Here is a 72,089-nt window from a genome sequence, read left to right as displayed (position 1 = left end):
AGCGACTTCCTTGGTATACAAATTTCATGCTAGTGGAACGAAAATTGTAGTCACGGTGCGCCTTAAACAAATTTAAATGGAAGGAGCCTACACCTGGGAAGTTTTTGCGGATTCTGAAACTGCAATGTTCATAGATGAGAAAAATGAAAAAACTAAAAAAATCGCCGGATGGCTATTTAAATAAATTGCGGTCAAAGTACACAATTTTATGGGTTTTTAGGTTTTCACGATTTTGCTTGAAAACCGCAAGTCCTATGGAAATGGGACTAAAGAAGTGAAAATTCTCTACAAGATTGGACTTCATGATGTTTGGTAGGTTTGTAGATGACAAAAATCCAAAAACAAGAAACATGGCTGGAGGGATTTTTAAATAAATTGCGGTTAATGTTCACAGTTTTAGGGTTTTTTAGGTTTTCACGATTTTACTTGAAAACGGTAAGTCATATCGAAATGGGGCTTAAGAAAACATTGTAGCTGTAAAAAATCTCTAGAGGATTGACCATTAAAATTTGTTCGTAGGTTTTACCATTTTTGAGATATAGAAGTTTAAGTCACATTTTAGGTTTTTTGTTAGGTTTTCACGATTTTGCTTGGGAATGGCAAGTCTTATCGAAATAAGACTAGAGAAAATCATATAGCTGTGGAAACTCTCTACAAGATTGACCTTTGTAATTTTTTCCTAGATTGTCCAATTTTTGAGATATATAAGTTTAAGTTGGTAAATTGTAGTCATGGCATTGTTTCATAAGGAGGCGATAAAGTCAGTGCATTGTCCAAATTGGAACTTCTATATCTCAAAAACGGTAAAGCCTACAAAAATATCATGAAGGTCAATCTTGTACAGAATTTTCACTGCTACAATATTTTCTTTAGTCCCATTTCCATAGTACTTGCGGGTTTCAAGTAAAATCGTGAAAACTTAAAAGCCCTCTAAAAGTGTGAAATTTGACCGCGATTTATTTAGTTTTTTTTTTGAATAAATAGAAGTGGTTTTTTTGAGCTTGAGGTCATTAGTTTGATTTTTATTTTTCCATTTTTATTATCCAATATTTCGGAATTCTTTGAATTCCATCTTCAGGGAGTTTAATTTTATCTACAAAATGAAAAACAAAAGCAATAATAGTAAAGTACTACTTATAATCTATATCACAGAATTGTTACAAACTAAATAAAATGTATAAATAAATAAATAATTGTTGTTTGTATAATCACAGGAGAATAAAAGATCGCTTACGTGTAAATATCATTAACAATAAAACTTAAAACTAGCGTAGCATGTCTACCGTCGTCAAGAGTTATTATTGCACTGGATGTTATTTACTAATTACTCGATCTCTTCTCTGTGTAAGCTGCCTGTAACAATAAGCTGTGTTGTCCGTATCTGCTTTGTGGTTTATTCTTTTTGTTGTTGTTAAGCTATTTATGTGTAGCATCTCTAGTGTGAGTCTTTTGTTGTAATTGTTTTCTGTTTGCAATATTCTCACTTCGTCGATGTTTGGTGAGTGGTTATTATGCTTACAGTGTTCTGCAAGCGCTGTCTTCTGTGTTATATTTGTATTCCTCAATTTTATGTCTGATTTGTGTGCCGACATGCGAGTTTTTAATTTGTTTTTTGTCGTGCCGACATAGAGTTTGCCACATGTTTCCTCATCGTTGCCACCACATTCGATTTTATAAATAACATTGTTTTTGTCCATCTTTGGAATTTTGCTTTTTAAGTTACTGAACATTGATTTGGTTGTATGATATGAACTATGTGCTATTGTGTATTTATTTTTGTCATATATATCAGACTTTTCAAATCTTTCTGATATCTTTGGTACATATATCAGTGATTTATAAATCTTGTCCGGTTTTATATCTGTTGATTCTGGTGTTCTAGGTTTGTAATTGTTAATTAATTTTTTTTTTGTTTTTCTTATCTATCTATCTATCTTATGTACATTTCAGTTTCAGAATCCGCAAAAACTTCCCAGGTGCTCTTACCATTTAAATTTGGTTAAGGCGCACCGTTTAGTGTCTTCCAAGCCGAAGTCTTTGCGATCTTTATCGATAGCCAAGCGGCCCTTAAATCACTCAAGTCCAATCATATTAAGTCCGCGGCGGTCCTGGACTGCAAACTGTGTTAAGTCCCTGCTGCACATCGAAGGGCATGAAGCAGCCAATGAACTTGCCCGCCGCGGATCGGGGTCACCAAGCATCGAAGTTGACAACTCCATCAAGCCACCACTGTGGGAATAATAGAACAGGGATGTCGGGATAAGTTAAGAAACAGAGACCATCGAGCACCTATGCTAATATCAAGAAGACTGCGTACCATGGGTGAACACACAATCTAGTCTCTGAAAGCATTCTGCCAAACAGAGCCGTCAAGTTGTATTAATTAGTGAAAATGACAAATACTTACTTACTTACTTAGTTGGCCCATTACAGAACATTTGTTCCATAGACCGAACTAAGAAAAGATCTCCATTCCTCTCTGTTTTTCGCTTGACTTTTTGGAATACCGCGCCTTTCCATTTCTTCATCCACTTGTTTGCTCCATCGCAGCTTAGGCCTGCCGATTCTGCGTGCACCGCCATGTGGCATGTATTCATACGCCTTTTTAGCGGGTTCATCATCGCTCATTCTCATGATATGGCCTAGCCAACGCAATCGTTGCATCTCGATACGTTTAACTATATTCATGTCTTTGTATAGCTTATATAGCTCGTGGTTCATACGACGTCGATATTCACCGTCAACGCAAATCGGCCCGTAGATCTTTCGAAGAATTTTCCTCTCAAACACACCAAGCACTGCCTTATCTGCTTGCGCAAGTACCCATGCTTCGGAGCCATACATTAGCATGGGTAGTATCAGCGTTTTGTACAGCGTTATTTTTGTTTGACGAGATGTGGCTTTGATTTTAAATTGCTTACTTAGACCATAGTAGCATCTGTTGGCCAATACAATTCTTCTTCTTATTTCACAACTGATGTTGTTTGTTGTGTTTATGGCAGTGCCGAGGTAGACGAAGTCTTTAACTACCTCAAAATTGTTGGTACCAACTTCCACAGTTGGTCCGAGCTCTATGGATGCTTTGCGCGTCGACACCATCAATTTGGTCTTTTCGCCGTTTACCGCCAGACCCACTTTCGCAGATTCTGCTTCGACCTTCCTAAAGGTATCAGTTACTTCCTTTACTGATCGTCCCATGATGTCTATGTCATCAGCATAGGCAAGTAACATGTGGCTATTGGTGTAAATTGTGCCATACGACGTCGATATTCACCGTCAACGCAAATCGGCCCGTAGATCTTTCGAAGAATTTTCCTCTCAAACACACCAAGCACTGCCTTATCTGCTTGCGCAAGTACCCATGCTTCGGAGCCATACATTAGCACGGGTAGTATCAGCGTTTTGTACAGCGTTATTTTTGTTTGACGAGATGTGGCTTTGATTTTAAATTGCTTACTTAGACCATAGTAGCATCTGTTGGCCAATACAATTCTTCTTCTTATTTCACAACTGATGTTGTTTGTTGTGTTTATGGCAGTGCCGAGGTAGACGAAGTCTTTAACTACCTCAAAATTGTTGGTACCAACTTCCACAGTTGGTCCGAGCTCTATGGATGCTTTGCGCGTCGACACCATCAATTTGGTCTTTTCGCCGTTTACCGCCAGACCCACTTTCGCAGATTCTGCTTCGACCTTCCTAAAGGTATCAGTTACTTCCTTTACTGATCGTCCCATGATGTCTATGTCATCAGCATAGGCAAGTAACATGTGGCTATTGGTGTAAATTGTGCCATTTACATTTGCATCTCGTATTACCTTTTCCAGCAAAATGTTGAATAGGTCACACGAAAGGCTGTCTCCTTGTCTGAAACCTCTTTTGATACAAAATTCTTCGGAGAGGTTCTTTCCAATTTTAACTGAGGACCTAGTATCAGTTAAAGTCATCTTACAAAGCCGGATGAGCTTTGCGGGGATACCAAATTCAGACATTGCATGGAATACCTTTGATCGGAGGGGACTGTCGAATGCTGCTTTATAATCGACAAAAAGGTGATATGTGTCGATCTGCATCTCTTTAGTCTTCTCTAGGATTTGCCGCAGGGTAAATATCTGGTCAATGGTGGACTTGCCAGATCTAAAGCCAATTATTTCGTTGACCATTGGCTTTAGTCTTTGACACAATATCCATGACACTATCTTATAGGCAATAGGGAGAAGACTTATGCCCCTATAGTTGGAGCATACAGTCTTGTCTCCTTTCTTGTGGACGGGACATAGGATGCTCAGGTTCCAATCGTCGGGTACGCGTTCTTCCTGCCAGATGGTGCCAACTAGCTGATGCATACACCTTATCAGCGCGTCGCCTCCGGTTTTAAACAGCTCGGCTGGTAAGCCCTCGGCTCCTGCTGCTTTATTATTCTTCAGCCGGTTGATTGCTGTTTTTACCTCATCTTGGCCAGGCGGTATACATTCTATACCATCTTCTGGGATTGGATCTGTGGTATCATCGTCTTCGCTACTGTTGGATACCAGCATATTGGAGAAATGTTCCTTCCATATCCTGAGCACGCTATCTGTATCTGTTACCAGATTACCTTGCTGGTCTCTACAGGAGGATGTGCATGTACCAAAGCCATCTGTTTGATGTTTCACTCTTTGGTAGAATTTTTGGACTTCATTCTGGCTCCTGTACATCTCGATTTTTTCACACTCCCGCTTTTCCATTTCTCTCTTTTTCTTGCGGAAAAGGCGTTCTCTCCTTTTCTCCCGATAAATGACAAATAGTTGTGATAAAAATGTCGGGTTTTTTGCAAAAATTAGTTGGTCTAGTTGTTGAAGACCAGATTGAATGTATAAATAAAGAAGGACCGACTTGTGTCAAAGCCATTATGTTACGTTTTGTTTTGAATATTCCAATTTTGACAAATTCCAAAAAATACATACATACATAGATATAACTGAACCCAGCTAGCATTTGGAAGGTTGTTTTTTCAAAAATCACATTCTTTTTAGAGTCCTTTTGGTGATCAAAAACTGATTAAGTCACTTGTATGATCAGAAAGGGACTCGAAAGTGACTCCCTGTAATGATTAAAAAGAGTTCAATTTAAAATACAACAACAAATGTGTAGCAATCACAAATAAATCATTAAGGCGTTTAAAATGTAACTATTTTTCGTTATTTATTGTCACATTTTGATCATCGGAAGATTGAAAAATGCTTAATCAAAAAATGGTCATGCAGGTGTTTGAAAAGTGATTAGAATTATGTAGAATTATGATTAAACACTGATTGTTTTTTTTCAAACATATGTATACACTTTCTACAAAACTTTGATATACATAAATATCACGTAAAATGTTATGAATATTGACAAAGACAACACGTCCAGATTTTGCTAAGCGAAATGAAGAAACCGTATACTAAAGGGATAATTAAAACTCATAACTAGACATCGGATTTTGCATATTTGCATATTTTTTAATATTAAAGATACGAAGATTCTGATTGGACCAAAATTCGTTTCAAAGAAATCTAAATTAAATGGCAGGGTCATATTTCGTATTTATTTTGCATATTTGCATATTTTGCATATGCACAAAATATGCAAAAAATATGCAAAATATGCAAAATATGCAAAAAATGTGCAAAATATGCAAAAAATATGCAAAATATGCAAAAAATATGCAAAATATGCAAAAAATATGCAGAATATGCAAAAAATATGCAAAATATGCAAACAGATTTTGGAAAAACCAGATTTAAAGTTGGAAAAACCATCAAAAAATACATAACAGTGTTGTAAACTAAGACTGTTGACCGTATAACGTCGTTTTTTTCAGCAGATTATTATGTTATTGAGACCATTTACGACAGTGTGGTGTAGGGTATAAAAATATGGTATCGTAATAACATTTTTTTATTATTAAACTATGTAAAAATATAAAATTTGATAGAATATCAAACGTTTTATGTAAAATTCCATATTTTCTTTTTTGTAGCATCTAAATTTAATTTGTATCATTGGGCTGGTTTTAACTCAAAGGACCAAATCGATCTCGGATTTTTTAGCCGGGGAGTCGCCTAAACCTTTTAATATTGTTAGATTTTAAGATAGCAAAGTTTGAGCACAATTCGAGTATGTTAACACGTGGTACTGGGGCCTCGAAGTTATGAAAAAATTTTTTTTTTTTGCTATTTGGCGACTTCGACGGCCCATATATGTGGAACGCTTAAAGCTACTTGCCCGTATTACGCATTTAATTAAAAGCTATTCTATTCTTAACATTTCTTGCAATGTACGTAAGTGTTACTGAATTCGAGATAATAAACCCAAAGTCCCGAAAAAGGCCTTAGGGCAAAAATGGAGTCTAATTAAAAAAAAAAAACTTTTTCCTTCCTATATTATCAAATTTTTGCAAATGAAAACGAATATATTTTACTTTATTTGAAAATGTTGCCTATTAGGGCGAAGATCTATTTTAATATTCATTTTAATTCATATCTCGTTGGAGTCGAGCTTAATGACCGATGATGTTTGCAAGTGAAAAAGGAAAGCCGAAGATTCGACCCCCACAATCACCATTATGTGACATGTTTCGCCTTTTGTAGAGACTCATCAGACATATCGGCCGTGGAATGGCATCGCTATCCATCAAACATTTCCTTTTTCAAATGCAATTTTGTTTTTACAAAGATGGACATTTGTACATTCGTTCAACGACAAACGCTTACATTTTGTTCATACATATTTTAATTTACTTATGCCAGTAATTTCAACGTCTGGGTAAACGGGTAGGTAGCTACCTATTAGTTATCTTTACCTACGCGTTTGGTAATTTCTACATGCCATTTACCGAGGCGTGTAAATTTTGAAATCATGTGGTACTCGTAACATTGGTGATTTTCATTCATGATTTCGCAAAATCATTGCCACATAGAAGTGTTTTACAACTTTTAACACATTGGTAACGATTAACCAGGTAAAATCCTTGGTGTAAGTAACACGGCAGTTTTTGACTCGGTAACGTTACCTATGCGATGAAATTATAAAATGTTGCTACACGGGATATATCTGTGAACTCATAGATAACTATGCGTTGAAATTACGAGCATTAAGGGACTGACATAATGTAGTTTTGGAGCCATCTGGGTACAGATGACAACTTGGTGATGAACTCGACTCCTTGCTATGTCGCTCACAATTTTCAAGTCATTTACCATCCTTTACCCCTGCTGGTAATTGCTGTTCTGTGGTCAAGTTGCAGGATCTTTTTCAAGAAATTCGGAGTTAATGTTTAATTTCTTGAACAACAATTAAGTCTCACTTGTAATTATGCCTGGTAAACCTTTTGCTAGGAATTTCGGCAGTTGATTTGAAAGTTTGGATCGATTATTTCTGGAGAAATTTCTATCTTTGCTTTGTTAAGATTTTTGTCGTCTTTTGGATCTTTACGGTGTTTTGCACCATCAGATCAAACAATGCCAGACCAATAAATTCAGGACTAAGGTACCACATATGATTTATCATTTTGTTATTTCCTTTATCTGATATTTGTTTGTAAATGCCTTTCGTATTAAGTAAATCTTCAATGCGGTTTAGGTCTTGTTTTGGACCTAAAAATATTTCTGAATATCGTTTTTACTATTTTTTGTATTAAACCCAATCTATTGTCACTATTTCTTTTTAACCTATTGATAATGTTCACCCAATATATCCTATATTATATCTATATAAACATTATCTTGTTCATTATATGTTTGGTAAAATCAATTACCCAAACTCTCACTTATAACACTCAGTTGTTGTCGTGTGGGATACCAAATAAATAAATAAAATAGAAAAAACATTCTGGGGGCGTCCATTCTCGAACGATTTAAACGCAAGGTGCTTCTACGGCCTCTTGTTCCTGGGAAATGGGCTGGGCAGTAGTTTTAAAACACTCTCGCCTACTTCGAACTTGGATTTTTCAATCGCAGACTATTCTTATAGAAATCGCTTGAATATGTTTGGTTGATGTCCGGATGTGCTTCCAAACATGCAGTCAAAAATCCCTCTCAACAATTTTCTAACAAGTTTGTACGGTGGTACAGAAGCTCTCGACATAATATCTGCTCGAGCTGGTGAGACCCCATTTTTCCAGGCATTTGTACACTGCTAGTTCTTGTTTCTCCCATGAGCTACTGTCAGTTTCAGGAACGCCTAGGAGTTGTTCTTTACCCCCATGTGATACCAGAACAGCAACCCCTTTTTCTTCTCTGTTTTGAGTATATGGTAATAGTTTTCCATGCCAGTGCACACAAATAGCCTCGTTCCTTGAAACCGTGAAAAATAAACGCAACAGTATTTTTCACTGTTTATTCTCCTCTGTTCACGGATAAAGCTTCTAGAGATCTTATACATATTTGTAGGGATCCTCTCCGATAGCTTCTACTGTAACCATAATAATACTAGTAACGTTCACCTTAAACCTTACAGGGGTCCAGCACCAATGGCAATTGCATAGTTACGATCTTCTTCAAGCCACCCTTGATTATTTTCGGGACAGATGGTTCTTCAGATGCTACGATACGTTTAGCATCAAAACAAGACATGCCCTCATTGAAAATCTATTGAAATATGAAAACATTGACTCGCAAATATCAGAAAAAGGAAATAACAATATGATTATTAATCTGTGGTATCTTAGTCCTGAACTGGTTGACCTGGCATTGTTTGATCCAACGGTGAAAAACACCGTAAAGAGCCAAAAGGCGACAAAAATCTTAACAAAGCAAAGATGGAAATTCCTTCATAATTCCTTCCTTCAGGCATAATTAAATGTGGGCCTTTATGTTGTTCAAGAGTAAACATAAACTACGAATTTCCAGGAGGCGAAAAGGATGGTAAACAACTTGAAAGTTGCGAACTATTCGTTTTCATTCCAAAAATCGATAAAAATGAAGAAAATGTTTTTTTATAGTCTCCATTTTCGCACAAAGGCGTATCTAGCCACGTTTTTCGGGATATTGGCTTTATTTTCTCGAATTCTGTAATACTTACGTAGTTTGTTGTTCAGCAAGAAATGTTAAGAACAGAATGACCTTTAATTTAATGCTTAATATGGACAAAAAGCTTTAACCATTCCAGAGAAATGGGTCGCCGAAATCGCTAAATAACCAAAAAATCGAGATTTTCATAACGTCGAGGCCCCATTGACACATGTTAACCTATTCCAAATTTGCTCAAACTTTGACAGTCTTCAAATCTTACCAAACTAAAAACTTTATGCGGTTGCCCCCTTAAAAAATCCGACATCGATTTGTTACCTTTGAACAATAACCAGCCCAACGCTACAAATTATAACAAAGAAAATATTGAATTTTACATAGAACGTTTGATATTTTATCAAATATTCTATTTTTACATAGTTTAATAATAAAAAAATGGTATTACGATACCATATTTGTATACCCTACACCACACTGTCGTAAATGACCTCAATAAAATAATAATGTGCTAAAAACATCGACGTTAAACGGTCAACAGTCTTAATTTAGAACACTGTTATGTATTTTTTGATGGTTTTTCCAACTTTAAATGACAATTTTACGACTTTTATGACGATTTTCGGCCAAAATCTGTTTGCATATTTTGCATATTTTTTGCATATTCTGCATATTTTGCATATTTTTTGCATATTTTTTTTGCATATTTTGCATATTTTTTGCATATTTTTTGCATGTTTTTGATATGACCCCAAATATCGAAAAATTGACCCTTAAAACGCCTAGATCCAAAATTTGAGTCCAATCGAATGAGAAATAAAAAACATGCAAAAATCCGATGTCTACTCATAACAAAGCAGTAAAGAAAACAAAACAAAGGAAAGAAACAAAAAACAAAGAAGACTAAAAAAGAAAATTCTTTTAATTTTTTTCATCTGATAAAAAGACTCATAAATGACTCACTAAAAGACTCATAAACGATCATAAACATGACTCAAAAAAGAGTCACAAATTAATCAACAAATCACCAATAAATGTTTAAAATACTACTCGGAAAATACTTTATATACCATAAGAAAATGGGCAAAAATTACTAGAAACTAATGCAGAGGAAGACTCATTTGTGATTTGTTTGGAAGAGTCGCCTGATGTTACGTTTTCCTCCCGACAAAGGAGTCATTTATGATCAGAATATGAGCTCATGTTCCAGCTTTTTAATCGTGCAGTCGGATCAAAAAGGAATCATTGAAAAAGGAATTGTAGTCGTAATAAACACAGAAACAAAAACAATGAGAATTTGCGACGCATGTAGTTGTTACCAAAAACAAAAGAAATTTTAACAACTTTATAATCGATAAAAGTTACAGGATAGGCCTAATTAGGACTATAACCGTAGCTCTGAGTAGTCTGCTGTATGTGATATTAAACTTAAATTCAATGGCCGCATTTGTGAAGTCCAGTTTTTACAAGGACAGACAAAACAAGTAAGAAAAGCGTTAAGTTCGGTCGGGCCGAACTTTTTATACCCTCCACCACAAATCTCAGCCATTTCGGTGGATAAATGTGGCCACAACCTTCAAAATACCGAAATTCGGAAGGTACCGTTCTATGGGGGCTATATGATGGCGTGGACCTATACCTACAAATTTCTGAGGGAAAGTTTTATACGCCTAAAAAGAACTAAGTACCAAATTTCAGCCATCTCGGTGTGATAATGAGGCTAAAACGTTCAAAATATCGAAAATCGGGAGATATTGTATTATGGGGGCTATATCAACACGTGGACCTATATAAACATTTTATGGTAGAAATGTTTCTTAGCCTCTGGAAACACAAAATACCAAATTACAACCAATTCGGAGCTCAAATGGGACTAATACATTCAAAATATCTTAAAATGACGCGTACTTTATATGGGGCCTTATATGGGGGCTATACCAAAACGTGGACCTATATAACCCAACTTTGGTAGGAATGTTTTCTGGCCTCTGAAGACACAAAATACCAAATTACAATCAATTCTGTGGTCAAATGGGTCTAATACGTTCAAAATATATTAAAATGACGCGTACTTTATATGGGGCCTTATATGGGGGCTATACCAAAACGTGGACCTATATAACCCAACTTTGGTAGGAATATTTTTTGGCCTCTGGAGACACAAAGTACCAAATTACAACCAATTCGGTGGTAAAATGGGCCAAATATCTTAAAAATTCCTTAAAACGACGACGCGTCACGCGTCATTTTGTATGGGGGCTATACGAAAGCGTGGACCTACATAGTCCGCTTTCAATACCAAAAGTCCTACGTAAATATAACATATTTTCCCAAAATTTCATCAACCTACGTCAATCCGTTCGGACGCTAGAGTGATTTCCACAGACGGACAGACGGACAGACGGACGGACATGGCTATATCGATGTATAATTGCACGCTGATCAAGAATATATATACTTTGTGGGGTCTACAATGATTATTTCGAGTAGTTACAAACGTAGTGACAAACTTAATATACCCCCATCCTATGGTGGAGGGTATAAAAACGAAGTACAGTAATAATCAGATTGAACGTTGCGGCTACCAGGAACATGACGTAACGGAAAAATTACGTACATTCAGGAGGAAATTGATTGATATGAGACAAGTTTCCACTGGTCTCCCAAGTAAACAAAGTTTTGTCACGATATTAATTTCTATTTAACAATGTAACTTCTCATTGAATATAAAATAAAGAAATAAGGTGAATCTTTCGCTAAATTCTCAATTTATTTTTGTTCTGATTTATTATTACAATGTGGTATAACCTCCAATAAGAAGAATTTCACTTTCTCCATTCTCTGTCGTAGTTTTGAAGATTTAAGTAGTCCTTGCTGCCGTAAAATGGTAAGCACGCCTGTAGCCCACATTTCTGAGTATTTAAGCGAACTGAAGTCGCTAGACAGCTATTAAGACTCGTCGATAAAAAGGATGTGAGAGAAGTCTCCTTGCCACTTCCGGAGTTTCTGTGGTAAATATACATAGTCCCGGTCCACACTAGCGTGAATTTCATTAAAAATTTCATGAAATTAGGTGTTTTTAAATCGAATTCCCCACTACAGCAATTTTATGATTTTACTCTACTATGGAAGTCGATCTAGAGACGCATAATTTCATATCAAAATTTCAATGAAATTATTGTAGTGTGGCCCGGGACATACATGTGCGCATACATATGTAAATTGTGGAGATATGAAAGCTGTTTTTCTTGACATTTTTCTTGCTAATGTTCTGTATTCTTACAAGGACTTATGCCCCGGTTACACTATTGAAGGTTAACCCACTGGGTTTAATAGATCCAGTGGGTTAATCTTTGCTGGTTACACTTAGCTTTTCGAGGATATAAACTGTCAGCTGATGTTTGTTTACATATACATACAAAATAACTAATAAAGTCGTGTTTTACACTTTTACAATTTCTCGTATGAGATATCGTCCCCTCTTTGCTCATATTGGTATATTTTACACACAGGGATACATTTTTGTATCATGGTATCAAGCGTACTTTTTGTTAAAAAAGTGTCTAATGTAAAAAAATAAATAATTTTATGATTTTCAAATAACTTTAGATTTATTAACTCCATAAAATCTCATGCGACCAATCGTAAACGCGTAAAACACGACTAACTCTGTTGCAAAAACAGTTGCAACTTTTGGTACTTTTTGAGTAGAGTTGGATTTTTTTGCACAAGTACCGAATACAACACTGTATTTTTGGTGGATTTGTGCCGGATTTAAAATAAACCCAGTCATGAGAGGATTTAATTTTTGTATGGCAAATCTGGTCAGATTTGACCAGATTAAGCAATAAATCCTCATGAAGTGGGTTAACCCGGCAAAAAGCTGTAGTGTAACCGTGTTATTATATTTACAGATTGATAATTAACAGAATTCAATCTTTTACTTCATAAAACGAGGGCTTCTGCTGACTTCATTGATACAACAGTTACGATCTGTAGCAGGGACATTTCTAGTTGAAGGTAATATTTATTGCAATTAATGACATTCTATTCTGGTGAACTAAAATGTAACAACCGATTTTCGGAAATGAACGAAAAATCGGTAGGTTTGTCTTTTTGAGTGGCGTTGTCGGTATGCTGGCGTTTTGAGCGGCTATGGCTCGCCGGTTCTTGCCACTCGCAGACTATTAGGTTGACCAAAAGAAAAAAATCATACCGGTTGTTGTTGTTAAAGTGTCCCAGATTTGACCCTTCGCTTAACCCCTTGATGTACACGCCTGCACGTTGTCGTAACAACAGAGAATAACAAATCCAAATGAGAGCCATGTCAGCCGTTGTTTAACATAGGGACATTACTCTCCCAACAATTCTCTCTCATTTATTTTGGACACCAATGGCTTAACCCATTACCACCACCTTTTTAAGAGGGCTTTAAGCCGAAAACATATTTTCTTTTCAAATTCAAAATACATATTTATTCATCCATTTTTTTACAATTTGTGAAAACTACTTTTTAACGGGAAATATAAATGAAAGAAATCCAAAAGAAAGAATTATTTAACGCAAACCAAAATCAGAAATTGACCAATAATACAAAATTCTATGATATCTTCTTCTTTCCAGGTTGGACGTTTTGATCGAAATGAGGACTTCAACATGCAGACGGCTGTTCCCAACAGGTAAGTATGTCGTTGTGTTTGTATAGTTAGTTGATAATTATATTCCGTATCTTAACCAATTTGAAAAATATTTTTTCTTTTATTCTGTTTCAGAAAAAGACTAAACAATGGGATCTGGTGCCTCCACTTTACAAGGCTAATTAGGTAACAAAAAGTTCCTAACCCTGGCCTGAGCACAACCCTGAGTTCTGCACCTGAACACTAGAAAAAGGCAAGTGTAAATTTAAGCTAATGATGTATTGTTTGGCATTTTCTAATACTCTTTTTATTCTCTTTCTTTTCATGCAATTACGGCGGAATGTAACTATTGGCAACTGTCGTCCGTCTTTCTGTCCAAGTATATAGGTTGAAGTCGATCGGGATTATACCGGAGCATGCCAGACTGGCAATGCTAGGAATAGCTGCGGCTTCCTCATTGGATTGGTTGGGCGATGGTGTGGCTTACAGTTTAGTTTAAGTTTAATGTAGCTTTAAAATTTCTTTGGTTTTAACTTTGTTTAGCTTTAAGCTATAGACTTGTTTAGTTTTAAGTCTTTTCTTCAGTTTTAGGCTTAGATTTAAGTTTAGTTTTATTTATAAATCTTCTTTAGCCTTAAAGTGTTTTTAATTCGTTAATTGGATTAATCAAGCTAACATGGCCTAAGGAGTTTTGTATTGAAAAATGAATTCTAGCGAAATACCACACACTCAACCATTACGCTACGATCGATTAAAGTGTTTTGTTCAAATTCTTTTTTTTTTTTTTTTGGTAAAAAAGTTCAATTAGGTTTAAGTTTATATTTTTTCTTTTGATTTGGTTTAAATGTTCTTTTGGCTATTTTTGTTGTTCATTAAGATTTGTTTTATCCACAACAGTTTGTAAGATTATGAAATAAAATTATAAAATAAAAATAAAATTATTATAAAATAAAATTCATTTATTAATAAGGATCTTCATCACTAGTATAAACTTGTTTTATTCTTTGTTGGTTGCTGGAGCCACACATCCAATCTTCTTCGTTGGTCAAATCAAAAAGGGCAGATCTTCCTGTATGTTTTTGTAAGGAAGAGATCATCATGTCAACTCATATTTTCCTTTCTCTCCTTGTTTTCTTTTACTTTTTTGACAGCTCACAGTACATCAGCTGGGCTGACGCGGGTACCTGTATGATTGTGCCATGTTCCCTCCTTAAGCGGTTTAGCAAAGGAAAGACTCGCTCAGAGAGACTAATGCACAAAATATTTTGAGCACCACCAATATACACACATTTATAAATGGTGGTATTTTATTGAAAGGCAAAAAAGCAAAAGCACAGCAGACACATACATACATAGGTACATAAAAATTCCAAAGAAAGACAAAACAGACTTTAATAAAAGAAAAAACTGAATGAAATTACTTATAAAAAGTCGCACTTTTCAAAAGAAACAAGTAAAAAAGCATTAAGTTCGGCCGGGCCGAACTTTTCATACCCTCCACCATAAAATATTCATTCCTGACCCCAACTTTAAGGTAGTACGTTAAAATGTCAGATAATGTACATAAAATGCTTCATTCGGGAGGCCCTTTTTTATGGTGCCTATATCTAACTGTTGACAATTTTTGGTGGGGTAGAAATTGGGAGGTACTGTTATATAGGGGTTAAAATAAAACATGGGCCTATGTCGACAGTTTTTGATGGGAGCCTTTAATGTCAAATAACTCCTAATTCGGTTAAAAAATTTAGCTAGAATCCTCAAAATATCGAAAATCGGTACATAACGTGGGAACTTCAAATGTCATTAACAGCTAGTTCGGAGGTATCTGGGCTATACGAAAATATGAACTTAAATGAACAATTTTTGTTGCAGAATTTTTGTTGACTTTTGAATTTCAAATTACAGAAAGTTCGCCCAAAAAATAAAGCTAAGGTACGGAAAATCGGGAGGTTTGTTTTGGGGATATACAAAAACATGGACTTACGTTCGGTTAAACATTTTAAGTAAAATCCTCAAAGTACCGAAAATCGGGAAGTATCGTTATATTGGGGCTATGTTGAAAATTGTTGATGCAGATGTGTGGTGACCACTACAACCTTCAAATGTCAAATTACAGTTAGTTCTGTTAAAAATTGTAGCTAAAATTGCCAAATGGGCTACCGTTATATGGGGGCTATACCAAAACGTGGACCTATGTCCACAAATTTTGTTATATAAGTTTATTGACACTTAGAACCCTAAATGTCAAATTATAGCTAAATCGGTCTGAAAATGTAGCTACAAAAGTCAAAATACCGCAAATCGGGGGGTACCGTTATATGGGGGCTATACCAAAACGTGGACATATGTCCACAAGTTTTGTTAAATAAGTTTAATGACACTTAAGAACCCTAAATGTCAAAATATAGCTAAGTCGGTCTGAAAATGTAGCTAAAACCGTCAAAATACCGTAAATCGGGGGGTATCGGTATATGGGGGCTATACCAAAACGTGGACCTATGTCCACAACTTTTGTTATATAAGTTTCTTAACACTTAAGAACCCTAAATGTCAGATTATAGCTACATCGGTCTGATAATGTAGCTAAAAACGTCAAAATACCGTATATCGGGGGGTACCGTTATATGGGGGCTACACCAAAACGTGGACCTATGTCCACAACTTTTATTATATAAGTTTATTGATACTTAAGAACACTAAATGTCAAATTATAGCTAAATCGGTCTAAAAATATAGCTAAAAACGCCAAAATACCGCAAATCGGGGGGTACCGTTATATGGGGGCTATACCAAAACGTGGACCTATGTTCACAACTTCTAATATATAAGTTTATTAACACTTAAGAACCCTAAATATCAAATTATAGCTACATCGGTCTGATAATGTAGCTAAAAACGTCAAAATACCGTATATCGGGCGGTACCGTTATATGGGGGCTATACCAAAACGTGGACCTATGTCCACAACTTTTGTTATATAAGTTTATTGATACTTAAGAACCCTAAATGTCAAATTATAGCTAAATCGGTCTAAAAATTTAGCTAAAAACGTCAAAATACCGCAAATCGGGGGGTACCGTTATATGGGGGCTATACCAAAACGTGGACCTATGTCCACAAATTTTGTTATATATGTTTATTGACACTTAAGAACCCTAAATGTCAAATTATAGCCAAATCGGTGTGAAAATGTAGCTAAAAACGTCAAAATACCGTAAATCGGGGGGTACCGTTATATGGGGGCTATACCAAAACGTGGACCGATATAGCCCATCATCGAACTTGACCTGCCTGCAAACAAAAGACGCATTTTCCCAAAATTTCAGCGTCCTATCTCCATTTTTGTGGATGCTAGAGTGATTACCACAGACGGACGGACGGACGGACGGACGTGCTCAGATCGACTTAGAATTTTACCCTGATCAAGAATATATATACTTTATAGGGTCGCAAATGAGTATTTCAATGCGTTACAAACGGAAAAACAAACTTAATATACCCTCCATACTATGGTGGAGGGTATAAAAAACTATATAGAAACATCGCTGAACGCTTCTCCTTAGTTGTGAAATAAAACACATTTTCTTCAACTATAAAATTTATTGGACATTATTTTACTAAAAAGCTCAATTTCTTTAAGAAAAGACAAACACTGATTTATTCACTCAATTTACCGTCATTAATCAACGATTGTCTCTAGAATACTGAAGAAAAAAGATTAATTCCATTTTTTTCTTTTCCTCTTCGTTTGCTACGTTGGTTAACAACAACAAAGCACGGAACACACGTGTTTTACGCATACACCTGTTTTACGCATACACCTGTTGTTACTCTCTTTGACAAACATCCCCTCTTTGACAAACATCCTCTCTCCTATGTTGGTACCCAAACATATAAAATTGAGATATGTTACAAAATGTTGCAAACATATTTTTGTTTGGACCCAAACAAATTATGTTTGAATCCAAACATATATTTGTTTGCAATCAGCCCCAACAAATATTTGTTTGGATCCAAACATATTTCTAACAAATATTTTTCCGCGTGTATACATATTTTAAATATATTTTTTATTAAAGAGTATAAAATGTTATTGAAAATGTTTTTGTTTCAAATCACCAAATTGAACGAGAAAGTTGTTATAAATAAATATGTATGTGAATAAGCATTTCGTCATTATTCAATTTATTCATTTTTTTTAAATAAATATTTGAGTTTATCATTTTAAACAATTAGGGTCACAACAATTTGGTATCTTTGGTATAAAGTATACACTCCATTGAATCCTTGTGAAGAGAATATCGATATTTCGTTTTATTAGTATTTATTTTGCTTAATTTTATTATATAGGAAAAACATATGAAACATCCACACGATTAAAACAAATACATATTGCATTACAAAAGTGAAATAAAACCACTTCATTATTTTCAAACATTTCCTCAAAATTTACCGCCTGTTCATGTACATATGTCGCACGGAAACCTGTATGAAAGGAAAGCAGTCACTCACTTCCGTCTAAAAATGCGTTCATGTATTTCGCAAACTATCGTGCGACTGCCGTTACGTATCCTATGCGAAATACTACTAATTTGAATGTACATTTGTACAACTATAGCCCTGTTCCTTTACGTTCAAGAATCTTCAAGTTTTACAACTTTTTACTCGAAAAGCGTTCCTTTACTTCAGACACAATACAATTCATATGGGAGCAGTTTTCAACTTTTACTACTTTTGCCGGTTTTACCATTTCCAGAAGTAAAGGAACAGACCATATGTATAAATGAGAGCCTACCCAGCAAGCATTTTTTATCGCCCATTACCCGAAGCAGTCACTCCCAGGCGATAGAAATGCACATCCGCGATCTCGCATTCTAATTGAAGTAGACACACCGTTCGGGAAGAAATGAACCACGTCCACGACACTACTTGTAAATGCCGCTTTCGAGACTTCCTAGAAGTATTGGTTGTGACGAAAAAAAAATTTATTTTGTTTTTTATTTTTATTTTCTTTTTTTTTTTTTTCTTTTTACTTTTTTTATTATTCGAATTATTTTTCCAAAGTACCCAAGGTTTTAAAGAACTATTCTTAGTTGAAATTGTCGTCTACATTAATGTTGTAATTTTAAAAATGTCATATTGCCTGGCCTAGGAATCAAACTCATGACGTTAAGAATGCAAAGCAAACATGCTAACCACTGCACCACCGCACCTTATAAACATCGGATAGACTAATTTCTTATATTAGTTCAAGGTTGTACACGCCTCAAATGAACGTAAACAATCGAAGTGTCTGCATTGACCAGAAAATGTGTCTGCCCACTAGAGTTGTATAGTTCATGAACGAACTAGTTCAATTGAACGATTCATTGAAAAGAGAGTATGAACTAGATCAGTGGATATAGTTCATTATAGTTCAATAGTTCACTGAACTATAATCAGTCGGTGACCGTACGATCAACGAACGATTCACAATCTAGTTCAACATGTCGTTCACAAATACATAAAGTGACGACGTCGTCTATCTTAAGGGATGCCTTCGTAATGTGATCAGTTTGTTTATGTTTTGAATCAAGGTACATGGAATAGCTGTCCGAAAATGAAGATTTCTACAAAAACAGAGACATAACATATTACAATATGTCGAATCGATTACCTAATGAATCTGCCTTTTTAGATAGAAAAAAGGGAAAACATAAAAAGAAACACACACGCACAAAGCTTCTACGCAATGACAATTTCTACACACACACACACGCACAACATAAGATTTTTTGCCAGTCACCTAAATGAAGGATGTTTTTTCTAAAATTAATTAATCTTTCTTAAAGAATGCAATAAAACTATGTAAATGTATTATTTTTGTTATGGAGTAGTTAAATTATATTAGCCTTTTGTTTGTATTTATGCGTTTTCATCAAACGACCGATTAAGAGCCGGTGGTGAATGATTTTTCTCCGAATGATTGAACTGGACAGTGAACTAGATTACTGACCTAGTTCAGTTTAAAGAGCTGAGCTATTGAACTAGATCTTTCAAATGAACTAGATTGTACAACTCTACTGCCCACGCGGTAGTCGTAAGTAGTAGCATTGTTAGTGTAAAAAAGCAATAATAGAATTTCGATCTCCTTTTCTGACACTAGGTAGTTATTCAAGAAGTTCAAAAAGGGACAGCAATGCAATTGTTATTGTAAAATGATAAAGGATCGCTATTTTCTAGAATAGAAGTTCAGAATGCGATTACTTCTGATAGAGGAAGTGAGAAACTCACTTCCAAATGCTGGAAGGGAAATGAGAAATGAAAATAAAGCATTGGAGTATGTGTGATTTGTTTTGTTTAAAAAATAAAATGTGTCGGTATTTTGAAATATTTTATTTAATTGATTTCTTCAAAACAATGAATGAAACTGCCATTAAAACGTGTCTGTAAAATTTTTATTTTGTTTCAAGAATGTGTTGCAAAAATTTGTTTTAAGATTTTCGGTGCTATCCGCGAGTTTACGTTCTACTCGGCAGCTACAAAGCAAGTGAGTGATTTTGACATTCTCTTTCTATAAGAGACAGTCCTTTCGAAATACATATGTACATAAACCCAAATTTAATGGAAAAGTGTTTACGTGTTATTTCGTATGGCTTGCCGGTCGCATAGGTTTTCGTTTCGAAGGTGTTTACATGAACAGAAAATGATTTTTTTCCACTTCCGAAGCGCAAGAAACCATTCGGTCGAAATACATGAACAGGCTGTTAAAGACCTTAGTTCACGAAATTCTGAATTCAATTTTTTGCTTTCTTCATTGTTTACAAAATGTAAAAATTATTTAAAGATTTCGACAAATAAATGATTAACAATTGTTAATCGGTTTTGTTTTTTGATAACAGCATAGCAATAGCATTCGACCCGACATTTTTAGCAGAAAAGCACGTAAGGAGTACAAAAACATAGCTATTGTGATTGAAATACCTTCAATTTGTCAATAGCTGTGTCTGGTTACCCTAAAATTTGTAACAATTTGTACCAATTGTTGCTGAAAGTCGTCTGTTAACACAAAAAACCAGCAAAAGAGAGCGATTCGAGAGAGACATTTTGACAGTTCTTTCACTGAGAGCTTGCAAATTCTTGCTGGACAAATTTCTTCTAGCAAGCACTTGCAAGCTCTTCTTCTTCCTGAAAACAATCAATCATCTGTTTTTAATTTGTTGTTGATTTATGTTTGTGAAAATTAAAAACCATTTTATTGTGAAAATAACATAGTCTAATTGTATTGTTTTATGGAAAACAAATTTGTAAAGTGGAAAAATACTTTTTTGTTTCATTTTCTTTTTTATTTTTAATAAAATACAACGTGTTTGCTTCCTTTATTGGCGGACAAATTGTCTGTTTTGGCAAGCCAGCTGATTGCTTGCTGGTTTTTGCTGGGAAGGTGTCTGTTTACTTTTTAAAATTTTCTAGCAAAAGAGAATAAAATCCCCTTACTCTCTGAGAAAGTTCTTGCTGGAAAATTCTTGCTGGGAAAGTAACCAGACAGACTTAATATGTTTGTTTAGGTTATCATACGATTTATTCACAATTACAATGAATTTAACAGCTTGAGTGAAGTCTGCTAGTCTTACATACGTCACATTCGCAAATTTCACATTTCAACTTCTAAACAAAAGAATGCGAACTCATAACAAAATTATTTTCTTTGTTAACCCTACAAAATCGTCTCGTTGTTTTTCTCGTCCCACCCGTTCCGTGTGTACTTACTTTGTAGCTTAAGTTGGGTACCAAATTATTTATAATTAATTGTATAAATGATTAAAATGTCGCACTACTCGTATATACTTCGTTGGGTCTGAGTCTTTTATGGAGAAATGCTTAAAAAATATATCCGCTTTACAAACTACAACAGAATGATAACATCACTGCTCTGTTCCAGAACCTGCAAGAAGCTACTACTTTTTACTACGATAACATTTTTTCCTTTATGTTATCGGAAAAAATAGTACAAATTAGTAAATTCTTGCAGTACTGGAACAGACCACACATTTCTCAACGGTCGTTAAATTTATCAATAGACCTTTGATTTTGCATATTTTGAAAAAGTTTAAAATTCTGATTGGAATGTATTCGTTTTGTTGATAATTATAATTGTTCACATTTTAGATATGATTTCTCATAAAAAGGAATTTTAAGAAATTATTTTTGTGATGAATTAAATACTTTAATAAAAACATTTTCTGATGGAACATGCAAAAATCCCTAGGCCTACTTCAGTAAGTGGTATTCAAATTTCTGAATATTTTCCATATGGAGATATGAAAGCTGTTTTTCTTGACATTTTTCTTGCTAATGTTCTGTATTCTTACAAGGACTTATATTTACAGATTGATAATTAACAGAATTCAATCTTTTACTTCATAAAACGAGGGCTTCTGCTGACTTCATTGATACAACAGTTACGATCTGTAGCAGGGACATTTCTAGTTGAAGGTAATATTTATTGCAATTAATGACATTCTATTCTGGTGAACTAAAATGTAACAACCGATTTTCGGAAATGAACGAAAAATCGGTAGGTTTGTCTTTTTGAGTGGCGTTGTCGGTATGCTGGCGTTTTGAGCGGCTATGGCTCGCCGGTTCTTGCCACTCGCAGACTATTAGGTTGACCAAAAGAAAAAAATCATACCGGTTGTTGTTGTTAAAGTGTCCCAGATTTGACCCTTCGCTTAACCCCTTGATGTACACGCCTGCACGTTGTCGTAACAACAGAGAATAACAAATCCAAATGAGAGCCATGTCAGCCGTTGTTTAACATAGGGACATTACTCTCCCAACAATTCTCTCTCATTTATTTTGGACACCAATGGCTTAACCCATTACCACCACCTTTTTAAGAGGGCTTTAAGCCGAAAACATATTTTCTTTTCGAATTCAAAATACATATTTATTCATCCATTTTTTTACAATTTGTGAAAACTACTTTTTAACGGGAAATATAAATGAAAGAAATCCAAAAGAAAGAATTATTTAACGCAAACCAAAATCAGAAATTGACCAATAATACAAAATTCTATGATATCTTCTTCTTTCCAGGTTGGACGTTTTGATCGAAATGAGGACTTCAACATGCAGACGGCTGTTCCCAACAGGTAAGTATGTCGTTGTGTTTGTATAGTTAGTTGATAATTATATTCCGTATCTTAACCAATTTGAAAAATATTTTTTCTTTTATTCTGTTTCAGAAAAAGACTAAACAATGGGATCTTGTGCCTCCACTTTACAAGGCTAATTAGGTAACAAAAAGTTCCTAACCCTGGCCTGAGCACAACCCTGAGTTCTGCACCTGAACACTAGAAAAAGGTAAGTGTAAATTTAAGCTAATGATGTATTGTTTGGCATTTTCTAATACTCTTTTTATTCTCTTTCTTTTCATGCAATTACGGCGGAATGTAACTATTGGCAACTGTCGTCCGTCTTTCTGTCCAAGTATATAGGTTGAAGTCGATCGGGATTATACCGGAGCATGCCAGACTGGCAATGCTAAGAATAGCTGCGGCTTCCTCATTGGATTGGTTGGGCGATGGTGTGGCTTACAGTTTAGTTTAAGTTTAATGTAGCTTTAAAATTTCTTTGGTTTTAACTTTGTTTAGCTTTAAGCTATAGACTTGTTTAGTTTTAAGTCTTTTCTTCAGTTTTAGGCTTAGATTTAAGTTTAGTTTTATTTATAAATCTTCTTTATAATCTTCTTTGACAAACATCCTCTCTCCACCCATGAAAAATATGTTGGTACCCAAACCCAGCAAAAATACTCATTACAAATGGGCCTACTTTCTCATTATTTTAACACGGGCATGTCATAGGGAGTAAGTACTTACTTTTTGGCCACTAAAAAGTAGATAAATAAGTAGTTACTCCCTGGTTACTTCAAGTCGTAACTACTTATTTAAGTACTTATTTATGTTCTTTTAAGTGCCAAAAAATAAGTACTTACTCCCTATGACATGCCCGTGTTAAAATAATGAGAAAGTAGGCCAATTTGTAATGAGTATTTTTGCTGGGAACATATAAAATTGAGATATGTTACAAAATGTTGCAAACATATTTTTGTTTGGACCCAAACAAATTATGTTTGAATCCAAACATATATTTGTTTGCAATCAGCCCCAACAAATATTTTTTGGATCCAAACATATTTCTAACAAATATTTTTCCGCGTGTATACATATTTTTAAATATATTTTTTATTAAAGAGTATAAAATGTTATTGAACATGTTTTTGTTTCAAATCACCAAATTGAACGAGAAAGTTGTTATAAATAAACATGTATGTGAATAAGCATTTCGTCATTATTCAATTTATTCATTTTTTTTAAATAAATATTTGAGTTTATCATTTTAAACAATTAGGGTCACAACAATTTGGTATCTTTGGTATAAAGTATACACTCCATTGAATCCTTGTGAAGAGAATATCGATATTTCGTTTTATTAGTATTTATTTTGCTTAATTTTATTATATAGGAAAAACATATGAAACATCCACACGATTAAATCAAATACATATTGCATTACAAAAGTGAAATAAAACCACTTCATTATTTTCAAACATTTCCTCAAAATTTACCGCCTGTTCATATACATATGTCGCACGGAAACCTGTATGAAAGGAAAGCAGTCACTCACTTCCGTCTAAAAATGCGTTCATGTATTTCGCAAACTATCGTGCGACTGCCGTTACGTATCCTATGCGAAATACTACTAAGGACGTCATCAGACCATCTGCTTTTTCACATGTATGACATCAGCTGTTCTGTATATCAGTATACCCAAAGTGACAACGTACATGTGAAAAAGCAGATGGTTTGATGGCCGCCTAATTTGAATGTACATTTGTACAACTATAGCCCTGTTCCTTTACGTTCAAGAATCTTCAAGTTTTACAACTTTTTACTCGAAAAGCGTTCCTTTACTTCAGACACAATACAATTCATATGGGAGCAGTTTTCAACTTTTACTACTTTTGCCGGTTTTACCATTTCCAGAAGTAAAGGAACAGACCATATGTATAAATGAGAGCCTACCCAGCAAGCATTTTTTATCGCCCATTACCCGAAGCAGTCACTCCCAGGCGATAGAAATGCACATCCGCGATCTCGCATTCTAATTGAAGTAGACACACCGTTCGGGAAGAAATGAACCACGTCCACGACACTACTTGTAAATGCCGCTTTCGAGACTTCCTAGAAGTATTGGTTGTGACGAAAAAAAAAATTTATTTTGTTTTTTATTTTTATTTTCTTTTTTTTTTTTTTTCTTTTTACTTTTTTTATTATTCGAATTATTTTTCCAAAGTACCCAAGGTTTTAAAGAACTATTCTTAGTTGAAATTGTCGTCTACATTAATGTTGTAATTTTAAAAATGTCATATTGCCTGGCCTAGGAATCAAACTCATGACGTTAAGAATGCAAAGCAAACATGCTAACCACTGCATCACCGCACCTTATAAACATCGGATAGACTAATTTCTTATATTAGTTCAAGGTTGTACACGCCTCAAATGAACGTAAACAATCGAAGTGTCTGCATTGACCAGAAAATGTGTCTGCCCACTAGAGTTGTATAGTTCATGAACGAACTAGTTCAATTGAACGATTCATTGAAAAGAGAGTATGAACTAGATCAGTGGATATAGTTCATTATAGTTCAATAGTTCACTGAACTATAATCAGTCGGTGACCGTACGATCAACGAACGATTCACAATCTAGTTCAACATGTCGTTCACAAATACATAAAGTGACGACGTCGTCTATCTTAAGGGATGCCTTCGTAATGTGATCAGTTTGTTTATGTTTTGAATCAAGGTACATGGAATAGCTGTCCGAAAATGAAGATTTCTACAAAAACAGAGACATAACATATTACAATATGTCGAATCGATTACCTAATGAATCTGCCTTTTTAGATAGAAAAAAGGGAAAACATAAAAAGAAACACACACGCACAAAGCTTCTACGCAATGACAATTTCTACACACACACACACGCACAACATAAGATTTTTTGCCAGTCACCTAAATGAAGGATGTTTTTTCTAAAATTAATTAATCTTTCTTAAAGAATGCAATAAAACTATGTAAATGTATTATTTTTGTTATGGAGTAGTTAAATTATATTAGCCTTTTGTTTGTATTTATGCGTTTTCATCAAACGACCGATTAAGAGCCGGTGGTGAATGATTTTTATCCGAATGATTGAACTGGACAGTGAACTATGAACTAGATTACTGACCTAGTTCAGTTTAAAGAGCTGAGCTATTGAACTAGATCTTTCAAATGAACTAGATTGTACAACTCTACTGCCCACGCGGTAGTCGTAAGTAGTAGCATTGTTAGTGTAAAAAAGCAATTAGGAGGGTTGGCGTTTTTTGTTTGGGATGACGACTTCTATTTTGATTTTCAAAATAGTCAGGCTTAATCCCATAGTCGTTGTCTTAATATTTTATTAAAACAACTTTAATTTATTAGTGGGAAAAAATTGGCGATGTATACCAAGGGGTAAGGCAGGGAATACTATAGTTTCAGATCTCGCCACAGATCTTCATCAGTTCCCTTATTTCTTGTTTTTCAACAAGAAACTTTTTATACCCAAGTGTCAATTGCTAGCTCAAATAGATACGTGCGCAAAGAAACACTCTGATCGAGAATTTCTTTGGCACTACCTAAACTCTAGCAACTTCACTTGCAAACAAATCCAAATTTTTCCCACTGCTATGCGTTCGTCGATTCTCGACGAAAAAGCACATAACTAGTTTGTTGGTATTGCATACTACAGCAATAAACAACATTTTGACGGTGCCCGGTCTCACAATTAGGAGGGTTGGCGTTTTTTGCAAGTGAAGTTGCTAGAGTTTAGGTAGTGCCAAAGAAATTCTCGATCAGAGTGTTTCTTTGCGCACGTATCTATTTGAGCTAGCAATTGACACTTGGGTATAAAAAGTTTCTTGTTGAAAAACAAGAAATAAGGGAACTGATGAAGATCTGTGGCGAGATCTGAAACTATAGTATTCCCTGCCTTACCCCTTGGTATACATCGCCAATTTTTTCCCACTAATAAATTAAAGTTGTTTTAATAAAATATTAAGACAACGACTATGGGATTAAGCCTGACTATTTTGAAAAACAAAATAGAAGTCGTCATCCCAAACAAAAAACGCCAACCCTCCTAATTGTGAGACCGGGCACCGTCAAAATGTTGTTTATTGCTGTAGTATGCAATACCAACAAACTAGTTATGTGCTTTTTCGTCGAGAATCGACGAACGCATAGCAGTGGGAAAAATTTGGATTTGTTTGCAAGTGAAGTTGCTAGAGTTTAGGTAGTGCCAAAGAAATTCTCGATCAGAGTGTTTCTTTGCGCACGTATCTATTTGAGCTAGCAATTGACACTTGGGTATAAAAAGTTTCTTGTTGAAAAACAAGAAATAAGGGAACTGATGAAGATCTGTGGCGAGATCTGAAACTATAGTATTCCCTGCCTTACCCCTTGGTATACATCGCCAATTTTTTCCCACTAATAAATTAAAGTTGTTTTAATAAAATATTAAGACAACGACTATGGGATTAAGCCTGACTATTTTGAAAAACAAAATAGAAGTCGTCATCCCAAACAAAAAACGCCAACCCTCCTAATTGTGAGACCGGGCACCGTCAAAATGTTGTTTATTGCTGTAGTATGCAATACCAACAAACTAGTTATGTGCTTTTTCGTCGAGAATCGACGAACGCATAGCAGTGGGAAAAATTTGGATTTGTTTGCAAGTGAAGTTGCTAGAGTTTAGGTAGTGCCAAAGAAATTCTCGATCAGAGTGTTTCTTTGCGCACGTATCTATTTGAGCTAGCAATTGACACTTGGGTATAAAAAGTTTCTTGTTGAAAAACAAGAAATAAGGGAACTGATGAAGATCTGTGGCGAGATCTGAAACTATAGTATTCCCTGCCTTACCCCTTGGTATACATCGCCAATTTTTTCCCACTAATAAATTAAAGTTGTTTTAATAAAATATTAAGACAACGACTATGGGATTAAGCCTGACTATTTTGAAAAACAAAATAGAAGTCGTCATCCCAAACAAAAAACGCCAACCCTCCTAATTGTGAGACCGGACACCGTCAAAATGTTGTTTATTGCTGTAGTATGCAATACCAACAAACTAGTTATGTGCTTTTTCGTCGAGAATCGACGAACGCATAGCAGTGGGAAAAATTTGGATTTGTTTGCAAGTGAAGTTGCTAGAGTTTAGGTAGTGCCAAAGAAATTCTCGATCAGAGTGTTTCTTTGCGCACGTATCTATTTGAGCTAGCAATTGACACTTGGGTATAAAAAGTTTCTTGTTGAAAAACAAGAAATAAGGGAACTGATGAAGATCTGTGGCGAGATCTGAAACTATAGTATTCCCTGCCTTACCCCTTGGTATACATCGCCAATTTTTTCCCACTAATAAATTAAAGTTGTTTTAATAAAATATTAAGACAACGACTATGGGATTAAGCCTGACTATTTTGAAAAACAAAATAGAAGTCGTCACCCCAAACAAAAAACGCCAACCCTCCTAATTGTGAGACCGGGCACCGTCAAAATGTTGTTTATTGCTGTAGTATGCAATACCAACAAACTAGTTATGTGCTTTTTCGTCGAGAATCGACGAACGCATAGCAGTGGGAAAAATTTGGATTTGTTTGCAAGTGAAGTTGCTAGAGTTTAGGTAGTGCCAAAGAAATTCTCGATCAGAGTGTTTCTTTGCGCACGTATCTATTTGAGCTAGCAATTGACACTTGGGTATAAAAAGTTTCTTGTTGAAAAACAAGAAATAAGGGAACTGATGAAGATCTGTGGCGAGATCTGAAACTATAGCATTCCCTGCCTTACCCCTTGGTATACATCGCCAATTTTTTCCCACTAATAAATTAAAGTTGTTTTAATAAAATATTAAGACAACGACTATGGGATTAAGCCTGACTATTTTGAAAAACAAAATAGAAGTCGTCATCCCAAACAAAAAACGCCAACCCTCCTAATTGTGAGACCGGGCACCGTCAAAATGTTGTTTATTTCTGTAGTATGCAATACATACAATCGACGAACGCATAGCAGTGGGAAAAATTTGGATTTGTTTGCAAGTGAAGTTGCTAGAGTTTAGGTAGTGCCAAAGAAATTCTCGATCAGAGTGTTTCTTTGCGCACGTATCTATTTGAGCTAGCAATTGACACTTGGGTATAAAAAGTTTCTTGTTGAAAAACAAGAAATAAGGGAACTGATGAAGATCTGTGGCGAGATCTGAAACTATAGTATTCCCTGCCTTACCCCTTGGTATACATCGCCAATTTTTTCCCACTAATAAATTAAAGTTGTTTTAATAAAATATTAAGACAACGACTATGGGATTAAGCCTGACTATTTTGAAAAACAAAATAGAAGTCGTCATCCCAAACAAAAAACGCCAACCCTCCTAATTGTGAGACCGGGCACCGTCAAAATGTTGTTTATTGCTGTAGTATGCAATACCAACAAACTAGTTATGTGCTTTTTCGTCGAGAATCGACGAACGCATAGCAGTGGGAAAAATTTGGATTTGTTTGCAAGTGAAGTTGCTAGAGTTTAGGTAGTGCCAAAGAAATTCTCGATCAGAGTGTTTCTTTGCGCACGTATCTATTTGAGCTAGCAATTGACACTTGGGTATAAAAAGTTTCTTGTTGAAAAACAAGAAATAAGGGAACTGATGAAGATCTGTGGCGAGATCTGAAACTATAGTATTCCCTGCCTTACCCCTTGGTATACATCGCCAATTTTTTCCCACTAATAAATTAAAGTTGTTTTAATAAAATATTAAGACAACGACTATGGGATTAAGCCTGACTATTTTGAAAAACAAAATAGAAGTCGTCATCCCAAACAAAAAACGCCAACCCTCCTAATTGTGAGACCGGGCACCGTCAAAATGTTGTTTATTGCTGTAGTATGCAATACCAACAAACTAGTTATGTGCTTTTTCGTCGAGAATCGACGAACGCATAGCAGTGGGAAAAATTTGGATTTGTTTGCAAGTGAAGTTGCTAGAGTTTAGGTAGTGCCAAAGAAATTCTCGATCAGAGTGTTTCTTTGCGCACGTATCTATTTGAGCTAGCAATTGACACTTGGGTATAAAAAGTTTCTTGTTGAAAAACAAGAAATAAGGGAACTGATGAAGATCTGTGGCGAGATCTGAAACTATAGTATTCCCTGCCTTACCCCTTGGTATACATCGCCAATTTTTTCCCACTAATAAATTAAAGTTGTTTTAATAAAATATTAAGACAACGACTATGGGATTAAGCCTGACTATTTTGAAAAACAAAGTAAAAAAGCAATAATAGAATTTCGATCTCCTTTTCTGACACTAGGTAGTTATTCAAGAAGTTCAAAAAGGGACAGCAATGCAATTGTTATTGTAAAATGATAAAGGATCGCTATTTTCTAGAATAGAAGTTCAGAATGCGATTACTTCTGATAGAGGAAGTGAGAAACTCACTTCCAAATGCTGGAAGGGAAATGAGAAATGAAAATAAAGCATTGGAATATGTGTGATTTGTTTTGTTTAAAAAATAAAATGTGTCGGTATTTTGAAATATTTTATTTAATTGATTTCTTCAAAACAATGAATGAAACCGCCATTAAAACGTGTCTGTAAAATTTTTATTTTGTTTCAAGAATGTGTTGCAAAAATTTGTTTTAAGATTTTCGGTGTTATCCGCGAGTTTACGTTCTACTCGGCAGCTACAAAGCAAGTGAGTGATTTTGACATTCTCTTTCTATAAGAGACAGTCCTTTCGAAATACATATGTACATAAACCCAAATTTAATGGAAAAGTGTTTACGTGTTATTTCGTATGGCTTGCCGGTCGCATAGGTTTTCGTTTCGAAGGTGTTTACATGAACAGAAAATGATTTTTTTCCACTTCCGAAGCGCAAGAAACCATTCGGTCGAAATACATGAACAGGCTGTTAAAGACCTTAGTTCACGAAATCCTGAATTCAATTTTTTGCTTTCTTCATTAGCTGTGTCTGGTTACCCTAAAATTTGTAACAATTTGTACCAATTGTTGCTGGAAGTCGTCTGTTAACACAAAAAACCAGCAAAAGAGAGCGATTCGAGAGAGACATTTTGACAGTTCTTTCACTGAGAGCTTGCAAATTCTTGCTGGACAAATTTCTTCTAGCAAGCACTTGCAAGCTCTTCTTCTTCCTGAAAACAATCAATCAGCCGTTTCTAGTTTTTTGTTGATTTATGTTTGTGAACATTAAAAACAATTTTATTGTGGAAATAACATAGTCTAATTGTATTGTTTTATGGAGAACAAATTTCTAAAGTGGAAAAATACTTTTTTGTTTCATTTTCTTTTTTATTTTTAATAAAATACAACGTGTTTGCTTCCTTTGTTGGCCAGCAAATTGTTCTGTTTTGGCAAGTCAGCTGATTGCTTGCTGGTTTTTGCTGGGAAGGTGTCTGTTTACTTTTTACAATTTTCTAGCAAAAGAGAATAAAAACCCCTTACTCTCTGAGAAAGTTCTTGCTGGACAATTCTTGCTGGGAAAGTAACCAGACAGACTTATTGTTTACAAAATGTAAAAATTATTTAAAGATTTCGACAAATAAATGATTAACAATTGTTAATCGGTTTTGTTTTTTGATAACAGCATAGCAATAGCATTCGACCCGACATTTTTAGCAGAAAAGCACGTAAGGAGTACAAAAACATAGCTATTGTGATTGAAATACCTTCAATTTGTCAATATGTTTGTTTAGGTTATCATACGATTTATTCACAATTACAATGAATTTAACAGCTTGAGTGAAGTCTGCTAGTCTTACATACGTCACATTCGCAAATTTCACATTTCAACTTCTAAACAATAGAATGCGAACTCATAACAAAATTATTTTCTTTGTTAACCCTACAAAATCGTCTCGTTGTTTTTCTCGTCCCACCCGTTCCGTGTGTACTTACTTTGTAGCTTAAGTTGGGTACCAAATTATTTATAATTAATTGTATAAATGATTAAAATGTCGCATTACTCGTATATACTTCGTTGGGTCTGAGTCTTTTATGGAGAAATGCTTAAAAAATATATCCGCTTTACAAACTACAACAGAATGATAACATCCCCAGCAAAATTTGACGGAAGGGGTTCTTTGCGATGACGTGATTTCATGTCATCTTTTGCATTGGTTCAAAGGAAGTCGTGAAAGATCCGATCTTTTCATTAGGATTTGAACCAATGCAAAGGAAGTCGTGAAAGATCCGATCTTTTCATCAGCATTTGTACCCATTCCATCGATCCAATAGAGATGATGTTTGTGTTTTTATTTACACACCTGTTTATTTTCATTTTGGTATGTTCCAGTACTGCAAAAATCTACTAATTTTTACTATTTTTTCCGATAACATAAAGGAAAAATTGTTATCGTAGTAAAAATAAGTAGATTCTTGCAGTTTCTGGAACAGACCAAAGTTGTTAGAACTGTCGTCGTGATGTCTTACATTTCCTGCATATCAAACAACTAAAACTTCTAAACAATTGGTATTATATGAAGTCCCAACCATCGAGCTAAAAATAGAATCGGACTGCACACATTGCTATTTTAAAAGTTCCCTTGTCTGTTCTAAATCTGACATAGAATGAAATCAATCAAATCTCGCTTCTTGGAATTTGAAAAAAAAAATCCGAAACGAAAAGGACCAAGAATCTGAAAATAAAGAAGAAACTACTTTTGGAAAGAAACAATTAAAAATAAATTAATTAAGCATAAATGGTATTTTCCATAAAAAGTCTCTCCTCCCCGTTCGTTACATTTTGTTCTTAGAGATCCCTAAAGCAAGCCGGGTTGTAGATCCCTACATATTTCCGTCACTAAACAAAAGAGTATAAATTACCGAAATGTTGTTATAAAATAACAAAATTATAAAATAAAAGTAATTTAGTCCCAATTTACATTAGGCGAGTTTACTTGCGGCAATTGTCAGTTTGTAGGTGAGAGAGGGTGCTGAGAGGCAAAGGGTTACCATATGCCTCACCTCTCTCTCCTACAAAATGACAATTGCCGCAAGTAAACTCGCCCAATGTAAATTGGGACTTACGAAATAAAAATACTTAAAGGAGTGCATTTGGAGTCCATGTTGAAATCTGAACTGGTGATGGGAAGATAATTGAAAAAACCTTTTGTAAGATGAAAGAATATCAGTTGCGGAGAACGGAGGAAGTAATCTTTTGCGTTGCAGCGGTGGTGATTACATTGCAATTTTGGATGTAAACTTTTGAAAAACTAAACTGATAAATTAATTGTAGCTATTTCATGAATTCGTTTGAATTAATAAAGAGTTTTGTTTTTCATGAAAACCATATTTCAATACAGCATTTCCATTTTCCAAACAAGACATGCAAATTTCATGCCAAGGGGTTGGTGAAAATGACATGCCAAAGCATTGGTTAAAATGGCATGTCAAAGCATTGGTGAAAATGACATGCTTGGGATCCAGAAAAGAACGTCATCTTTTGGGGTCCACGCTCATATAAAATTCATCGATGAAGATGCTAAAAAGATGACATGCTAGATCACTTGCACCCATGATTGAATGTCATCTTTGGCATCGAACATTTTGCTGGGTCACATTTCTCAACGGTCGTTAAATTTATCAATAGACCTTTGATTTTGCATATTTTGAAAAAGTTTAAAATTCTGATTGGAATGTATTCGTTTTGTTGATAATTATAATTGTTCACATTTTAGATATGATTTCTCATAAAAAGGAATTTTAAGAAATTATTTTTGTGATGAATTAAATACTTTAATAAAAACATTTTCTGATGGAACATGCAAAAATCCCTAGGCCTACTTCAGTAAGTGGTATTCAAATTTCTGAATATTTTCCATATGTCAAACATCTCTGCAAGGAGTACTACACCCCTTGTTCGGATCTCTGTTTAAACTTGGTGTTAAGAAAGACATAAATTATTCCATTTGTAATTAGAATTATTCTATTTGTATATTTGTAATTCGAATTATTCTATTTATAATTCGAATTTTTCTTTTTTTAAATCGAATTATTTTATTATATTATTCCACTTGAAATTACAAATAGAATATTTCGAATTACAAATGGAATAATTCGAGTCACAAATGGAATAATTCGAATTACAAATAGAATAATTCGAATTACAAATGAAATAATTCGGATTACAAATGGAATTCTCGAATTACAAATAAAACGTTACGACTTACAAATGAAATTCTCGAATTACAACAAAAATGATTCGAATTACACCTGAAAAAGATGTAGGTAATTTTTTCTGGGTAAAGACAAATATTGTTCTGGGATGAATGATTCAGAACTTCTGTTAGCGACAAAAATTTTTATTATTCGTTGACCCACTCTAATCTACACCACTTTCATTAAATAAACCGTAGTCTTGGCACAACAATATAGGGTATAAGATGTCTGGTTCTCTTGTCGCGCTTTTGGGAGCACTATCGTTCACAAGTTTACATTACAATGGGTACAAAGGAGATAATGTAACCTATTACAAATTTCCCAAATTCTGGACCAGTTCCGGGTTATGTCCTCTTGGAGATATAACACATGAAAGTATAACAAATTACCTTCGTTCGGACGCAATGCAGGGAAACCTCTTACATTTGTATGCCCTACCGCGTGGTGCATTGACACATTTGAGGATACACTGGATGTTAGAATTATTAAAATTTGAACAGTTTGCACAATCGGGCCTTCCCATTTATAATTTCAGCAGGTTGGATGAGTTTCTCCTTGACTTGGATATGATGAATTTTTCACCGGTGATAGAATTCATGGGGAATTTTTCAAATGTTTTTGTAAAAAATCCCACCTACAACGAAGTGATATGGGAGGATTTGAGTTACAAAGTAACAAAGCGTTATTTAAGTGAGTGTGCTATATATTCTAAACTATTTATCGAAGAGTGGTGACAAAAAAATTTATAAATTTTATTTTGTTCATATATTCCAGATATGTTAGGAGCGAAAAAAGTTTTAAACTGGCGTTTCGAAACATGGAATGAACCAGATGGCGTTGTGTATAACAAACTTAATTTCACATTAGAAGGTAAAAATTTAATTTCAAAACAAAAATGTGTACTTCTAATGTCCAATTTGTTATAGATTATTTGATCTACATTAATTCTGTGAAACATGGTTTAATCAGAGCTGGAGATAGGCCAACCAATAGTTTAAATATTCCACTTAGGGGACCTGCAGGTCTATTTAAAAATCGTTCTCGCCATCCCTTATGTTGGGGTGTTTTAGATTACTGTAATATGAATATTGCCGAATGTCCCATTAATATACTTACCTTTCATAGGAAAGGTACTGGAACTAATGCCACTGTTATCCTAAATGAATCTGAACGTTTACTGACTGAAATATACAATGATTTCCCCCATTTGCAACAATTGGTCTTTTCAAATGAGTATGTTTTTATTACAGTAATGTTTAATAATATTTTTTTACCGGGGGTTATGGATTGTAGAAAATTTCATTTGAGGATAAATGCATCTGTTGGCCCCTTATATTATGCACTAGGGTGGTTTTAAAAAATCGATGTCGGATTAAAAACTAACTAAACACTTTAGGGGGTGCCACATAAAAAAATCCGACATCGATTTTTCCCTTTGAGTTAAAACCAGTCTAATATGAAAAATAAATTTCAAATTCTTAATACCCTAAAGAGATTTTTCACTACAGACCATGATCCCCATTTTGTTGCATATTTAGTTCCATATACTTTTACTTCTTTATTGAAACCAATTGATTTTGTTCGATTTTAGTGAAGCAGATCCAGTATCCGGTTGGTCAACGCCACGCGATTTCCATGAAGATGTCCATTACGCTCTAATTTTAGCTAATGTTATTCTCGACCATTGGAGTGCTAAATTACATAATAAACTATTTACAAACCTAGAGGACATAAGTAATGATAATGCGTTTCTGAGTTATCATCCATTTGAGTTTTCCCAAAGAACTCTTCTTGCTCATTTTCGAATGAATAACACAAATCCTCCTCATTCACAATTCATCCAAAAACCAATCTATGCTGCAATGGGAATGTTTTCAAGATTAGCAGATCTCGCGGCAAGTCCAGTAATAATCAAAACAAGTAACGGTTTGACATTAAACGTCCTCAAGACAACAGCTAGCAAAGGCCAACCATTATATTTGAGTTGGCTAATAACTCCAGCAGAAGCATCTGTTTATGATGATACAATTATAACCATGGAAATACATTTCTGTGCAAATGAAGTAATTGCATTTATAATTGAGATTATCGATCAACAACAGACAAATCCGGTTCAAATTTGGCGCAATTTTAACAGTCCGTACTATCCCAACGCAACTGTAAGAGAAGCCATGCGTCGTCATCAGACGCTGAAAGTGCACGACATAGGAATTTTGCCAACCCTAAATATACCCATTAAATTATCAAATCTGACTTATCCTTGGATAATGATGCTAAGGGTGTGCTCGAATCTTAATAGCATTCCCGTTCAACCTCAAAAATTGCAAATAACTGGGGTAATTCATAACGAAGTTCTTCTTACATGGGAAGAAGAAATCAATAACTCATCTAAACGTCAACATTGCCTGCGAACATATCAAGTATGGTTTAAACCGGATCAAAGTATTACATGGTTTCATATATCTCATGGTTGGCATTTACCATTTCCAATGTTCCACTATGCCCCGCCCCAAAATGGCCAGCATGTCAATGGTACGTGTTTATACTTACTTGTAAGTGAGTAAACATATAACTTTGTTATTTTTTTTTTATTTGTAGGTTTTTATAAAGTATGCAGTGTTGATGTTTTCAACCGAACTAGTTCCTTTTCTGCACAAGTGCAATACATTGAAATATAAAGTTATAAGAACAATAAGTAAATAAGTTATATAAGTTAAATCAATATACATATTCAATAGTACATAATTTTGAGTTTTCCTTCGCCGATAAACATAAAGGGTTATACATATAAATAAAATATCGCAAATCTGTGGAATAAATACAATTTACATAAAAGCATAGAACTGACTAAATAAATATTCAAATAATTATGAATCCAATATTAGCCACTTCTCATTTAGATGTTCCATTTGCTTGGTTAAGATGGGATTGCGGACACGTACCTTAACTTCCAATTTACCGCCAACTACTTTTCGACCATCCATTAGCTGAAAATTATAAAACAACAGTTGTGATTATTTGAACGTGGTTTCAGTTTCAGTAATTTCGTATTCTTTATATTCATAGAAGTCTCCCCATTTCCTTGTACCCTTTTTATACTTACATCAAACGTATCGTGGATATCGCATTTTGTTTCGAGTGGCTGCAATTTTACTGTAACTGTTCCAATTAGAATGTCCGAACGTAGAAATCCTCTGAAACAACATAGGGGCAGTATACGACTTAGTCCACAACAGTTTAAACTGCATCTAATGCATATATAGTAAATAATTTTGAATATATTTATAGTTTATTACGGTTACTTGGAGCTACACCATGGACGAATGTGCACAAAAAAGTTTAAGTGCATAATATTTGAAAATGTGCATTATGACATAAAGACGGATATTCGAATAACAAGCCCATATTTTTTTGCTATTATTTTCTGTAAATCGATGTGATTGGTTATAAAATTAAAACAAAGACTTAATCGTGAGAAGTCTTTTATGATTTTGCAAAAAGTATAATGAAGTACAAATTTAAGACTGTATAATGCCCACAGGTTTGAATGTCGTAAAACTGAATGTGAAATTAACGTTTGTGCGCTATTTGAATTTTTCATATTCAAATCAGCCCTTTTTCGGTAGGTTGAAAACAGAGTTCGAAAATAAACAGTACACTAACATAGTGTACCGCTCCGAGAACAGTATCACTAAAATATTTTTAGCGTTAGTGTTCCGGAACACAAACACTAAAAAATATTTTAGTGATACTGTTCCGGAGCACAACGATAAACGTAGTGTACCACATTTTGGTACACTAAAAACGTTGGGTACCGCAGTCGGAACACTAAAAATCGTAGTGCTCCGCAGTCGGAGCACTAAAAATCGTAGTGCTCCGCAGTCGGAACACTAAAAATCGTAGTGCTCCGCAGTCGGAACACTAAAAATCGTAGTGCTCCGCAGTCGGAACACTAAAAATCGTAGTGTTCCGCAGTCGGAGCACTAAAAAATCGTTGTGTACCACATGTCGGAACACTAAAAAATAACGTAATGATAATGTACCACACACAAGTTTATTATGATTTGCGAGGAAAATTAATTATTTATAATTTTTGAGATAAGCACAAATTAGGACATAAAAACTCAGATACACCTCTTAGATCCATGTGTGTATACATATTAATGAATAACGTTGGGAACTTAAGTAGAAAATATGGAAAACATTGATTCGGTTTTTGTACAATGGCCATGGTAGAACAAATATAAGGTAAAGTTAATACTACAACAAATACAACTCGAACAACAACCACAAAGGAATTTGTTTTTGTTTGTAACGTTACTGCCAGTTGTATTTGTAAACAAAGCATGGAAATGTCTATATATTATTGGAATTTAAAAAAACTAATAATTTTTCACATTTGGTTGAATATTTTGGAAAACATGAATGAAAATTCGTTACATTTCAATTTTTATGTTTCCACATCATTCCACCAAATGCATAAATTCTCGCAGAAAGTAGAATTTTTGCAGAAAAGCTTGGGGTCGCTGGAAATTCATAGAAAAAGGAGAAGCTGTTGCAATGTTTTGTTTTAGAAATCAAAGAAGCACATGTTTATTAGGGCTTTATTTTTTTAAATTTTAACAAAATACCTCACATATTAACAAACGTTGTATCGCCTCTACAAGCGGGGATTTACTGCGCGGCTTATCGTTCGAACTTGGAGGAGGTTACATATCATTGATATGAAGAAGTCTTTCTGGGAAATGGTTTTTCCGAATGATATATTTTTTCCCCAAAAAATATATGTCCCTAATGTACATCGAAATAGAAATAAATGTATAAAATGTCATGTGAAATTTGACACTAACGTTACAACCCAGTTCCGTCAGCTGTGTATTGCTGCTACCTTTTCTTATTCTACCATGTACAATGGCGCACTACAAATTGTAGAGTTCTGACTGTGGATACATGATTTGTGACGAAAATTAAATATTTTATACTTTTTTAATAAACAAAAATAAAAAATGAATTTTAATAGAACACGTGAAAAACGCCTGATTTGATTTTTGGACAATGGATCACTAAAAATCGTAGTGTTCCGACTGCCGGATCACTAAAAATTTTAGTGTTCCGACTGCCGGATCTCTAAAAATCGAAACAATGGAACAATAAAAATCGCAGTGTTCGGCTGCGGAGTACTAAAAATCGTAGTGTTCCGACTGCCGGATCACTAAAAATTGTAGTGTTCCGACTGCCGGATCTCTAAAAATCGAAACAATGGAACAATAAAAATCGTAGTGTTCGGCTGCGGAGTACTAAAAATCGTAGTGTTCCGACTGCCGGATCACTAAAAATCGTAGTGTTCCGACTGCCGGATCACTAAAAATTGTAGTGTTCCGACTGCCGGATCTCTAAAAATCGAAACAATGGAACAATAAAAATCGTAGGGTTCGGCTGCGGAGTACTAAAAATCGTAGTGTTCCGACTGCCGGATCACTAAAAATCGTAGTGTTCCGACTGCCGGATCACTAAAAATTGTAGTGTTCCGACTGCCGGATGTCTAAAAATCGAAACAATGGAACAATAAAAATCGTAGTGTTCGGCTGCGGAGTACTAAAAATCGTAGTGTTCCGACTGCCGGATCACTAAAAATCGTAGTGTTCCGACTGCCGGATCACTAAAAATTGTAGTGTTCCGACTGCCGGATCTCTAAAAATCGAAACAATGGAACAATAAAAATCGTAGTGTTCGGCTGCGGAGTACTAAAAATCGTAGTGTTCCGACTGCCGGATCACTAAAAATCGTAGTGTTCCGACTGCCGGATCACTAAAAATTGTAGTGTTCCGACTGCCGGATCTCTAAAAATCGAAACAATGGAACAATAAAAATCGTAGTGTTCGGCTGCGGAGTACTAAAAATCGTAGTGTTCCGACTGCCGGATCACTAAAAATCGTAGTGTTCCGACTGCCGGATCACTAAAAATTGTAGTGTTCCGACTGCCGGATCTCTAAAAATCGAAACAATGGAACAATAAAAATCGTAGTGTTCGGCTGCGGAGTACTAAAAATCGTAGTGTTCCGACTGCCGGATCACTAAAAATCGTAGTGTTCCGACTGCCGGATCACTAAAAATTGTAGTGTTCCGACTGCCGGATCTCTAAAAATCGAAACAATGGAACAATAAAAATCGTAGTGTTCGGCTGCGGAGTACTAAAAGTCGTAGTGTTCCGACTGCCGGATCACTAAAAATCGTAGTGTTGTAGTCTTCCGACTGCCGGATCACTAAAAATCTGAGGAAAATTAAATATTTTATGGGTTGTGGGACGAGTAAAAATTAAAAATAAAAAATAATAAATAAAATGTACGTGTTTTAAATTAGTTACAAACGTTGAGAGCTTTAGTAGAAAATTAGAAAAAAAATCATCATCATTAATTGATGAATATTGTTTCTTGTACAAATGGCAACAGGTACAATTTCCCCAAAATAATAAGTGTGTGGTTGTATTTATCCCGAAATCATAATTTTGACTTTAAATGTACAATCCTACTTGCGGAAAATCAGCACATTCTCATTGAGTGATATTGTTTGTTGTACAAATATCAACAGGTACAATTACCCCAAAATAATAAGTGTCTTCAAACGTACAAGTCTACTTCGGAAAATCCACATACTTTCTTCAACTGCATTCACTGAGGAATTTTGTTTTTGATACAAAAAGTTACAGGTACAATTTCCGCAAACATTGTGTTGTTATCAATATTTTCCGTTCCTTATTTCTTTTGTTCACATTAAAAAAATTAAGTAATTCATGAAGATCAAGAAGACAAATTTTATACGAATATGTACATCTTTATGACACTAAGTATTGTTATTCTGATACGTATATACTGACGTGTAATATATAATATAATATTCAGTAACGTGTAATATTTTAGATTATATGTAACAAAAAATGTAATAAATAGTATTTTATAAAAATTTGTACCGAATACATCTTGTTATATTTTCTACTAATGTTCTCAAATTTTGTAACTAACTTTAAGTACATGGATATAACATGCTCATCTTAATTTGTATTTATTAATTTTTACTTGACCCAAAAGCCATCAAATATTTAATTTTCCTCATAAATCATACTAAACAGATGATTACCTAAACGTCGAACAGTAAAATTGTTACTGCTCCATTGTCCAAAAACCAGTCAGATGTTTTTCACATTTCCTATTAATTTTTATTTCTTAATTTGTATTTATTAAAAAAACATAAAATATTAAATTTTCCTCACGAATTATAATAAACTCATGTGTGGTACATTACCTTATTGTATTGCACGTGGTACACTACGATTTTTAGTTATCCGGCAGTCGGCACACTACGATTTTTAGTGATCCCGCAGTAGGAACACTCCGATTTTTGTGCTCCACAACCGAACACCACGATTTTTATTGTTTTTAGATATCCGACAGTCGGAACACTACGATTTTTAGTGCTCCACAGTCGAATACTACCATTTAGTGCTCCATTGTCCAAACCCCAAATCAGATGTTTTTCACATTTTCTTTTAATTTTTATTTATTAAAAAAATATATATTTAATTTCCTCAGAAATCATAATAAATTAATGTATGGTTCATTACCTTATAGTTTCAAAACGTGGTACAAAACGATTTTTAGTGCTCCGGCACGACGATCTTTGTGCTTCATTCCACAAAAACTAAATATTGTTTTTTCATAATTTGACCAAATTTCGCAATGTGTTTAAATAATTTAATCATACATGGATGTAACAATTTTTCTTAATTTTTATTTGATCAAATTTAACCAAATATTTAATTTTCCTAAGAAAACATAATACCTTTATTATTTTTTAGTGTTCCAACACGTGGTGCACAATGATTTTTAGTGATCCGGCAGTCGGAACACTAAAATTTTTAGTGGTCCGCAGTCGGAGCACTACGATTTTTAGTGCTCCGGCAGTCGGAACACTAAAATTTTTAGTGCTCCGCAGTCGGAACACTAAAATTTTTAGTGCTCCGCAGTCGGAACACTACGATTTTTAGTCCTCCGCAGTCGGAGCACTACGATTTTTAGTGCTCCGGCATGCGGTACACTACGATTATCGTTGTGTTCCGGTACAGTATCACTAAAATATTTTTTAGTGTTTGTGTTCCGGAGCGGTACACTATCGTAGTGTACCTATCCATCTTGGTACGGTACAGAACGGTACGGTACGATATCATAGTGTTTATTTTCGAACACTGGTTGAAAACAATGCAGATTCAATACAATGGGAGTCAAGATATATTTTTTGACAACAATACCTGTTCAAAAATCTTAAATCGGACTAAAAATATTTATGTGAGTAGCTGAATAAATAGTCCACAAAGAGCATGAATTCAAATACAGTTAGATATCTAAATAATTGCAAGAATCAAAATTGTACATAAATGGTTAATTTATGGCAACAACTTCAGTAAAAACTATTCGGCTTGTTGTACTAATCTCTACCTATTTGTACTCAAAACAATATTTACAGCCTGTTTCTGTATGTCGAAAGAAGAATGTGTGCGAAAGAAACACGTCCAAACTCTTGTGTGCTTTTCAAATTTGTTTTTTGTTTTGAAGCAAAAGCAAAGGTAAAATTATTTCGAAAACTAAAGTTCGGGCGTGTTTTATTCGCACACGTTCTTCTTTCGACATACAGAAACTGGTTGTCAATAAAAAACAGAGTTTATTTATGAAATACAGTCAAAATAAGAATTCTACTTTGGGTGACAAATAAAGGTTGGAAAAATTATCTAATCTACGATTTCTTGGAGAATCACCAACGTTGTGTTCATTAATGAGTTGGTTATCCACTTTGGACATTCATTGGAGCTTTAACGATCTTAGTTAACCCAAAGTTTAGTGCAGTTATATTACATCAGCAATTTAAACAAATAAGATTAATGCCATGATCTGATTTCATAACGACGTCAGTGGGCATATCCATGAACCCGATTTCGCATACTATTTTGCTTGGTATATTATATAGTACCCAAACATATATCACTGAACTTTATTATATTCAATACTGTTAGATCAGTATTAGCCGCAAAAGTAAAAATGTATAATGACAAAAAAAAAAAAAAAAAAAAATAGCAAATATTATTAGTTATATTGTACTGCTTTTCCAATTGCAATTAATTTTTTTGTCACAATTTGTTAATTTTTATTTTTTACCGTATTTATGTTTTGTTGTCGCCATGAATGAACAATTAACACGAAACTTTTTATAATTTTGGTTTTTGCAATTCTTTAGTTGTCTGACTGTAAGTACGCACATCACAGCATTTTCATATTTATGCTATAATATTTTGATACCCGTTAAGCGTAAGTGTTGTATTTATATATATTTACCTTGGATGAAGATAAAAGTATACATTTAGTAAACAGTTGTAATAAATGCATATTTTTATAGAGTTTTACATAGACAATTACACAAACACTTACACGCAAAATGTTATACTTACCCTCTTGAATAGACTTCAAATTTTACACCCTGTCTTTTGAATATTCTTTGAAATTGCCTATTTCCTCGCATAATCTCTATTTTAAAATGTTGATTGTATTCAGGACTATCAGTGTCTTTTATCAACGTCGTTTTTGTTTTGTATGTTTCGTCCTAGATGAGGAAAAAGTAAAATCAGCTGCATGCTTATATGACATATATGATCAGTGTAATTTTACTTACATTTAAAAGTGGAAACTCTACTTTGACATATGTATCTACGTCTTTAGGATTAGGGACATTATAATTGATACCTCGAACTACAACAATTTCAAGTTCATTGTCTGTTAGATCGGTATTGCAGTGTACAATATTAAAACTTCGTTTTTCATAGTGAAATTTTGGTAAAGGGAACTTCTTTCGTTTTGAATATCGTACCAAATCTAAATCTTTCTGAACAGTTAGAGCTAAATTTTCGAAGCGATTCATTCCGGCTATATCACCCATGGCTTTATGATGGTCTCTTGTGTTCTTACACATCATGAGTTGTTTGGCCAATTGCTCTTCAATACGTATACCTATTTCGGATATATCGTCATCTGCATCACACTCCTCCGAAGAAACAATTGCAAAAGACGTCTCCAGATTATCCCTTTGTGATGGTGGAACTGGCAGCTAAACGTGCATAAGAGTTAAAGCATAAATTATATATAAAATTTACTGACTTACAGTATTTAAATCTACTGGCAAACCGCTGCTGGCAGCGTTTAGAAGAGCATCAAAGCCCTTATATATTTTTAGGTATTCCTTGGCTTGTTCAATTTCTCCGGCTTTCTTCGCTTCCAATGCCGCCATTTTAAATTCCTTTTGTCTTTCAAGTAGTATTTTCATTTGTTGCTCAGCTAAATTATTTTTGTGTTGGTTTCCAGAAGTACGAGTCGTAAGGTCATTTTTCTGTGGAGACTTTTTTTCTGTAGGCGGAGTGGGGGCAGGTTTGGCTGTTGCAGGTCCACTTGGTGATATTGGCTCTGCAGGTGTTGGAACAGATGGACTTGCTGCCGGAGCAGCGTTTTCCACAGGTAGAGGTCCGAATCCAGGTGGAACTGGTAATTCATCGTACGGCACAGGCCTTCCATTTTTATAGGCCTTAATTGCATCTTCGTATTGCTTAACAATTCGCCCAAAGCGTCGGGCTTTACTTGAATTTCCCTCCTCCTTTGCAGCTTCTTCAACCGACTTGTATTTTTCTAATCTTTGTTGTAAAGCTTCTAGCATGTTGCCAGAACTAGTGGGTGCTGTCGGTTCAGCTGGTGTGGTTTGAGGAACAGATGACGGCTGTGGTTCTGTTGGCTGCTGCTCAGCAGCTGATTGCATTTTTTCCATAAATTCTTTGAACTGTTCCGGAGGTGGGGGCATATCACTGAGGTCAACTTCTTGTCCGTCTTCACACATTTTTATAACAACATCGAATTGTTTAACAATTTTAAGAAACTGTAAGGCACTCCCTGTGTCCCCTGAACGTTTAGACTGCAGCGCGGCAACTTTATATTCCTGTTGACGTTGTCGCAATTTTTGAATTAAGGGATTTGCGATCTCAACGTTCTCTTCATTAGACACACCTTGGGGCGCAACGGTATCGGTTTCAGGCATAGGTTCTGGGGGCGGTGGAGCTTTTCGCACTGGAGCAATAGGAACATCTTCCGATACATTGGCTGCGCCCGTTTCATTTACGTGTAGATTATTTTCATTTTTAGGTTTTACACTTACTTCTGGTGGTATGTCTTCAGACTTAATGTCCTTTCCTGCATTAGCTTGTTTCAATAAATCATTAAGAGTCTTTAGACCTCTGCCAAATCTCCTGGCTTTGGCGCTTTCGCCAGAAGTCTTTGCATTCGATTCAGCAATCTTGTACATTTCTATACGTTGCTTAATAATGTCAACTGTACTCAAAGCTGTTGTTGGTAAAAATAACTGTGGCTCCTCAGGTTGTAAAATTTCGCTTTTCGTTGTAGCTTCAACATTTTCAACTTCATCTTGTTCACCCTGTGCTATATCAACAGGATCAGCAATTTCGTGTAACTCTCCTAAAAGATCCGAATCATTCTCTATGTCGTCATCGTCATCATCACTGCCAATGTCCTTCAGACTATCTGCAATCATTTTATCCAGATCACTTGGTGCAACTAGTTTAGGCTTCGGTTTAGGCTTGGGTTTGCCTCCCCCACCAGCTATTGCTGCTAGCTCTGCCTCCAAGTCACTATCATTCTCATTATCATCACCACCATCAAATCCCAAACTAGGATCAAAATCATCTGGTATGTCTGTTAACCCGAACTATAATAGAAAGAAATGAGTCATTTTTTCTTTATTCGTCGCATTTAAATTCATTTCGTAAAGATAGTTTATTTGACAATAATACCTGTGATAGATTGTGATTTCGACGTTTTGGCGGTTCCGGCTTCTTTCTGGCGAACATTTTAATGTAATCAATGGACCTTAAAAACTACTGCAGATTTGATTTTATTAATTATTCTCACAAACAAAACTATCGATTTCAAACAGCTGACAAATCAACTCGGGCAAGGCGAATCTACAATAAACACCATCATGGTACAATTACAAAGATAGATGCCTCAGCCCAGCTGATCGAATCTAAAACGTCAAAAAAACTAGGAATTCGCCATGAAAAATCAAAAAAAAAAAAAAACCATGGTACAATTACAAAGGTAGATGCAACGGCGAATTGCTACAACAAAGCAACTTTTTTGTATGTGCGTTTTCAGACGATAGGGTTTGACTGCTCAAAAACGTGTTGTCCTTTTTTGTTATCATTCGCAAATTGTGCCAGTGTTGAAACAAAATGTGGAAGTAAGTTAACGAAAACGTACATAAAGTACTTTTTTGATAAATTCGTTCATGTAATATTTTTTATTTATTTTGCATTATATAAACATTACTTCAAGAACATGTTATTATTTTTTAATTATTTTTATATAGTTTTCGTAATTGAGATTATTTTAAATGTTTTGAAATAAAAAAATGTTCGAACAGAATTGTTTGTATAAAAAAAGAAAAAAAAAAATCCGTCAAGGAAAATTGTCTAATGTAAATATCATCATGGTATAAGTAATAACTGTTTCCTCACATATTTTTATAAAATGAAGAATGTGTGTGCGAAATGAGTAGGAATAAAAATGTAAACAAATAAACATTTTTGTGTTAAATGCTCTAAGAAGTGACATGTGGGATAAAAATTTAATAGAGATTTTAATTAATAAATATCAAGAACACGAAAACCTATACAAAGTTATATACCTATACTACTCTACCTTTTTGGTACACTTATGTAAAACCGTACTTCTTTTTGTTCAAAAAGTACGCTTGAATAAACTGACTTCAAAAACGCAACACTAGATGTGGAAATTACGAATGAGAGTCAAAACGGAAACCACGTTTTTGAGCAGTCAAACCCTATCGTCTGAAAACGCTCTAGTAAACTGTCAAAATTTTCGCCAAATGGTCTCTTGTTGTCTCTTTTTGTCGCTTGTGTTTGAGCTCATTTACACGAGGAAACAATATTTCCTCTAAAACGTGTGTTCCGTTTTGATTCTCATTCGTAATTGCATTTTCAGGGTTGCGTACGTTTTTACATAAAGTTACCAAAAATGATTATCTACCTATTGTACATGAATATTCAAAAAACAATTCTTTGGAAAACTACAAAAACAGGTAAGAAGAACGGGTTAATAATATAAATAACCATTCATGAAAAATTCCGTAAAAAGTATTGACACAAGAGGGTAAAAAATACCTGTATTACCTGTCATAAATTGTTAAAAAATGGGTATCAATTCATGAAGTAGGGAAATACCTTACTATAACAATTACAAGAAACATTTTTTTTTTACAACACAAAATAAATAAATTATTATGAAATTATTATTTATTTCTTGCACATATCCATCCAAAAGTGCCTTTTGTACGTTTTTGTACAATCATTTCTACATTTGTTCCCAACACTGACCAATTTTGCGAATGAGAATCAAAACGGAACACACGTTTTAGAGGAAACAAGCAAACATTGTTTCCTCGTGTAAATGAGCTCTTTGTATATAAAGTGTAGACATGCTATCTCTCATGGTACAATAATACAGGTAGCATTATCATGCCAGCTGATGGTAACATATGTAATGTGTCAATCGTTCAAGAAATATTTTTTATTTAATTTGTATTATACAAACATTACTTCAAGAACATGTTACGATTTTTTTAATTAATTTCTTTTATAGTTTTCGTAATTGAGATTATTTTAAATGTTTTGAAAGAAAAATGTTCGAACAGAATTGTTTGTATAAAAGGGGACGAAAAAAATCCATCAAGAAAAATTGCCTAATGTAAATCTGATCATGGTATAAGTAATAACTGTTTCCTCACATATTTTTATAAAATTAAGAATGTGTGTGTGCGAAATGTGTAAGAAAAAAATGTAAACATATACTCATTTTTGTGTTAAATGCTGTAAGAAGTGACAATACACACATAAACCTTTTTGGTACATTTATGTAAAACCGTACTTCTTTTTGTTCAAAAAGTACGCTTGTATAAAATGACTTCAAAAACGCAACACTAGATGTGAAAATTACGAATGAGAGTCAAAACGGAAACCACGTTTTTGAGCAGTCAAACCTTATCGTCTGCATGGCACAATTAGGAAGGTAGATGCATCAGCCCAGCTGATCGAATCTAAAACGTCAAAAAACTAGGAATTCGCCATGAAAAATCAAAACAAATAACCATATGATTGGGTAAGTAAGAGATAGCATGTCATCACTTTAAAGACAAACACAAGCGATAAAAAGAGACAACAAGAGACCATTCGGCGAAAATTTTGACAGTTTACATTACAAAAAAAGTTGCTTTGTTGTAGCAATTCGCCGATGCATCTACCTTCCTAATTGTATCATGATCGTCTGAAAACGTTCTAACTTGAGTTTTTGGGAGAGAGCGGAGAGGAAAGAGCTCCTCAATACTCTTTCCTACCCCCTATTGCCTAAAAACTGAATTTACTTTCCCGTGTGTGTAAACACGGACTTTACGTGCTGATCATGGTACAATTACTTAGGTAGAAACATCGGCGAATTGCTACAACAAAGCAACTTTTTTTTGTAATGTAAACTGTCAAAATTTTCGCCAAATGGTTTCATGTTGTCTCTTTTTATCGCTTGTGTTTGTACAGTGAAGTGAACACATGCTATCTCTTACTTACCGAATCATATGGTTTTTTGTTTTGATTTTTCACGGCGAATTCCTCTTTTTTGACGTTTTAGATTCGATCAGCTGGGCTGAGGCATCTACCTAAGTAAGAGCGTTTTCAGACGATAGGGTTTGACTGCTCAAAAACGCGTTGTCCGTTTTGGTTCTCATTCGCAAACTGTGCCAGTGTTGAAACAAAATGTGGAAGTAAGTGAACGAAAACGTACATAAAGTACTTTTTTGCTAAATTCGTTCGTGAAATATTTTTTATTTATTTTGTATTATACAAAAATTACTTCAAGAACATGTTATGATTTTTTAATTAATTTCTTTTATATTTTTCGTAATTGAGATTATTTTAAGGATACAAGATATTTCATTTTTGACAACAAATTTTACAAACAAAATAAAGGTATGCCCATGGGTTCGCCTGCATCCCCAGTGATGGCAGATATTATAATGGAGAAACTTTTAGACTCAACAATAGAGAAAATGCAAACAAAACCGAAAATTCTTACGAAATATGTCGATGATTTATTTGCAGTTATCAAGAAAGACGACATCAATGAAACATTAAAGATTCTAAATGCATACAACCCACAAATTAAATTTACAATGGAGATGGAAAATGACAACAGACTACCGTATTTAGACTCAGTCGTTATAAGAGATGGATGTAAACTAAAATTGGACTGGTACCAGAAACCCACGGCTTCTGGGAGACTCATAAACTACACATCCAAACACCCAAGAAAAACCATAATAAATACGGCTTCTAACTTTATTAGAAGGGTGTTAGAAATAAGTGATGCGGAATATCACAAGAAAAACATCGACAAAATTAAAGAAATTCTTAGCAATAACAGTTTTCCCAATGAGACTATACACAACCTTATAAATCGTGCAGCCAAAACTAATCACACAAAAACGCGGGAGATGAACGAAAAGATTTACAAACCAATGACATATATTCGAGGTTTCTCTGAACGAGTCAAACACTCAAAAATCTATGACGACACCACATATGAACTGGCGTTTAAATCAAATAATACTCTGAATAATTTATTCAGCAAACTTAAAAACAAAATAAACATCGAAGACAAATCCAACGTAGTTTATCGCATTAATTGTAATGGCCCCGGCACATACGGCGCGTAGAGCGTCGCGTTACAACAACCACATGAAAACTTTAAGAACAAACTTGGCATCACTTACACTTTTTTCATGTGGTTGTTGTCCTCAACGCGCGACGCGACGCACAACGGACCGTATGTGCCGGGGCCATAAGGGTGACAAGTCCAACATATGCCAGAAGGTATATGTTGGCACTACTAAAACCAAGTTGAAGACCAGAACATCATCACACAAATGAGATCTAAAAGCTCGAAACAAACCAATAGAACAAAAAACAGCGCTTGCAGCGCACTGCACCCTCACAGGACACGTCCTTGATTTTGATGACGTAAAAATTTTAGCTCAAGAGAACAATTACCATAAACGCTTCACTCTTGAGATGTTGCACATAATAAACACACCCACTAACAAACGATTAAATTATAAAACGGACACCGACAATTGCGCTCAGATCTATAGACATTTGGTAAACAAATACAGATATGAAAAACCTTTAGTTAAAGATAGTACTTTGGACTGTAAACAGCCATTACTCTTCCTTTAAGTAAGTTTTAAGTACACCTCACTTTTGTAAAACATTTACAAATTGTAATAATTGTAGTTCCCTGAAGATGATTGGAGAATCCAATCGAAATATTGGAAACAAATAAAGCTTGGAAAAATTAAACATCAAGTCTTTTACTTAACCCTTTCGGCCCCGAACTTTTTTCCTCGCATTAGTAGTTACTTTAAACACATAGATTTAAAGTATAAGTCAAAACTAAGACATAACATAAATTGGTGGGCGTTACCCCACCTATTTCGGAAGATACAGTACATTTAATCTAAAATTTATTTGCTCATTATTTTGTGCAATTATGTAAATATACATGTTATAATCGTATAGAAGTATACCTCTGACCTTACTTTTGAAAAATCAAAACTAAAGTTTAACATAAAGCTCATACATTTTGATTTAGAAACGATTTAAATAACTTGGACTGTACACATCGATTTTTGACATGCCGTGATTTTCCAGACTTCACACTGAATAATGCATCGTAGTTCTGTTGATCGGGATACAACTGGCACTTTTTTATAATTTTTGCATTCTTGGGACTACAATTAGCCAAAGCAAAGTGTTCTTTGAGGAAAAAATTCCGTCAGTTTTAAATAAAACGACGTTAAAATCGAAGTTGCTTATAAGCAACGTTGGGGCCGAAAGGGTTAAAAAGCCTATAGCCTAACAATACAACAACAGAAGAAATTAACAAAAGGCAAACTATTGGAAAAATACCAAACGATTATTTTAAATGTTTTGAAATAAAAATGTTCGAACAGAATTGTTTGTATAAAAGGGGACGAAAAAATCCGTCAAGGAAAATTGCCTAATGTAAATCTGATCATGGTATAAGTAATAACTGTTTCCTCACATATTTTTATAAAATAAGAAAGTGTGTGTGCGAAATGTGTAAGAATAAAAATGTAAACTAATAATCATTTTTGTGTTAAATGCTGGAAGAAGTGACAATACACACATAAACCTTTATGGTACATTTGTGTAAAACCGTACTTCTTTTTGTTCAAAAAGTACGCTTGTATAAAATGACTTCAAAAAAGCAACACTAGATGTGAAAATTACGAATGAGAGTCAAAACGGAAACCACGTTTTTGAGCAGTCAAACCCTATCGTCTGAAAACCCTCTTACCAAATCATATGGTTTTTTGCATGGTACAATTAAAAAGGTAGATGCTTCAGCCCAGCCATGGTACAATTAAAAAGGTAGATGCCTCAGCACAGCTGATCGAATCTAAAACGTCAAAAATCTAGGAATTCGCCATGAAAAATCAAAACAAAAATCTATATGATTCGGTAAGTAAGAGATAGCATGTCTACATTTTATAGACAAACACAAGCGATAAAAAGAGACAACAAAAGACCATTTGGCGAAAATTTTGACAGTTTACATTACAAAAAAAGTTGCTTTGTTGTAGCAATTCGCCGATGCATCTACCTTTCTAATTGTCAACGATCAGCTGGGCTGAGGCATCTACCTTTCTAATTGTACCATGCCATGATACAATTTAAAAGGTAGATGCCTCAGCCCAGCTGATCGAATCTAAAACGTCAAAAAACTAGGAATTCGCCATGAAAAATCAAAACAAAAAACCATATGATTCGGTAAGTAAGAGATAGCATGTCTACACTTTATAGACAAACACAAGCGATAAAAAGAGACAACAAGAGACCATTTGGCGAAAATTTTGACAGTTTACATTACAAAAAAAGTTGCTTTGTTGTAGCAATTCGCCGATGCATCTACCTTTCTTATTGTACCATGCAGTTTACATTACAAAAAAAGTTGCTTTGTTGTAGCAATTCGCCGATGCACATACCTTTCTAATTGTACCATGCAGTTTACATTACAAAAAAAGTTGCTTTGTTGTAGCAATTCGCCGATGCACATACCTTTCTAATTGTACCATGCATTTTACATTACAAAAAAAGTTGCTTTGTTGTAGCAATTCGCCGTTGTTTCTACCTTTTTAATTGTACCATGGTACCATGGATACAATTAAAAGCTCTGTTCCAGAACTAAAAAGTTTTTACAATTTTGACCACTTTTACACATTTAGCGTTCCCGTACACAAAATTTATATGAAAATTGTTTACGACTTTTACAACTTTTACGACTTTTACCAATTTGATAAAGTACGGGAACAGGCCAAAAATGTCAAAATATTTCGCCCTGAACATGGTGTAACCCTGCGTTTACACATGACAGGACAGTTGAGTTCATGTATTGATTGTCAAAACCATGGCACAATTACCCAGGTAGTAGCATCGTAAAATGTTGAATATGTTATGTCAAAACTTTCTTTATGTTGTTGTTGGGGAAGTTACAACAACAATATTTTTTTATAAAGTGATTTGACTTTTCATATTCGAACAGCTGGGGCTGGATTATCGTTCTATGAAAATTTGAAATGAAAAATATTTATTTTCATTTCAAATTTTCATAGAATAAGAGTTGAGCCCCTGGTGTGATACCACTACCTGGTTAATTGTGCCATGGTGAAAACCATGTCTGTGTGACGTAGGCGTCCAGACAACTGCAAAAACAGTTGTAAAATTATGAATGAAAATCATCGACTTGTTTTCGTTTTCCATTCGCATATTTTGTTTTTGTACATATTCTTTTGTTTTCAGCACATTTGAATTATCATCTTACTTCTTTTTCACAAAAATGTCAAAAATTTGTTAACCCGACTGTCTGTGAAAAAATGATGGACAGTTGGAAGACAGCCGACAAATGTATGTATGTGTTAGTAAATCAGAGGTGTATTCGAAGACAAACTGTTTGGTGTAAACACCAGATGAGTTCCATATATAGTTAAGAAATCCTCATTTAAAAAACAACGCTTTACATTTGCGCTAAGGCGAGTAAATCGATCTAAAAAATTTGACAATTCGTGTGAGAAGCATGGTATAAGTAAAGAGGTAGATTTAAATGAAAAAAATCTATAGAACCCTTGTTTTGCCTGAATTCCTAAAACTTCAAAATTAAGCAACAAGTGGGTTTGTTTACAACACCAATTTTGAGCATTTTATAAAAATCGCGAAAAATGAATGAAGGACCAATGTTTCTCTGCATAATCAAGTTGTGGATATGATAAAATGTTTGTTTCAATGATAACCTGACGAATTATTTCCATACAAATGTTCCAAAAATAATTTTAAAAATCATTGAATTCGATTGTTTTTAAAATTGTTTGACATATTATTCAAACACCACACACACATACAAACACACATATTGTTTTGAAGTTTTAGGAATACTCGAATGATAAAATTTAAATTGACATAAAGCTTTGGCTAACCTTTCTTATTAAACCATGGTGAGAAGTATAATTTTGTTTACAAAAACAGGCCTCTTGTTGTCTCTTTTTATCGCATGTGTTTGTCTATAAAGCGAACACATTCTATCTCTTTCTTACCAAATCATAATGATTTTTTATTTATTATTGTCTTTTTAGGACGAAGGCCATTATTTATGAAAGTTTTTAATTAAGGAGTTTTTGTATTGAAAAATGGATTCTAGCGAAATACCACACACTCAACCATTACGCTACGATCGTTTCGCCTGGTGGTTTAAGCCAGGATCATCAGGCGTATTTTGAATGCTAATGGCTAGAAGACAAAGGCTGATTTTGATAACTTCTATTTATACAAACATTTTTACAAATTTGTAATTATGAAGTATTTATTGAAGTCTTTTTCTTTATCAAGTCACCCTAGTGTCTTGTCTAGGAATCATTTTCTGTTTTGATTTTTCATGGTGAATTCCTAGTTTTTTTGACGTTTTAGATTCGATCAGCTGGGCTGAGGCATCTACCTAAAGGGGTGTTTACACTATCTATGAATGTCATATGAGATGTCAAATTTGCTACCTGTGAATGTTGTACACATAAGCTTCGTTCCAGTACTTTTTTAAGCATGGTACAATAATTCATAGGTAGGCCAGGTATGAGAATCGCCAAAAAATACAACCCTGTCGCTATGGCTTAAAACGTCAAAATTGTTTTGATGAATGATAACGGATGAGTAAACAAAGAGGAAGAAGAACGAAATGTTGAAATGAAAACAAAACAAAGTTGAATTTTTTGATCAATAATAAATATCAACTCTGCATGTCAACACGGTTTTGACAGATTAAGCCATAACAAAAAAAAATTGTAATCAGCTGTTAGCTGTGGCCTACCTAAGAATTATTGTACCATGTTTTTAAGGATAAAAGTGTCAAAAGAGAAAACTGTCGAAAATGAGACCAACACACACATTTGTCCAAAATATGCGGGAACGAAAAAATTGCAGAAACGCCAAAAAATCTGGAACAAATGTCAAAGTCGGCATGTCAGCGAATCAGAAGCCGGCAAACATGTTGCACATTTTTGCTCGCTCAAATTTATCGTGTAAAAAGTTTCTAAAGAGAGAGCCATTCAGCGCCATTTTTGTTCAAAGAGAATTGAACATTTTGCAACTTTTTTGGTGTACGGGAACGCATTTCGAGAATAAATGTGCAAAATGTGTTAAATGTGTAAAAACTTTTTAGTTCTGAAACGAAGCTATAGTGTGACCACTATGAAAATTTTCATCTATCAAAATGTAGTGACAACTCGTATGTACTTTTTTCATTTAAGGGGTGTTTACACTATCTATCAATGTAATATGAACTGCCACTTCTTTTATCCATTCGACATCTTTCATGTTTGTCAAAGTACATACCACTTTTAGTTTTTGCGTTCACACTAGCATACAATTTCGTATGACCACAAAATACAAATCACGCAACAAATACAATTTATTTTCGTTTCCTTTACCCATTTTCTTAATTTTTTGGTAAAATTGTTTTCTTCCAACAATTTATTTCTCAACTGCATACGAAAATACATAGCCGAATAGAGTGCTCCCTAAATAAAAAATGTACATATGGGTTGCCACATTGTTTTGATAGATGAAAATGTTCATAGTGGTCACACTAGCTGTGTTCCTTTACTTACCTGAGGTAACCATTTTTACCATTTGTTACCATTTTTAACCTGCAAAGCGTTCCTTAACCCCGAAAAGTGCAAAACTGGAAGCAATTTTTAAGAGAGTGAGAGGGGAGAGAGAACGGGAATGGCTTTCTCTTCTACCACAGGCTACCAGCAAAATTTCTGCAGGTAAAAATGGCAGAACTGATTTTTCGACTTTTGTTTGACGATTATTTCACAATGAAGAAGAAAAAGTCGAACGCTGACAAAACTAAATCATGGTTCAATTAAAAAGGTTAGCTAAAGCTATCTGTCAGTTTAAATTTTTTCTTTTGAGTGTTCCTAAAACTTCAAAATTATATACACAATCTGTGAATGTGCGTGTGCTGTTTGAAAAATATGTCAAACAATTTTAAAAGCAATCGAATTCAATGATTTTTAAATTTGTTTTAAGAACATTTGTATGGAAGAAATTCTTCAGCTTTGCACTGAAACAATCATTTCATGATATCCACAATCCGATTATGTGGTGAAATTCTGACACTTCATTCATTTTTCGCGTTTTTATAAAATGCTAAAAAAATGTATTGTAAACAAACCCAATTGTTGCTTTTGTGTTTAGTAATTTTGACGTTTTAGGAATTTAAGAAAAACCAGGGTTCTATAATTCGTTTTCATCTAGATCTACCTCTTTACTTATACCATGAACTAAATTAAAAACTGTGAAATAAAAGACGAAAATTGATTTTTTTATGATTCTTTTTGACATTGCTGCCAGAGCTACCATTTTTCCTTTCCTTTACTTTTCTGGTAAAAATGTTCATGAGAGATCAATTTTGAGCAATTTTGACACTTTTCTCTTTTACCACTCTTACCATTAAAAAAGTAAAGGAACAAAGCTACTATGTGTACAACATTCCCAGGTAGCAAATTTGACATCTCATATGACATAGATAGATAATGTAAACAGCCCGTTTAGACTATACCCTTCATGGTACAATAAGAAAGGTAGATGCATCGGCGAATTGCTACAACAAAGCAACTTTTTTTGTAATGTAAACTGTCAAAATTTTCGCCAAATGGTCTCTTGTTGTCTCTTTTTATCGCTTGTGTTTGCCTATAAACTGTAGACATGCTATCTCTTACTTACCGAGTCATATGGTTTTTTGTTTTGATTTTTCATGGCGAATTCCTAGTTTTTTGACGTTTTAGATTCGATCAGCTGGGCTGAGGCATCTACCTTTCTAATTGTACCATGATACCCTTATACGATGATTAAGGGCATTATCTCGATTTAATACCCCGGTTACACTATTGAAGGTTAACCCACTGGGTTTAATAGATCCAGTGGGTTAATCTTTGCTGGTTACACTTAGCTTTTCGAGGATATAAACTGTCAGCTGATGTTTGTTTACGTATACATACAAAATAACTAATAAAGTCGTGTGTTACACTTTTACGATTTCTCGTATGAGATATCGTCCCCTCTTTGCTCATATTGGTATATTTTAAATAGGGATACATTTTTGTATCATGGTATCAAGCGTACTTTTTGTTAAAAAAGTGTCTAATGAAAAAAATAAATAATTTTATGATTTCCAAATAACTTTAGATTTACTAACTCCATAAAATCTCATACGACCAATCGTAAACGTGTAAAACACGACAAACTCTGTTGCAAAAAACAGTTGCAACTTTTGGTACTTTTTGAGTAGAGTTGGATTTTTTTGCACAAATACCGAATACAACACTGTATTTTTGGTGGATTTGTGCCGGATTTAAAATAAACCCAGTCGTGAGAGGATTTAATTGTTGTATGGCAAATCTGTAGTGGTTTTTGCTGTTATCGATAATTGTCGGTAAAATTAAAATGCTTATAATTTCGATAATTACCAAAATTTTTCGGTAAGTTTACGATGAATAAAAAGTAGTCGCTAGCCTCTACCGACACAAACAGCGATGCCAACTTTTCTTTATGTTTTTAGTCATAATTTTGCGATTTAATTTTACCGATTTTTGTCGGTAACAGCAAAAATGAGTTACAGAATCCCACTACTGGTCAGATATGACCAGATTAAGTAATAAATCCTCATAATGTGGGTTAACCCGGCAAAAAACTGTAGTGTAACCGCACTATAAGTGATTAATCCACCCAAATCCACCCTGATTTACCATACAAAATTAAATCAACTCAAAACTTGGATTTGTTTTAAATCAAATGTTAAATCGAAATATTTTGATATACAACACTGTTTTTTGCTCCTAAAAATACAATTATTGCTGTTTGTACCAATATTGGCAACTATGTTCATGTGTCGTTTATTTACTAGGGTTATGACTTTTTGACCTTTTTTCTCAAAAATGATTTCCTGTATATTAATGCCAAAAATAACAACGTCCATTCTATTTAGTTATTAAAAAAGGTCACGCACAAACCACTTTGAATTTTTTTTTGGAAAATCCTATGAAATGAAAAAAATGTTACACCAAATTTTTTTCCTGTTGCACGAGTAAATGACATTTTGCCTATTAATGACTAAAATAATTTTTATTCCATTTAAATATTGAAAAAGGTCCCTCACAAACCACATTCAATTTATGTGATACATGGAATAAAGCTATATATGATATAAAAGTCTCCCTTGTCCCATCTGGGATGTTTGTGGAACAATTATTATTATTATTATATGATATAAAATTATATGTATGTAATAATATGACGATAAAATTGGTGAGAAAAAAAGCTTATGTCATTCTGGATATGTCGTGTGGCTTTAACGATTGTTTTGTGTTATTTATGTACTTAAAGTGACTCCAAAATTGTTTCCAAAAAGCTCATCTATAAAAACTTTAAAAGCTTTTTGGGCATGAGCTTTTTTCTATCCTTGTAATTAAGATTTTATCTAATCTTATAGCCCATTTAGATATGACTTCTTTAGCCGGATTTAGCACATTATCAGGTTTTATTTGCTAAATCCTGCCAAAATCTACCAGATTTCCCATACAAAAATAAATCCTCGTATTGAGTGGATTTGTTTTAAATCTGGCATAAATCCTCATATACAACTCTGTTTTTTGCAACATGTTGCTAGAAAATACAAAAGGTTGCAAGCTGGCACAAGTAACAAGGTAGATGAATCGGTGAATTGCTACACTAAAAATAATTTAAAATGTAAAAATTTGTAAACAAGGCTGTTCCAGAACGGCACTTTTTAAATGTTTACATTTTATTTATTTTTTATTGACGTTGCCGCCAAGCGCTTTTATTGTGTTTGCGATCGATTCTATTGATATCGATCGTCATTGTGATTTGTCATGTTTTTGTTTGTGATGTTGATAGTTATCGCAGTTTCCTCCATTCTCTCTCTTTGACAATATCTGATTAAGGCATTTGATATTTGCAATGCCATTATTCTTCGTATTTGTCTTTTTGCAGTCAAAGGAGAAGGTGAAAAACTGCGGTAAGTATCAGCAATGATATTTGTTATTGTAATTTGTGTTAATGACTTTACATTTTTAGAAATAAACGCGATCTACTGTATAACATGTTTTATGCAGTAAATATAAACAAAATTGTTTTGCGTTAACCGCAAGCCTCCTGCTTTGACGTTAAACTTAATCCATAACAAATTTTTTATTTCGCAATTTGTTTAGTTTGTGACGCAAACAAGTGTGGACATTGCTGTGTGTGGAAAAATACAAAGTAAGCCAAATTTGAGGTTGGAAAGATGGCACCACCTGTTCGCCGGAGCCCACCAAACCTGAGAAGCACAGCCAGTGCAGACACTATTACATCAGTTCAGCCTGATCATGACGCCCAAGTGGATGTAAGTAGTGAAGCCTATGGAAACACACAAGCAACGCCGAGAACGGAGACAAATAACCAAACTATGTCATCAGCCGTACATAGTGGAACAAAAAAGCCTGCATCCAACAATTTTGCCAGTGATAATAATGCCATCACAGAAACGCCAAAGGGGAACGTTTCAAGCCAAAAGAAGACGGTCTCCAAGTCAGGTAATGCCATGAAAGCTACAGAGCCAGGTACAAGTAGCCAACAGAGGGAAGTGGACAACATAGCTGATATAAAGAAGCAAATGGCCTACCTAAAACGACAACTTTTGGAAACAAAATCTCAACTAGCCGAGAGTCAACGCCAGTGCCAGCAGTTGGAGGTTATGTCCCAAAAGCCATCAGGAGAAACGGTAAGTGACCATAACCTAAATTCTAGAAACATGTCCGCCATTGATTTAGGAAACACAACAACAACAACGATGCTGCCAAATATTCAAGCAACACATACATCGACATCAACAGCCGCCATCATGACGCAACCGCCACCTGCTGCCGACGTCAACGTTGTACAAATGCTGATGCAAGCTGCAACAAATTTCAACGCTTCTTTGCCGCCAGCAATAAATACAAATTTATCGCCATGTTCTACAAATAGTAACCTCAGCCAACAACAACATAGAAATTTGTATGGTGCTCAAAGTGGAGTCAGTGAGGTTATGGTTTATCGAAAAATTATTGATTTGCCAGAATTTAGTGGGGAACCTGAGGACTGGCCATTATTTTACACAGCCTATAGCCAGTCATCAGCCGCATATGCCTACACAGATTTTGAAAACAATCAACGCCTACAAAAATGCCTAAAGGGTGAAGCCAAGGAAATTGTGAAAGCGTTACTTACTCATCCTGAACATGTAAGTGATGTAATTGATCAACTGAAATTTCGATTTGGAAGACCAGGCCCTGGATTCTTGTTCTATGAAAATTTGAAATGAAAAACATTTCCTTTATAATGTTTTTCATTTGACATTTGCTTCCTTTATAAATAGTTTTAATTTCTCATTTTCATAGAAACAGAATTGAGCCCCTGAGCAGCTTATACATTGCCAGTTGAAACAAGCCAGAGAGTTGCCACATATTTCGGAGAACAATTTAACGAAATTAGTGCCATTTTCAACAAAAGTAAAAAATTTAGCAGTTTTCCTGAAATCAATTGATGCACAACAACACATTGCTAACCCTACTTTACTGGAAGAGTTAGTATAGAAGCTCCCCATGAGCAAGAAACTGGAATGGGCCAGAGTTGCCACCACTATTCAACCATATCCGACCATTATTATTTTAGCGATTGGCTTTCAGAAATGGCAAATTTAATTTGCATAATTCATGATGTTGACAATAAAGAACAAAAGCGCCGTGTCCTACTCCATTCTACATCACAGCAAATACAATGCATTTTCTGTAAAGGTCAACATAAAATCTATGATTGTCGTCGTTTCTTGAATCTCAACGTGCAAGATAGATGGAAACAAATTAAACAGATACGTGCCTGCTTTTCTTGTTTGAATATTGGACATATAACCAGAGATTGTCGTCGTAGTCGATTATGCCCTATAGAAGGTTGCCAACGTAGGCATAATAAACTGCTGCATGAGGGCGCCCCCTGTGTACCATCCATTCAACCATCGAATTGTGAGTCAGAATCTCAACAAAATGTTCTCAGCTGTTCATCTGAAGTTAATAAAAAGCTACTTTTTCGTGTATTGCCCGTCACACTATATGGAAACAATTGTCGTATGGATGTATATGCTCTTTTTGATGATGGATCATCTATAACCATGATGGACAAGGACATTGCTGAGAAAATAGGAATTCGAGGAAAAAGCTGTTCATTAAATATACAGTGGTTCGGAGGGAGGTCTGCCAAGGAACCTGTGACGTCATTCAATGTGAAGGTGAGTGGAGTGAACAAAAAGAGTTGCCACTTGATGAAAAACGTTTATGCAGTGTCAAATTTAAATCTTCCAATGCAAAGTTTGAACCAAAAAGAAATTGAAGCCGCCTTTAAGAACAACCAAAATCCAGCAGTGAAGCCATATTCAAATATTGTGCCAAAATTATTGATCGGATTGGATAATGCATTTTTAGGGTTGCCAACAATTACTAATTTTAAAGATTTATCGGGACCTTTCGCCTGTAACACTGAATTAGGATGGGTTGTTTTTGGACCCTGTAAATCGATATCGTCATCTCAATCATCGTGTCTTTTCGTAAGTGTGGAAGAAGATCGACATGTCCACAAAATGGTGGAAGATTATTTCAACATTGATAGCATGGGTGTTCGAGCAGCCCCATTAATAGAATCGGATGACGATATAAGGGCAAAAGAAATTCTTCACGAATCGACGAAAAGAGTTGGAAATAGATTTCAGACCGGATTATTATGGAAAAATGAGAATGTGGAGTTGCCAGATAGTTACACAATGGCACTTAGGCGACTTGAAGGAGTTGAAAGGAAAATGAAAAGGGATTCAAATTTGTATGCTGCTTACGCAGAAGTTATTAATGGATATATAGCCAAAGGTTACATAAAAGAGGTCCCACTGGAAAATATCAGCCTGATATCAAATAGGAAATGGTACTTGCCACATTTTGGAGTTATTAACCCGAACAAAGAGAATAAAAAGCTGAGATTAGTTTTTGATGCAGCCGCCAAGGTAAATGGGACGTCATTAAATGACAACCTTTTAAAGGGTCCCCAATAAATTCTATCATTGCCTTCAATACTTTATAGTTTTCGGCGTGGAAATATTGCAGTGTGTGCTGATATTAGAGAAATGTTCCATCAAGTGATAATACAGCCAAGTGATAGAATATCTCAAAGACTTTTATGGCGAAATTGTAACCCTGATATAGAACCTGTTGAATATGAGATGACAGTCATGACATTTGGAGCCGCCTGCTCACCGTGTTCAGCCATATATGTTATGAAGACTAATGCCAAGGAACATATTGACTGCCATCCCAGAGCAATAGAATCAATTTGTGAACATCACTATATGGATGATTTTGTTGATAGTTTTGATTCGGTGGATGAAGCTATAGAAATATCAAAGCATGTTACAAAAATTCTTAAAAATTGTGGATTTGAACTCAGAGGATTTATATCAAATTCAAATGATGTCATGTTGGCACTTGATGGTTTATCGTCGTCGAAAATTATTGCTCCCATGGAATCTGGAGAAAAGGTATTAGGTCTGTATTGGGACCCGGGTTTAGATACATTTATGTTTAACCTGAAATTTAGCAAAGTCGATCCTGATATTATTTCTGGACAGAAAATACCAACTAAACGCCAAGTATTAAGCATCATTATGTCAATGTTTTATCCTCTTGGATTTTCGAGCAACTTTATGGTTGGAGGAAAATTAATTTTACGTAACATTTGGAGAACTGATTGTGGAGGGGATGAAGAGATTCCCAAGAACATCGATGTAACTTGGCAAAATTGGAGAAACAAGCTATTTAACATAAAAGAATTTCGCCTGAATCGATATTACTTCCCCCCTGGAAAGCCTAAAAAGTTGGAATTACATATTTTTGTTGATGCTAGTGAGGAAGCATTTGCAGCTGTAGCCTATTGGAGATTTGTTACTTCTGAGAATGAAATTGGAGTTAGTTTTATATGTTCTAAAAAAAATTTTCACCCTTGAAAAGTTTATCGATTCCCCGCCTGGAATTGCAAGCCGCCGTATTAAGGGTGTTCTACACGGTATGTTTTTTACATATTTGTGCATACCAACTGTCACTTTTTACAAATCTGAATTTTGTACACATGGTGTGAACCATACAGAAATTTCAATGCATCTAAGTGTTATGTGCATACATATGTATATTTTTTGAATAGAACGCGCTCTGTTTTTGTATGTACAACCAAAGGTAAACAGCTGTTTTGTTTGTACGCGATATAAATAAAGAAAACAACAGAAAACGAATGAAAAATAAAATTTTGCCGTGCAGAGGGAATTACATATGGGCGAAAAATAGTGACAGTTGCTATGCATGAATATGTAAAAAACATACCGTGTAGAAACCCCATTAGGAACGAGAATAAAACAAAATATACTTGCTGATCACAAATTGGTACCAGAAGATATAACCCTATGGAGTGATTCAAAGACTGTTTTGAAATGGATTTCAAGCAGTCATAGAAATTATAAGCCTTATGTAGCCCATAGAAATTATAAGCCTTATGTATCCCTCGCCAGGGATAACAATCTTGACGCGATGCGGGGGCTTAAGGTCACAGTTTCCACACTCAACACCCTGGAAGTGTTGAGTTGGGGAACTGTGACCGACCAAAGGTTATCCAAGTAGCGGTCTCCTACTTATTAGAGACCCCCTAACGCCGGGGTGTCAGGCGAAACCGTGCCCATCGGTGTTCTAAGGTTTGCAGTTAGGGTACCAACTGTATTAGAACGGAGCCTCGTTGATACCTGGGCATCTCAACGCAGTAATGGCTTAGTTGTCATGTCCTTGCCATGGTACAGGAGGGCTATGCCATGGTGGACCTCACTTCCCCCACTAAATCTATGACGTATGGAGAGCAAAAATTTAAACAAAAAACCAACCAAAACTAATCCGATTGATGACAACAATGCAATGCCAAAGGACAATTCTTCAAAATCTATTACCAAGTCTGGGGCAACCCAGTCAACGGTTGACGGGACGGTAGTGTCGGGAGGGGACGGACCGAAGGTACCCACTCTGGGAGCTGTCACTGACAGTTTGGCTGAACAAAGCCGGAAACTCCTGGAGATACTGGAGCAGACGTTGGCCCTGCGTCTCAGTCAGGGTGGCTATTCTACTGGGGCCGAGGACGGCTCATCGGATGACGAAATGAACACCACAGTCATTCCAGCGACTGTAGTCAACGATGAGTCGGCCTCGACCTCAGTGGAAGCAGCCACCTGTATGAACTCTGGACCAACCGATGCACCAGCTACCCAACCATCGGCCGCAGCCGATGTTGCTGGCTCAAAAGGACTGGCTGCTGTTGAGGAAGGAGCTCCGACCAAAATACCGGCCGGGAAAGCTCCCACCACCTCAGATAGCTCTGCTAGTAAATGGGCCAAAAAGAGGAAGGCGTACCACAGAGCAATGCACTTCCTCAGGAAGTTCATTGACAGGGAACCCTCATCTATAACGCTGAGAGAATGCAAGCTGATCAGGATTAATCTCAAGGTAGTGAAAAAGATCGAAAGATCTCACCCTCACTTACCCAAGGGAAAACCTGATATCAGCAAGCTTTCTCTTATTACGGCAAACGAAGAGGTTAGGTCAATGCCTACATCGACTCCCACAGCCCCCAAGGGCCAAACTGGGAGCGATGTTGACATGATCCGTAAACCATCAAATGATTCGCCTCCTTCGACCTCAAAGCTCTCTTCAAAGGGATGTCCCGTCACACAGACAGGGCAAACCTCAAAGAAGAAGGCAGCCAAGCCGAAGGGGACGCATCATAAGAGTTCAAAATCTGGGAAGTCCGACCGAACACCGGTCTCCGCACCTGGGGGAGCACCTACCAAGCCCAATCCATCTCCACCAAAAATCGCGGTGAAGAGAGACAGGTCAATGGAGGAGCCACTCCCCAGTGCAAAGAGGCCCACTTCAGGTCAACAACCCATCATTCATACCTCCCCAGCCGGTTGCCCTAAGACTGTGAACAGGAAAGATGCCGCAGCCAGTTCAGCCTCACAAGCTAACTTGGGCCACAAGGAATCTTCCAGCTCCCATCTCAAGACCAACAGCAGGGGAAAAAGAACAAGCAGACCGATGGTGCCGGATGAGTTGCGAGCAGCGGTCATCGATAAATCTGACCCTGATTGGGTAATCAGAGAGGATCGATGGCTACTTATCGAAACTCGTCTGCGTGACATCGTGTTCGCAGGAGAAGGGGAACCTCCTAAACACACCCAATTTGGCAGTGCCGCTCCATACAGAGGCGTTAGGGTCATCTGTTGTGAAAATAGGGAATCTCTGGATTTCCTCACTTCCACGATAGAGGGTCTTGGCGAACTCTGGGAGGGATGTCAATTGGCAGTCGTTGGGGTCAACGAGGTCCCTTTCAGAAGAGTGTTGTCAGCTTGGGTGCCACCTCCACCTGTGGATCCCGCGCGCATACTGACCATACTCGGCAGACAAAACCCCAATCTCCGGACCAGCACATGGAATCTGGTCAGCCACAATCCGGAAAATGGAGGTGTTGCCATCAGGGTGTCAATAGACACTCAGGGGCAAGAATACTTAAGGACTCGTGAGGGCAAACTACATTTTGGTCTAGGATGGATCAGATTCCGACTAGGACGAAAGTAGTGGAGGAACGGAGGCAGCAGCCGCTTCGCATAATGCAGATTAATCTGCATCACTGCAAAGCGGCTGCTGCTGAACTTCTTCTAGCCCTCAAGAAGTCTGAAGTTGACATCGTCTTAATCCAGGAGCCTTATTTATACAAGAATAAGGTTGCTGGGTTAAACGATAGCAACTACACCACCTTCGCCACATCCAACGGGGACAAGGTTAGAACCTGTGTAGTTGCTAAGAAGAGTCTTAAACTAATATTCCTCTCTAATTTCAGCGGAGGTGATATTACGGCTGTAAGGATGGAATGCAGCTCCCATGGAGCCACCATATTCTCGTCCATTTACATGCCATTCGAGAGCCCTGACCCACCGGGTAATGACGTGGAGAAGCTTGTCAAAGAGATGGGTAGCACTTGCCTCATCATCCTAGGATGTGATGCCAATGCTCACCATTTCCACTGGGGCAGCAGAGACACAAATGCCAGAGGTGAGTCCGTATTCGATTTTATCTTAAAATATAATCTCAGAATATGCAACAGGGGAAATGAATACACTTTTCAAAATAGAATCAGGGGGGAGGTAATAGACATAACCCTCACTAATAAAGACGAATCTATTATCAGTGACTGGAGGGTATCGGAAGAATGCTCCTTTTCGGATCATCGGAAGATATTCTTCCAAGTCTCTGTTAATGGCATTCGACAGCCACCATTTAGAAATCCACGGAAAACCGACTGGAACAAATTCAATGAACTAGTAAGCTCCAAGCTGGGAGTGTCACGATACCCCCAAACAGCCACAGAGGTTAATAGTGCAGTGAATCACGTGACAGAGGTTTTGGTGGACAGCTATGAGACCGCCTGCCCACTCACTTACCCAGGCAGAAGATGTCAACCGGTCTGGTGGTCGAAAGATCTGGCTAATCTCAGGAAGATTAGCAGAAGGCTCTACAATAAAGCCAACAAAACGAAGTTGTCCACAGATTGGGAGAACTACAAGGTATCTTTCAATAAGTACAACAGCGAAATAAAGAAGGCTAAACGCAGATCTTGGGTCTGCTTTAGCGAGTCTATAGAGGGAGTAAAGGATGTAGCCAGGTTTCGTAGAGTACTGTCGTACTTTGAATAAGACATCCCTTCTCCGCAAGATTAATGTCGTTCAAAGAGCGGCATCTCTTCTAATTACCGGTGCCATGAAAAGCACTCCACAGGCTGCTCTCAATGTATTACTGGATCTTCATCCGATGAATCTCGTAGTACAGGAGTTGGCAGCAAAGAGTGCTCTCCGACTCAAGGAGTTAAATTCATGGCGTAACTTCGACTACGGCCATGCTGCTATCTTACGACAATCTGGACTATCGGTGGGTTTGGAGGTAATCAGTGACTATATATCACCACAATTACACTTCGACGACATTGAAGTTCGGATACCTGACAGAGAAGCCTGGACCCACAACTCCCTACCTCTACCCGGTATAGAGATTTATACCGACGGATCCAAGATGGAAAAGGGAACAGGAGCGGGCGTCTACAGCGATACCCTCAACTTACGGATCTCGTACAAGCTAAGCGAAAATTGTAGCGTCTTCCAAGCCGAAATCTTTGCGGTCACGAAAGCAGCAGAATTGATTAAAAACATGGAAGGGGATATAGCCGGACCGGTGACTATCTATGTGGATAGCCAAGCGGCCCTAAAATCACTTAGATCCCATTCAATCAAATCTGCTGCGGTCTTGCACTGCAGGAAAGCTTTGGAGGACCTACGATCAATCGTTACCTTGTGCTGGGTCCCGGGGCATTGCGACATCGAGGGAAATGAAAAGGCGGATGAACTGGCACGTCGCGGATCTGAGTCAAGCGACATCGAAATCGATAACTCAATCAGGCCACCCCTGTGTCACTTCATGCGGCTCCTAGAACAAACATACAGGGAGAAGGCTGGTCAGATCTGGAATAACGAACCTGGCTGCAAGGTATCAAAGGCAATCTGGCCCAACCTCTCTAAAAGGAAGACCACTTCCCTACTCTCTATGAGAAAACCCGATCTAAAACTAATGATTGGAGTTATCACGGGACACTGCAGGATAAGATCAATGACCTGCAAATGGGATAGAGATGACCCCACGGACTACTGCAGATTATGCGAAGACGAAGAAGAAACAGAGACGATTGAGCACTTATTATGCCGTTGTCCAATGCTCAGGACCAGGAGAGTTCAAACAATGGGTGAACACACATTATCATCTCTGACAACATTCTGCCAAGCCGAGCCGACAACACTGCTTCTTCTCGCCAAGGGTCTGAAGTGGCTTCAAAACGAGCAAATTACAACTTTTTAATACTGCTAACCTCCTTACTCGCTCTCTCTCTCTCTCTCCTTACAAATAATCTTTCAATCCATAGCACTTACTTAATCATTCTCAACTATCCTATAACTTACTTAATTATTCCTTTTTCCTATTTCTAAACTGGATATGCTATTATTTATTTTCTTTTCTCCTACCCTTACTTTAGGATGAACACAATGGACCATAAGGTCTCCGAGTGGAGTGGCTGTCCAACACGACAGCTGCGCGTCCTTTAACCTAACCTAACCTAACCTAACCCATAGAATAGCGGAAATATTGGAATCTACAAAAATTGATAATTGGAAATGGGTACCAACAAAAGATAACGTAGCCGACGATGCCACAAGATATTATAATCAATTTTTTTTTTTTTTTTTTTTTTTAATATTTATTCCAATTTCAGTTTTATTACAATAGATACAATTGCCCCAGCGCCATTTAGGCATTATTGGGACGAGTTGGCAATATTTACAAAAGTTAATAATTCAATTTACATTAATAGTTCTGTTAATATGTACACATAAGTTACATAATAATTTTTAAAAGATTAAATAAGAAGCATTTCCAAACCATTGAGCAAAAGTTCCTTTAACTTGCATTTAAAAGCTGAGATGGAAGGTAAATCTTTAATTGTTTGCGGGAGATGATTATATTCTGAACATCCATTATGTTCAATCCTCTGCTTTGTCGTTTCTAACCGACATCTTTTAATCAACAAATTTGTATGGTTCCGTGTATTAAAACGAGTTTGGTTTTGAGTGAATGATATGTAATGATATCCAATATTGTTTACGGCCTTATACATGTAACTTAAGAGCTGTATTTTATACAACCCATATATCGGTAGAATATTTTTGCAGACATCTAAATATAAGGAAATCGTTGAATGTGTTCGTGGAAGATTATGGACAATTTTAAGTGCCCGATTTTGAACGCGTTGAAGTGATCTTAGTTCCGTTGTTTTCTTATGAGCATATACTATAGCAAGGTAGTTGAAATGGCTTTGAATTAGCGCATTATATATAAGTTGTTTTGTTGTTTTATCAAATTTATTCCTGAACTTGTATAAAATTCCAATTGCCGGTGATATCTTATTCTTCATACTATGTATGTGCGTATCCCATGATAGATTACTCTGCAGATGAATACCCAAATATTTCACTGAGAAACATTCAAACACCATCTTGCCACCAACAGAAACACAGAATGGCTGCTCAGTGTGATTAGCATGGGGTTTGAACCTGACAAGTTTAGTTTTTTCCGCATTCAGCACAAGCTTATTTATTCTGACATACTCCATTATCAAATCCGCGTCGTGTTCCATTTGAGCTCTTAATATAACTTCATGTTTATATGGATAGAATATACTTATGTCATCCGCATATATAAAAAGTTTCCCATACAGTTTTAAATTAGAAATGTCATTCAAAAACACCTTAAACAACAGTGGCCCCAACACGCTGCCTTGTGGCACACCATACTCAACCTTCCGTACAATACTTTTAGCAGTATTTATTTGAACAAATTGTTCCCTTTGGTATAAAAAGCTTCGTATCAGATTTAGCGCATTTCCATTTATACCATAAAATCGCAATTTTTGCTGTAAAATATCATGATCTATCAAATCAAACGCTTTTGATAGATCATAAAATATTCCTGCCACTCCTCCATATCCACGATCCAAACCATCACATATACAATTTACTACATTTATAATGGCTTCTTGCGTCCCGCAACCCTTTTTAAAACCAAACTGTCTGTCGAACAACAAATTATTGGTTTCCAAAAACTCCATTATTTGGCTGTGCATAATTTTTTCAAAAATTTTATCCATAATTGGTAGTAAAGCTATAGGCCTATAGTTCACAAGAGAACTTGCGTTTTTATCCTTGGGTATGGGGGTAATTTTGGATATTTTTAAAACTGCAGGATATACACTGCTGTTAACAACATCATTGTATATTTTGACTAAGGGCTGCAATATAATATCTTGACATCTAGTGATTGCATTACATGTTATATTGTCATGTCCTGGACTTTTATTCTTTTTCAGATTGGAAATAATTTGGGCCATTTCTTCATTATTAGTATTCGAAAAATGGAATTGATTCTCACAACTAGGCAACGTATTAAATTTATTGCAATTGTCTCCAGTAAATTGGTCAATTTGTGATCTAAGCGTTTTGGGTATCTCTACAAAATATTCATTTAACACATTGCACTTTTCAGCGTCATCACTTATAAAATTGCCATATTCATTCTTGAGTTCAACTTGCCGATTTATGTTCCTTCCCATAGCTTCATTTAAAAATGTCCAACTTTTCTTTGGATTTTGTTGATTTTTTTTCCAAATTATTTCGATTCGTCAAGATGGTTAAATGGACCATCATTTCTAAAAAGTTCTTAGGAAGAATGGCCAAATTATGGCCCGACTTGTCATCATCCTGATGAAGCCGATGAAGAAGAAATGCGACCTAAGGTTTCGCTTTTCATTTTGAAAAATAATTTTATTAATATTGAGAGATTTTCGTCGTATCTCCGTTTAAAACGAATGGTAGGACAAATAATTCGTTTTATTGATATTTGCCGCAAAAAAGTCGGCGCTCGAAATTTACCTGATTTAAATGCATATTATTTAAATGAAGCTGATGCAGTATTATGTCGTCAAGTTCAACGAGAATCATTTGCCGAAGACATCAGAAATATTGAAAGGGGACAGCCTGTCTCTAAAGAGAATAAATTGGAAAATTTTACTCCTTATATCGACGATAATGGATTATTGAGATTTTATGGAAGAATTGATGCAGCCAGCTGTCTTCCATATAGTATGAAACGACCAATTATATTGCCTAAGGATCACTATTTTACGAAACTTGTTGTATTTTATCATCATTGCCAGATGAAACATCAAAGTCATGAAGCAGTTATATGTGAGATAAGGAAAAAATTTTGGATTCCACAAATAAGACAAGTTTTAAGAAAAATTGTTGCCAGCTGTTTCACTTGCCGAAAAAACAACGCCAAGCCTGTGCCGCCCATTATGGGTCCACTGCCCATTGATCGATTGGAGCCTTACATCAGACCTTTCAAATATACTGGTCTTGATTATTTCGGGCCTATAAATGTCACGATTGGACGAAGAACTGAAAAGAGATGGGTAGCATTATTTACATGCCTGACAATCCGCGCTATACATTTAGAAATAGCTCATGATTTGTCAACGGATTCCTGTATAATTGCAATTAGAAATTTTATAAATCGTCGGGGTGTTCCTGTAAGAATCAGGTCCGACAATGGGACGAATTTTATTGGAGCCAACGAAGAGTCCAAACGATTTGATGACGTTTTTGAGACCGATCGGATTCAACATGAATTAAGTGAAAAAGGCATTGAGTGGATATTTAATTGCCCAGCAAACCCTTCGGAAGGCGGGTTAGTACAAAGTGTTAAAAGAGTTTTACGACAAACCATGAAGGACACCTCTCCAAAGGAACATGTTTTGCATTCCTTAATAATTGAAGCAGAAAATATAATAAATTCTAGGCCATTGACTCACGTGCCCATAAGCCCTCATGAGGAGGAGCCCCTCACTCCAAATCATTTTTTGCTCGGAGCAGCCAACATTCCTCAGACATCTGCGGTCAACGTTCCAGAAGAACAAATCTTCCGCCTGAAGAAGCAGTGGCGAGTTGCTAAGAGTTTGCGAGATAGATTCTGGAAGCGGTGGGTTGTTGAATATTTGCCAACATTAACCAGGCGAGTAAAGTGGTGTAAGCGAATGAAGCCAATAGAAGTAGGAGATGTTGTGCTTGTTTGCGATCCTAATCTTCCACGTAATCAATGGCGGCGAGGTATGGTCACTCATCTGCATAATGGGGCAGATGGTGTTGTTCGTCGAGCTGATGTCAAAACCTCCACAGGAGTACTTCAACGAGCTGTCTCAAAGTTAGCCGTCCTGGACTTAGATGATGGTGAAGCTGACCGCTCCACGGGGGTGGGGGTGTTCCAGAATGGCACTTTTTAAATGTTTACATTTTATTTATTTTTTATTGACGTTGCCGCCAAGCGCTTTTATTGTGTTTGCGATCGATTCTATTGATATCGATCGTCATTGTGATTTGTCATGTTTTTTGTTTGTGATGTTGATAGTTATCGCAGTTTCCTCCATTCTCTCTCTTTGACAATATCTGATTAAGGCATTTGATATTTGCAATGCCATTATTCTTCGTATTTGTCTTTTTGCAGTCAAAGGAGAAGGTGAAAAACTGCGGTAAGTATCAGCAATGATATTTGTTATTGTAAT

General features: G+C 35.5%; 3 protein-coding genes and 2 long non-coding RNA genes across 8 annotated transcripts; 4 read left to right on the top strand and 1 right to left on the bottom strand.

Moving 5' to 3' along the window:
* Positions 1–12,902: 12,902 nt before the first annotated feature.
* LOC141394482 (uncharacterized) lies at positions 12,903–14,644 on the top strand. The gene is made up of 3 exons (XR_012410442.1): positions 12,903–13,007; positions 13,611–13,666; positions 13,760–14,644. It is a non-coding gene; the product is annotated as an uncharacterized lncRNA (long non-coding RNA).
* A 7,285-nt stretch (positions 14,645–21,929) lies between these two features.
* LOC141393024 (uncharacterized) lies at positions 21,930–23,370 on the top strand. The gene is made up of 4 exons (XR_012409978.1): positions 21,930–22,099; positions 22,703–22,758; positions 22,852–22,969; positions 23,104–23,370. It is a non-coding gene; the product is annotated as an uncharacterized lncRNA (long non-coding RNA).
* A 6,661-nt stretch (positions 23,371–30,031) lies between these two features.
* Positions 30,032–36,653, top strand: Idua (alpha-L-iduronidase). Of its 2 annotated transcripts, none has more exons than XM_073968878.1 (6): positions 30,032–30,046; positions 34,111–34,603; positions 34,688–34,783; positions 34,840–35,146; positions 35,505–36,445; positions 36,512–36,653. In XM_073968878.1, the coding sequence occupies exons 2-6, from the start codon at positions 34,138–34,140 to the stop codon at positions 36,589–36,591; spliced, it is 1,890 nt and encodes a 629-aa protein (XP_073824979.1). In that variant the 5' UTR covers positions 30,032–30,046; positions 34,111–34,137; the 3' UTR covers positions 36,592–36,653. The 2 variants fall into 2 exon arrangements, with proteins under 2 accessions (XP_073824979.1, XP_073824978.1); XM_073968877.1 differs by lacking the exon at positions 30,032–30,046 and adding an exon at positions 31,621–31,639.
* LOC141394477 (coiled-coil and C2 domain-containing protein 1-like) lies at positions 36,487–48,873 on the bottom strand. Of its 2 annotated transcripts, none has more exons than XM_073968875.1 (7): positions 48,752–48,873; positions 45,804–46,016; positions 44,114–45,718; positions 43,628–44,059; positions 43,407–43,558; positions 37,017–37,107; positions 36,487–36,900 (listed from the first exon to the last, which is right to left on the bottom strand). In XM_073968875.1, the coding sequence occupies exons 2-7, from the start codon at positions 45,858–45,860 to the stop codon at positions 36,781–36,783; spliced, it is 2,457 nt and encodes an 818-aa protein (XP_073824976.1). In that variant the 5' UTR covers positions 45,861–46,016; positions 48,752–48,873; the 3' UTR covers positions 36,487–36,780. The 2 variants fall into 2 exon arrangements, with proteins under 2 accessions (XP_073824976.1, XP_073824975.1); XM_073968874.1 differs by lacking the exon at positions 48,752–48,873 and adding an exon at positions 47,819–48,033 and having other exon boundaries at positions 45,804–46,026.
* A 9,792-nt stretch (positions 48,874–58,665) lies between these two features.
* On the top strand, positions 58,666–62,637 carry LOC141394473 (uncharacterized). Of its 2 annotated transcripts, none has more exons than XM_073968863.1 (2): positions 58,666–58,746; positions 58,806–62,637. In XM_073968863.1, exon 2 carries the CDS (start codon positions 59,014–59,016, stop codon positions 60,070–60,072), a length of 1,059 nt encoding a protein of 352 aa, XP_073824964.1. In that variant the 5' UTR covers positions 58,666–58,746; positions 58,806–59,013; the 3' UTR covers positions 60,073–62,637. The 2 variants fall into 2 exon arrangements, with proteins under 2 accessions (XP_073824964.1, XP_073824965.1); XM_073968864.1 differs by having other exon boundaries at positions 58,706–58,746; positions 58,940–62,637.
* The last annotated feature ends 9,452 nt before the right edge of the window (positions 62,638–72,089 follow it).

Source organism: Musca autumnalis, unplaced genomic scaffold, assembly GCF_047663935.1.
Source record: "Musca autumnalis isolate F117 unplaced genomic scaffold, ASM4766393v1 scaffold_2, whole genome shotgun sequence".
In the NCBI taxonomy this organism is placed as follows: domain Eukaryota; kingdom Metazoa; phylum Arthropoda; class Insecta; order Diptera; family Muscidae; genus Musca; species Musca autumnalis.
The sequence above is the reverse complement of the archived record's forward strand: the minus strand, read 5'-3'. Positions and strand labels throughout refer to the sequence as shown.

Excerpts from the sequence above, each read along its gene's own strand:
- Idua (XM_073968878.1), top strand. The coding sequence starts at position 34,138 with ATGTCTGGTTCTCTTGTCGCGCTTTTGGGAGCACTATCGTTCACAAGT. Across the intron at positions 34,784-34,839 it reads ACTTAATTTCACATTAGAAG|ATTATTTGATCTACATTAAT; the intron begins GTAAAAATTTAA and ends AATTTGTTATAG. Across the intron at positions 36,446-36,511 it reads AAATGGCCAGCATGTCAATG|GTTTTTATAAAGTATGCAGT; the intron begins GTACGTGTTTAT and ends TTTTATTTGTAG.
- LOC141394477 (XM_073968875.1), bottom strand. The coding sequence starts at position 45,860 with ATGTTCGCCAGAAAGAAGCCGGAACCGCCAAAACGTCGAAATCACAAT. Across the intron at positions 45,719-45,803 it reads GAAATCACAATCTATCACAG|TTCGGGTTAACAGACATACC; the intron begins GTATTATTGTCA and ends TTTCTATTATAG. Across the intron at positions 36,901-37,016 it reads ATATCCACGATACGTTTGAT|CTAATGGATGGTCGAAAAGT; the intron begins GTAAGTATAAAA and ends TATAATTTTCAG.
- LOC141394473 (XM_073968863.1), top strand. The coding sequence starts at position 59,014 with ATGGCACCACCTGTTCGCCGGAGCCCACCAAACCTGAGAAGCACAGCC.